The sequence below is a fragment of the Anomaloglossus baeobatrachus genome, chromosome 9 (genome assembly GCF_048569485.1).
Source record: "Anomaloglossus baeobatrachus isolate aAnoBae1 chromosome 9, aAnoBae1.hap1, whole genome shotgun sequence".
Classification (NCBI taxonomy): domain Eukaryota; kingdom Metazoa; phylum Chordata; class Amphibia; order Anura; family Aromobatidae; genus Anomaloglossus; species Anomaloglossus baeobatrachus.
The window spans coordinates 207188394-207260482 of NC_134361.1; the positions used below are offsets into that span (position 1 = coordinate 207188394).

The 72089-nt window shown below is 46.9% G+C and overlaps 2 protein-coding genes across 2 annotated transcripts; both read left to right on the forward strand.

Annotated features, from left to right (window-relative positions):
• Window positions 1–22539: 22539 nt before the first annotated feature.
• LOC142250705 (mitogen-activated protein kinase-binding protein 1-like) lies at window positions 22540–27420 on the forward strand. Its single transcript, XM_075322903.1, has 2 exons — window positions 22540–22617; window positions 25956–27420. The coding sequence occupies exons 1-2, from the start codon at window positions 22561–22563 to the stop codon at window positions 26244–26246; spliced, it is 348 nt and encodes a 115-aa protein (XP_075179018.1). The 5' UTR covers window positions 22540–22560; the 3' UTR covers window positions 26247–27420.
• On the forward strand, window positions 27043–51813 carry LOC142251882 (bifunctional peptidase and (3S)-lysyl hydroxylase Jmjd7-like). Its single transcript, XM_075324931.1, has 4 exons — window positions 27043–27085; window positions 41921–41997; window positions 43093–43252; window positions 51725–51813. The coding sequence occupies exons 1-4, from the start codon at window positions 27043–27045 to the stop codon at window positions 51811–51813; spliced, it is 369 nt and encodes a 122-aa protein (XP_075181046.1).
• Window positions 51814–72089: the final 20276 nt, after the last annotated feature.

Sequence of the window (72089 nt, forward strand, 5' to 3'; positions counted from 1 at the left end):
TGTAGATATTGGAACCAGTAGCCTGGTTCCCGTGGCCGGTCTCCAAGCAGGGATATCAGTGGTTTGCATCCCTGTTGGGTAATTACGTCTTTAACTCGTGGAATCCTTCCCATTGGCGTTGAAATCAGTCTGGGATGAGGTTCGTGAAACCAGCATTGAAACGCGGGGTTGCCCACCAGAGGCGTCATAGGACCCGGTTCTCCTGTCAATCTATATCGTCTATTGGCTGTCCTCCACGCTGTAGCCAGGGACAAGAGGATCGGGGAAACTCCCAGGGTCCCAAGGTTAGTTCTATATGACAACCAGAAGATTCCGTATGCCATATTCGGGCATAGGTCACATTCAATCTCCACCCACAATTTTCTGTCTTTACTGTGCAGGAGATCCAATATGCAACCACCCACCGCTGCTGCGTGATAAGCTTTAAGATCCGGGAGCCCCGCCCCTCCGTCCCAGCGAGATTTAATCAGCAATGAGTATTTCAGTCGGGGTTTGGTGCCATGCCATATAAAATTGCTGATCATCTTCTTTAACTTGAGGAAGACATTTTCTCCTAGGTTCAGTGGGATAGTTTGAAACAGGTATAGTATTTTAGGTAGGACATCCATTTTAATTGTATTGACCCTGCCGAACCAGGAAATGGGGAGGTTATGCCATGCTATGAGGTCTTTGTGGATATTTTTTAAAAGGTCTGGGAAATTGTAATTATATAGATCTTGGTGGTTGGGAGAAACCCTGATCCCCAGATATTTAATGTAATTGCTGGCCCACTTAAAGGGGAAGGCGGGTTTGAGAGTATTCTCTTCTACGGATGGTAGCGATACATTTAAGATCTCTGTTTTTTGTAGGTTTACTTTAAAATTGGAGAGTCTGCCAAAGATCTCAAACTCCTGCAGTATGTTGGGCAAACTAGTCTTCGGCTGTGTCACATATATTAAGAGATCGTCCGCGTTTCGATTTTTTTTTATACCTAAAATGCATTAATAATTAATGTATTCTATAATTCACCAGCGAATTTGAGGTGAAAGGCCTGCCTCGTGGAGGCTACCCCAATGACATTCAGGAGAAGCATAGCCCGGATAGTGCCTGCTCCGTTGATTACAGCAGCAGCCGCCTTTCCAGTCCAGAGCATGCCAATGAAGGTAAGAAGCAATACTGTACTGCTGGTCATAGCTCTACACTATGTGGTTTACCAACTATCTCAATGTAAATTACATGAGTTGCATAAAATAGGAGGGTGAAACCGCCTGCGCTGCCGTGTGAAGAAAGGATATGAAACGTGTCCCAGGAATGGGATTTATTCAATGCATTTCGAAGTTAAAAATCCTTCATCAGGACAAACCCAATTGTGATTGTCCCGATGGAATTTAATTCCAAAAGGCGTTGAATAAGTCAAATTCCTGGGACACGTTTTATCTCATTGTGAATATCCTGATGGAGTTTAATTCCAACGCGTTGAATAAATCACGTTTCATCTCATTTTGATTGTTCTGATGAAGGAGTTTAATTATGAAATGCTTTGAATAAATCACATTCCTAGGACACCTTTCATCTCCTTTCTTAAGGCTATGTGCACACAGTGCGTTTTTGCGCGTTTTTCGGGTGCGTTTTTGGCCTCAAAACTGCAGGACTTTGCTTCCCCAGCAAAGTCTATGAGTTTTCATTTTTGCTGTCCGCACACATCTGTTTTTTTTCAGCTGCGTTTTTGTGGTGCCACAAAAACGCAGCATGTCAATTATTCCCGCGTTTTTCACTGCGCTTTTCATCCATTGAGTTCAATGGGATGTTGAAAGACGCAATGAGAAACGCAAATAGCTGCGTTTTGGTGCGTTTCTAAGCCCAAAAACGCAGCTATAAACGTAGGAGGTGGGTAGTAAAGTGACGTGTACAGGAAGAGGATTCCTTCTGTCAGTATATACAGAAGCGTGAATCCTCCCGGTACCGTCACCACCGCGTCCACCTCCCGTCCTGTGCATGTATGCTGCCGTGCGGCGCCATGTACAGGCAGGAGGTGGAAGCGGCTGCGAAAACAAAAGTTAACAGTAGAAAAAAAAAAAGTTATACTCACCTGTCTGCAGACTCCCGGTGCCATGCCCGCTCCCATCTCCTCTCACGGTATCGCCACCCCCGCTCCGGCTGTGTGCAGACGGCCGGGAAACCTCCGATGGATGCAGGACCTGGCGATGGATCACCTGATGCAGTCACCTGACGCATCAGCTGATCGTAAGTATCGCGGTGACGCGGGCGCCCGGCCGGTATCAGCGGATGCGTCAGGAGACTTCATCCCTGATTACCGGCAGCTGCTGCAGCGATCGGACGGGATCAGACTCCCGCCCCATCGCTGCAGGAGCTGCCGGTAATCAGCACATAAGTGAGTATTATTTTATTTTTTTTTTTTGCACCGATGCATCAGCTGATTGTATAAACGGCTTTTATACAATCAGCTGATGTGTGATGGGATTCAGCCCCTAGTACCTGACACATCATCTGATCGCTTTGCCTTCCAGCAAACCGATCAGATGATATTGGATCCGGATTGGACGGCGCGGGACCCTGACCCAGGATTACTGCGGAGGGGGGGTTCTTTATTTCAATAAAGATGGAGTCACTAATTGTGTTGTGTTTTATTTCTAATAAAAATATTTTTCTGTGTTGTGTTTTTTTTTTATCTTTACTAGAAATTCATGGTGGCCATGTCTAATATTGGCGTGACACCATGATTTTCGGGCTTGGGGCCAGCTATACAGCTAGCCCTAACCCCATTATTACCCAGCGAGCCACCCGGCATCAGGGCAGCTGGAAGAGTTGGATACAGCGCCAGAAGATGGCGCTTCTATGAAAGCGCCATTTTCTGGGGTGGCTACGGGACTGCAATTCACAGCGGGGGTGCCCAGAAAGCATGGGCACCCTGCACTGTGGATTCCAATCCCCAGCTGCCTAGTTGTACCCGGCTGGACTCAAAAATTGGGCGAAGCTCACGTCATTTTTTTTTTAAATTATTTCATGAAATTCATGAAATAATTTAAAAAAAAAAAAAGGGCTTCCCTATATTTTTGGTTCCCAGCAGGGTACAAATAGGGGGTTGGGGGCAGCCCGTACCTGCCTGCTGTACCCGGCTAGCATACAAAAATATGACGAAGCCCACGTCATTTTTTTTGTTTGGGGGGGCAAAGAAATCCTGCATACAGTCCTGGAAGGAGGATGCTGAGCCTTGTAGTTCGACAGCTGCTGTCTGCTCTCCTGCATACACTATTGGATGGAGGATGCTGAGCCTTGTAGGTCTGCTCCCCCTGACTCTCCCTCAAGCATACAGTCCTGGATGGAACATGCTGAGCCTTGTAGTTCGACAGCTGCTGTCTGCTCTCCTGCATACACTAGTGGAGAATGAAGAACATATGGAAGAAGGAAATGACATCAGACCTTTTTTTTTTTTTTTTTCAACAATCTTTAATGGCAATGTTCACTGATAAAAAAAACACAGAAAGACGCAGTGAGCAAAAACGCAGCCAAAAATGCACCAAAACGCGGTAAAACGCACGCGTTTTTTCCATGCGTTGTTTAAAGACTCTGCGTTTCTGTGCGGTTTTAGCACTAAAAACGCACAAAAACGCAGCGTCAAAAAAACGCAGTGTGTGCACATAGCCTAACTCTGCAGCCTGGACAGTTTCACGCTCCTCTTCCATTATTCAGCTGTCTAAGCCTGGGTCAACAATAGCTCTGATTGGTGAGACAATCCCTGTATGTAACATCACAGATAAGACCCTATTGCGCTGTTCTCTCTCCCTATCTATAAAAGACTTCTTAAGGCTATGTGCACACGCTGCATTTTTTTGATGCTGCGTTTTTGTGCGTTTTTGGCCACTAAAAAACGCACAAACGCACCCACGGCAAAAAACGCATGCGTTTTTATCGCGTTTTGGTGCATTTTTGGTGGTGTTTTTCTGTGTTTTTGATCTCTGCATTTTTCTGCGGTTTTCCAATGCATTGCATGGGGGGGGGGGGGGGGAACGCAGAAAAACGCAGGAAAGAATTGACATGTCCATTTTTTTTTTTTAAGCTCAAAAACGCAGCTTAAAAAAAAAAAAGTTGTGTGCGGATAGCAAAAATGAAAACTCATAGACTTTGTTGGGGAAGCAAGGTCATGCAGTTTTGAGGCCAAAAACGCACCCGAAAAACGCGCAAAAAAACGCACTGTGCGCACATAGCCTATAAGAGCACCAAGTGATAGATCACAGATTAACGGCTTGTTCACATGTTGAATTTTTGATGTAGAAATCTAAACTTGGCATTTGAGTAGCCGCAAAGTGATTGAGACTTCTGAAATCTCGTGTGCACGCTGCTTATTTTTTTCTTAGCAGATTTTAATCATTTCAGGGTTTTTTTGTTTTGTTTTTGTTTGTTTTTTTTTTTTTTTTTGTAAATCTTCAGTTTGTCATTTTTTTTGCAGCATTTTTGCTGCATTTTTTCCCCTTTTCAAATGGAAGATCCACCAATCAGTAACGACCTTGTTATTCACGTGGCTCGTATTTTGTCACTACTTTTAACCCACTTCAGGCTTCGAAAGTCATGAAGCACTTACAAGTGACCTGACCATTCTCCTGGCATCCAGCTGGAAATGTTTGCCTATAACTGTTTATGATCTCTGCAGTGAGGTATAGAAAGACAATAGCCGGCATCCAAAGGCTAATGAGTTCAATGCATCTGCATTACATTGGCGTAATCAATTTCTGGGTATAAACAAAAGTGATTATTTTTTTTTTTTTAGCAGCAAAGATCTTGAAATGGTGAGATAATGAGTTCACTACAAAGTTTTAGGTGCTCTTGAGGCGCAGCAATTAAGCTTTATTTTCATAGGATTGGAAAAAACGTATTTACATTTTAGACAACAATGCTATTTTGTGGCCTATTCAGTCTGATTGAATTTCAGGATGACCCTACAATACCCTCTAACATTTTCAGCTGAACTTAATCTGACCTTTTCTAAACTTTGTTTTGCTCACGTCCAACTGTTTAGGCTATGTGCACACGGTGCGTTTTTCTCGGCGTTTTTGCGCGTTTTTCGGGTGCGTTTTTGGCCTCAAAACTGCATGACTTTGCTTCCCCAGCAAAGTCTATGAGTTTTCATTTTTGCTGTCCCCACACAGCGTTTTTTTTCAGCTGCGTTTTTGTGGTGACCACAAAAACGCAGCATGTCAATTATTCCCGCGTTTTTCACTGCGCTTTTCATCCATTGAGTTCAATGGGATGTTGAAAGACGCAATGAGAAACGCAAATAGCTGCGTTTTGGTGCGTTTCTAAGACCAAAAACGCAGCTATAAGCGCAGGAGGTGGGTAGTAAAGTGACGTGTACAGGAAGAGGATTCCTTCTGTCAGTATACACAGAAGCGTGAATCCTCCCGGTACCGTCACCGCCGCGTCCACCTCCCGTCCTGTGCATGTCAGCTGCCGTGCGGCGCCATGTACAGGCAGGAGGTGGAAGCGGCTGCGAAAACAAAAGTTAACAGTAGAATAAAAAAAAAAAAAGTTATACTCACCTGTCTGCAGCCTCCCGGTGCCATGCCCGCTCCCAGCTCCTGTCACGGTATCGCCGCTCCCGCTCCGGCTGTGCGCAGTCTCCCCGGGGCAGGACCTTGCTTGCAGGACCTGGCGATGGATCACCTGATGCAGTCACCTGACGCATCAGCTGATCGAGTCTTGGGCTGACGCGGGCGCCCGGCCGGTATCAGCGGATGCGTCAGGAGACTTCATCCCTGATTACCGGCAGCTGCTGCAGCGATCGGACGGGATCAGACTCCCGCCCCATCGCTCCGGGAGCTGCCGGTCATCAGCACAGCACATAAGTGAGTATTATTTTTTTTTTTTTTCTACTGATGCATCAGCTGATTGTATAATCGGCTTTTATACAATCAGCTGATGTGTGATGGGATTCACATCCTTTAACCTGACACATCATCTGATCGCTTTGCCTTCCAGCAAACCGATCAGATGATATTGGATCCTGATTGGACGGCGCGGGACCCTGACCCAGGATTACTGCGGAGGGGGGTTTATTTCAATAAAGATGGAGTCACTAATTGTGTTGTGTTTTATTTCTAATAAAAATATTTTTCTGTGTTGTGTTTTTTTTTTATCTTTACTAGAAATTCATGGTGGCCATGTCTAATATTGGCGTGACACCATGAATTTCGGGCTTAGGGCTAGCTGATAATATACAGCTAGCCCTAACTCCATTATTACCTGGCTAGCCACCCGGCATCAGGGCAGCCGGAAGAGTTGGATACAGCGCCAGAAGATGGCGCTTCTATGAAAGCGCCATTTTCTGGGGTGGCTGCGGGACTGCAATTCACAGCGGGGGTGCCCAGAAAGCATGGGCACCCTGCACTGTGGATTCCAATCCCCAGCTGCCTAGTTGTACCCGGCTGGACTCAAAAATGGGGCGAAGCTCACGTCATTTTTTTTTTTAAATTATTTCATGAAATTCATGAAATAATTTAAAAAAAAAGGGCTTCCCTATATTTTTGGTTCCCAGCCGGGTACAAATAGGCAGCTGGGGGTTGGGGGCAGCCCGTACCTGCCTGCTGTACCCGGCTAGCATACAAAAATATGGCGAAGCCCACGTCATTTTTTTTTTTTTGGGGGGCAAAGAAATCCTGCATACAGTCCTGGAAGGAGGATGCTGAGCCTTGTAGTTCGACAGCTGCTGTCTGCTCTCCTGCATACACTATTGGATGGAGGATGCTGAGCCTTGTAGTTCGACAGCTGCTGTCTGCTGTCCTGCATACACTATTGGATCGAGGATGCTGAGCCTTGTAGTTCTGCAGCTGCTGTCTGCTCTCCTGCATCCATTAGTGGAGAATGAAGAACACATTGAAGAAGGAAATGACATCAGACCTTTTTTTTTTTTGTTCACTGATAAAAAACGCATAAGGACGCAGTGAGCAAAAACGCAGCAAAACGCAGCAAAAAAACGCACCAAATCGCGGCAAAACGCGTGCGTTTTTTGCCGCGTTTTTTCGACGCAGGTGCGTTTTTGTGCGTTTTTAGCGGCCAAAAACGCACAAAAACGCAGCGTCAAAAAAACGCAGCGTGTGCACATAGCCTTAGTGTGTCAGGACTTTCTGCACAACTCGCTGCTCTCTAACAAGGAGTTAATGGCAAAATTCACAACAGGTGTTTGATCCATGAATCGCCCAATAAATTTTGGGGTTGGATTAGAATTGATATTAAACAGTCCTCCTCATCATCCTGTTCACATTTTGACATCATAAGACCAAGATGGCATCTAACAATTGATCAGCAGTGCTGCACCATTGTGAGGCTTCAAGCAGAATGGTCTGAGACAGAAGTGGCCACTGAGCTTAGAGTGTCCCCAGGAGGTTGTACAGAGATACAGAGAGACTAGAAGAGTCACAGACAGGCAGAGAGGTAGACGTCCTTTGGCCACAACCCACACTGATGACCGCTTCATTGTGAACAATGCCCTTCGGAACCGGATGATGAATGCCACACGACTCCAGACACATTTACGGGAGGTGAGAAACCCCCCAAGTGTTACGTCAGACCAGTCAATACTATTTATATCAGCGTGGTCTGCGTGCTAAGACATCCTGCAAGGGTACCGGACCATACCACGAGGCACAGTCATCATCTACGCTGAATGAGGGACCAGTGGGCCTCAGTGCTGTTCACAAATGAAAGTTGATTCACACTGAGCAGACATGTTGGCTGCCAACGATGTTGGAGACGTAAAGGAGAGCACTATGCATCAGCCACTGTTGTCACCAGATGAGCCTTTGGTGGTGGTGTTACTACAGAGTGGGCTGGAGTGTCTAGTCACAGAATGGCCCTACACTGTGTGAATAGTACACTGACAGCCCCTACTACTGGAATAACATCATTAATCCAGTCATTGTGCCTTTGCATGAAAAATACCAGCCTAATTTCATCTTCATGGTTAGCATGGTGGCTCAGTGGTTAGCACTGCAGTCTTGCAGCGCTGGGGTCCTGGGTTCGAATCCCACCAAGGACAACATCTGCAAAGAGTTTGTATGTTCTCCCTGTCTTTGCGTGGGTTTCCTCCGGGTTCTCCGGTTTCCTCCCACACTCCAAAGACATACAGATAGGGAATTTAGATTGTGAGCCCCAATGGGGACAGTGTTCCTTGATGTATGTAAAGCGCTGCGGAATATATTAGCGCTATATAAGAATAAAGATTTATTTATTTATTTTTTATTCATGGATGAGAATACTGCAGCTCACTGAGGTGCATCATTAAGGGACTTCAAATGGAGCAGCCAGCACTTTCTCCAGATCTGAAACCCATTGAAAACCTATGGGATCAGCTGAGTCGCCACATAGATACCGTAACTCTGTACCCCAGAACCTCAATGACCTGACGGCCGCCCTTCAAGAAGAGTGGGATTCCGGCCTCCGCAGACAATACCTCCACTTGTCACCAGCAAAAGGTGTCGTCGTCAGCTGTAATTGGTGCTCAAGACCACATGACAAGTTATTGAGATAACAACGTTTTTAGGGTGGTATACCCACCACTGGTTTGCGCTTTTTTTTTTTAATACATTGTTGGAGATTAGGAACGTTTTACATTTTACATAAATTTCACCAGAAAGGCAAATATCTCTAACATGTTGTGAGTAGTGTATATGCCCACCTGGCTACCCAGGTGGGCATATACACTATATGTATATGTAGACTGATGAAAAGCTGATTTCATGCGCTCTGGATGCAGCCCCTCCCATAGACAGAGCGGGCGCTGCATGCAAAGCACACGAAAGAAGTGACATGTCACTTCTTAGAACGCAGCGCTCCGGCAGCAGCCGAATCGCTGCGTTCGAATACGCCACTTGGGAATGGATAATGCACAATCTTTATAGATTGTGCAGGGGACGCAGGACGCATGCAGTTACGCTGCAGTGCAGATCGCAGTGTAACTGCATAAAAATACGCTACGTGGGCACAGAGCCTTAGATGGGAACTGCAAGTAGCAGTTGCTTGGGTGGTAACCTGAGGGATGGCTATTTTTCATTCTGCAATACTGTTATTAGTTTGCACAACCCAGGTACTGCTTTAGGCCCTGTGCGCACACTGCAGATTTACCCGCGGAATTCGCTGAAGGAATGCTGCAGAACATGTTTATAACATTTCTTCAGTCATTCTCCAGCAAAATCTATGGGGATTAAAAAAATGCTGCGATATTTTGTACCTGCGGATTTTGCCCCAGAATTTCTGCTGTGGAATTAATGTGCATGTCACTTAATTTCCGCAGGTACCTGCGGTTTTTGCCATAGATAATGGTAAAAACCCGCAGGCACCAACCTGCGGAAAATCCGCACCAATACCGCGGCAAATCCGCATGCGGATTTTGGTGCATTTTTTTGACCGCAGGTGCGGGAATCTTTCAGAGGGTCTTTCTTTGTCGCTCTATTGGGAGACCCAGACAATTGGGTGTATAGGCTATGCCTCCGGAGGCCGCACAAAGTATTACACTCAAAAGTGTTAAGCCCCTCCCCTTCTGCCTATACACCCCCCGTGCTCCCACGGGCTCCTCAGTTTTTTGCTTTGTGCGAAGGAGGTCAAGGGGTGCCAAAAACACAGGCTTATTATGCTGCCTGCGGCGCTTGTACGACCCAGCTGCCGGCAGGTTCCATTAACCCTCATTGTGTGCATGTTCGGCCCCGGTGACACTTCTTTAGCCAGGGCCTCTGCTAAGAGGGGCCCAGGGGGAGCCACCTGTTGACACTGTCCTAGTGACGGGGACGGAGTTTGCAAAACTCTCTGAGACTATGGCTAAGATACTAGAAGCCTTGCAGTCCAGGCCGGTATCTCAGCAAAGGGACTCTGTTGAATCATTGTTCCCTGTCCCCCCTCAGTTGGACCAACAATGTCCTCCCGGGGTATCTCATACATCCCAGGCTGAGGGTTCTGACTTAAACCCCAGCCCCAGACCGACTAAGCGGGCTCGCTTAGAATTTCCCTCGACATCATATTGTTCAGGGTCTCAGCGGGGGGAATCTCTGGTGATAATGCGGAGACAGCTGATCAGGATTCTGATCCTGAGGGCGCTCTCAATCTTAAACTCCAGACGGGGACGCCATACTGAACGTTCTTATTGCGTCCATCGATCAAATGCTGGATATTTCTCCCTCAGCTCCTCCGGCGGAGGAGTCAGCTTCTCTTACACCGAGTATGTTTCTAGACCACTCTGATTTCAGAGAGGCAGTCCAGAATCATCATGCTTGTCCAGATAAGCGTTTTTTCTAAGCGCCTTAAGGATACACGTTATCCTTTTCCCCCTGACGTGGTTAAAGGTTGGACTCAGTGTCCCAAAGTGGATCCTCCAATCTCCAGACTGGCGGCTAGATCCATTCTTGCAGTGGACGAGGGGGCCTCGCTCAAGGATGCCACTGACAGGCAGATGGAGCTCTGGTTGAAATCCATCTATGAAGCTATCGGAGCTTCTTTTGCCCCAGCATTCGCAGCTGTATGGGCGCTACAAGCTATCTCAGCAGGTCAAGCACAAATTGAAGCAGCCACATGCACGGCCGCGCCACAAGTGGCATCCATTACCACCCAGACCTCGGCAATTGCGTCTTACGCTATTATTGCTGTCCTGGACTCTGCGAGCCGTACGGCGGTCGCGGCCGCCAATTCGGTGGTACTCCGCAGGGCCTTGTGGCTACGGGAATGGAAGGCAGATTCTGCTTCCAAAAAGCGCTTAACCAGTTTGCCAATTTCTGGCGACAGGCTGTTTGGCAAGCGTCTGGATGAAATCATCAAACAATCCAAGGGAAAGGATACATCCTTACCCCAGTCCAAACAGGACATACTCCAACGGAGGAGAGGGCAGTCGAGGTTTCGGTCCTTTCAGGGCGCGGGCAGGTCCCAATTCTCCTCGTCCAAAAGGTCTCAGAAAGTACAAAGGAACTCTGATGCATGGCGGTCTAAGTCACGTCCTTAAAAGGCCACCGGAGGCGCCGCTAACAAAGCGGCTTCCTCATGACTTTCGACCTCCTCTAGTAGCATCCGCGGTCGGTGGCAGGCTTTCCCGCTTTTGCGACACCTGGCTGCCACAAATAAAAGACCGCTGGGTGAGAGACATTCTGTCTCACGGTTACAAGATAGAGTTCACCTCTCGTCCCCCGACTCGATTCTTCAGGTCATCCCCGCCTCACTAGCGAGCCGAGGCTCTTCTGCAGGCGCTGCGCACTCTGAAGGCAGAAGGAGTGGTGATCCCGGTTCCTCTTCAGCAACTGAGCCACGTTTTTTTCTCCAACTTGTTTGTGGTCCCAAAGGAGGACGGGTCTTTCCGCCCGGTCCTGGACCTGAAACTGCTCAACAAACATGTAAAAACCAGACGGTTCAGGATGGAATCCCCCCGCTCCGTCATCGCCTCAATGTCCCAAGGAGATTTCCTTGCGTCGATCGATATCAAAGATGCTTATCTCCACGTACCGATTGCTCCAGAGCACCAGCGCTTCTTGCGCTTCGCCATAGGAAATGAACATCTGCAGTTCGTGGCACTGCCGTTCGGCCTGGCAACAGCCCCACGGGTTTTTACCAAGGTTATGGCTACTGTAGTAGCGGTCCTCCACTCTCAGGGTCACTCGGTGATCCCGTACTTGGATACTGATCAAGGCACCCTCTCAAGAGGCATGCCAACGCAGCCTCGACGCTTCCCTGGAGACTCTCCAGGGTGTCGGGTGGATCATCAATTTTACAAAGTCAAATCTGACACCGGCCCAATCGCTGACATATCTTGGCATGGAGTTTCATACCCTCTCAGCGATAGTGAAGCTTCCGCTGATCAAGCAGTAGTCACTACAGAAAGGGGTACAATCTCTCCTTCAAGGCCAGTCACACTCCTTGAGGCGCCTCATGCACTTCCTGGGGAAGATGGTGGCAGCAATGGAGGCAGTCCCTTTCGCGCAGTTTCACCTGCGTCCCCTTCAATGGGACATCCTACGCAAATGGGACAGGAAGCCGACGTCCCTCGACAGGACCGTCTCCCTCTCTCAGGCGACCAAAGCTTCCCTTCGGTGGTGGCTCCTTCCCACTTCATTATCGAAGGGGATATCCTTCCTACCCCCATCCTGGGAGGTGGTCACGACGGACGCGAGTCTGTCAGGGTGGGGAGCGGTTTTTCTCCACCACAGGGCTCAGGGTACGTGGACCCAGCAAGAGTCCTCGCTTCAGATCAACGTGCTGGACATACGGGCAGTGTATCTTGCCCAGAAAGCGTTCCAGCAGTGGCTGGAGGGCAAGCAGATCCGAATTCAGTCGGACAATTCCACAGCGGTGGCATACTTCAACCACCAAGGCGACACACGCAGCCGGCAAGCCTTCCAGGCAGTCCGGCGGATTTTGATGTGGGTGAAAGCCACGGCATCCACCATATCCGCAGTTCACATCCCAGGCGTGGAAAACTGGGAAGCAGATTATTTCAGTTGCCAGGGCATGGACGCAGGGGAATGGTCCCTTCACCCGGACGTGTTTCAGGAGATCTGTTGCTGCTGGGGGGTGCCGGACGTCGACCTCATGGCGTCCCGGCACAACAACAAGGTACCAATGTTCATGGCACGGTCTCAAGATCCCAGAGCTCTGGCGGCAGACGCCTTAGTTCAGGATTGGTCGCAGTTTCAGCTCCCTTATGTGTTTCCTCCGCTGGCACTGTTGCCCAGAGTGTTACGCAAGATCAGGACCGACTGCCGCCGCGCCATCCTCGTCGCTCCAGACTGGCCAAGGTGGTCGTGGTACCCGGATCTGTGGCATCTCACGGTCGACCGACCGTGGACACTACCAGACCAAACAGACTTGCTATCTCGAGGGCCGTTTTTTCCATCTGAATTCTGCGGCCCTCAACCTGACTGTGTGGCCATTGAGTCCTGGACCCTAGCGTCTTCAGGGTTATCTCAAGACGTCTTTGCCACTATGAGACAGGCTAGGAAACCAACGTCCGCCAAGATCTACCACAGGACGTGGAAAATTTTCCTGTCGTGGTGCTCTGCTCAGGGTTTTTTCTCCCTGGCCTTTTGCCTTGCCCACTTTTCTGTCCTTCTTTCAATCTGGACTGGAAAAGGGTTTGTCGCTCGGCTCCCTTAAGGGACAAGTCTCAGCGCTCTCTGTGTTTTTCCAGAAGCGCCTAGCCAGGCTTCCACAGGTACGCACGTTCCTGCAGGGGGTTTGTCACATCGTTCCACCTTACAAGAGGCTGTTAGAACCCTGGGATCTAAACAGGGTTCTGATGGTTCTTCAGAAACCACCATTCGAGCCAATGAGAGATATTTCCCTCTCACAACTTTCGCAGAAAGTGGTTTTTTCTAGTAGCAGTCACTTCTCTTCGGAGAGTGTCTGAGCTAGCAGCATTGTCGTGCAAAGCCCCTTTCCTGGTGTTTCACCAGGACAAGGTGGTTCTACGTCCGGTTCCGGATTTTCTCCCTAAGGTGGTATCCTCCTTTCATCTCAATCAGGATATCTCCTTACCTTCTTTTTATCCTCATCCAGTTCACCAATGTGAAAAGGATTTGCACTTGTTAGATTTGGTGAGAGCACTCAGACTCTACATTTCTCATACGGCGCCCTTGCGCCGCTCGGATGCACTCTTTGTCCTTGTCGCTGGCCAGCGTAAAGGGTCACAGGTTTCCAAATCAACCCTGGCTCGGTGGATCAAGGAGCCAATTCTCGAAGCTTACCGTTCGGCTGGGCTTCCGGTTCCATCAGGGCTGAGGGCCCATTCTACCAGAGCCGTGGGCGCGTCCTGGGCTTTGAGGCACCAGGCTGCGGCTCAGCAGGTATGTCAGGCGGCTTCCTGGTCGAGCCTGCACACTTTCACGAAACACTATCAGGTGCATACCTATGCTTCGGCGGATGCCAGCCTAGGTAGACGAGTCCTTCAGGCGGCGGTTGCCCACCTGTAGGAAAGGGCCGTTTTACGGCTCTCTTACGAGGTATTATTTTACCCACCCAGGGACTGCTTTTGGACGTCCCAATTGTCTGGGTCTCCCAATAGAGCGACAAAGAAGAAGGGAATTTTGTTTACTTACCGTAAATTCCTTTTCTTCTAGCTCTAATTGGGAGACCCAGCACCCGCCCCTGTTTTTTTGTGTACACATGTTGTTCATGTTGAATGGTTTCAGTTCTCCGATATTCCTTCGGATTGAAGTTACTTTAAACCAGTTTATAATTCTTTTTCCTCCTTCTTGCTTTTGCACCAAAACTGAGGAGCCCGTGGGAGCACGGGGGGTGTATAGGCAGAAGGGGAGGGGCTTAACACTTTTGAGTGTAATACTTTGTGCGGCCTCCGGAGGCATAGCCTATACACCCAATTGTCTGGGTCTCCCAATTAGAGCTAGAAGAAAAGGAATTTACGGTAAGTAAACAAAATTCCCTTCTTAATTTTCTTAAGAAAATTCCATTTTCCAGTGTGCACATAGCCTTAGGACGTCCCATGGTTTCTGTTTCCTCCAATGACGTGCCTGAGAAAAGGGGATTTTTGCTACTATCCATAACCTCTTTATTATTTCCTTTATTGGGGGACACCACTCTCTCCCTTATTTGGGTGATCTTTATTTTGTTTCTCCCACTGCTTTTGCAATAACTGAATAGCTGGTTATCTGCAGACATTACTCATGGTTTCTGTGTCCCCCAATGAAGGCTTCGAGAAAGATTTTACAGGGAGTACCAAAAATCCTCATTTTATATACTTTTTATTTCTAATTCTTTGTTTTTAATATTTCCCTTTTGATTTAAAAATGTTTTGTTAGTTTGTTTAGAAATAGGCCTCTTGTATTAACCTCATAACGACGGCCGTACGACTTAAAGCGGCGGCAAAACAGGGTACTTATTCTGTTCCGCCGCTTTAAAGCGGCGGCCCGAAAAAACCCTGTAGCGCCCCCCAGCGACCGAAAATCTCAGGGGTTTCAGCTACCGGGGGTAGCTGAGACCCCCCAGATTATGAATCGGGGTGTTTTTTCTGGACCCCGTTAATGCGATCGCCGGTATACACCGTATACCGGCGACAACATTAAAAAAAAATAAATGGCCGGTAAAATTGATTTATTTCTCATCTGACGTGATCAAACATGTCAGATGAGAAATAAATATGAGCCCTTAGTGCCCCCAAAGCCCCCGGTACCGGAGAAATCTATCCAACACCCACCCCCCCCTCCGGAAAATCCAAGATGGCGCCGACGCGCGCTGAAAACTCCCGCCGCCACCGGCTCTGCATTCATTTCCCTCCGATCTGAAATGATCAAACATTTCAGATCAGAGGGAAATGTCCTCCCCCTGACCCCTCCTCCAGTACACCGGAGATCTCTGGTCCCCGGAGCCCCCTCCGGTTCTCCAGAGCCCCCTCCCCCCTCCCCCCTCCGGAGCGTGGAAGATGGCGGCCGCATTCATCCTGCTCTTTCTGCCGCATGTGACACGTCATGCGGCAGAAAGGTGTCCCCAGGTCCCGCCGTCACCCCCCCAGCCCCCGGTTTTACGTTACCTGGCTGCTGGTGCTCCGGCCCCGCGATCACGCCGCCTCCTTCTTGAAAGCTGGCGGCGCATGCGCAGACAGCGGCTGTCAGCTGGATCCCTGCAAGCAGGGACGCTGACGTCGCTACTGCACAGGCTGCTCCACTGTGGACCGGGGGAGGGTGAGGGCGGTAATCTGCAGCCACACTCCTCACATGGAGAGACTGCTGTTCTAGAAAATGGGGGGTACGTTCTGTGAACGTGCCCCTCATATTCTAGAATGAGGTTACTGCAGGTCACTCTGCCCTAGGTTGGACCGGGGCAGTGTGAGTGCAGTATTCTCAGATTACTGCACCCACACTGCTCATGGAGAGCTTGCTCTTCCAGAAAATGGGGGATACGTTCCCTGAACGTGCCCCCCATATTCTAGAAGATCCAGAGTCGGCGTGGGACCTCCAAAATGGATTACAGCGACCGAAATTTATTTATTTTCAATAAATTGGTAAAAGAGGAATGTTTCGGGGAGGTTTTTTTTCAAATTTTTTTTTGTCTTTTTTTTTTCTATTACTTGACTGGGTTAGTAATGTCGGGTATCTTTTTAGATGCCGTGACATCACTAACCCCAGGGCTTGATGCCAGGTGACATTACAGCTGGTATCAACTCCGTATATTACCCCGTTTGCCACCGCACCAGGGCGCGGGATGAGCTGGAGCGAAGCGCCAGGATTGGCGCATCTAATGGATGCGCCACTTCTGGGGTGGCTGCGGCCTGCTATTTTTAGACTGGGAAGAGTCCAATAACCATGGCTCTTCCCACCCTGAGAATACCAGACCCCAGCTGTCCGCTTCACCTTGGCTGGTGATCTAATTTGGGGGGGACCCCACGTTTTTGTTTTTTTTTTTAAAAAAAAACGCCTGGGGAGCCCCCCAAATTGATCACCAGCCAAGGTGAAGCTGTCAGCTGTGGTTTGCAGGCTACAGCTGTCTGCTTTACCCTAGCTGGCTATCAAAAATAGGGGGGACCCCACGTCGTTTATTTTAATTATTAATTTTTTGGGGGGCTAAATACAAGGCTAGGCACCCTTTAGTGCCACATGAAAGGCACTAAAGGGCGCCAGCTTAGAATATGCAGGGGGTGGGACATTATATTTGTTTGACATCTATCCATTCATCCATTGTAGCATTTTAGGCTGTGTGCCCACAATCGGGGTTTGCAGCGTTTTGGGCGCAGAGTGTGTCCATAGTGTTTTCCCTGCGTCCATAGCGCTGCGTTGTGCAGTAGAAGCACAGTAGAAGGATTTTTAGAAATCCCGTGCCCACTGTGCTTCTTTTCTCCGCAGCATACACTAACGTGTGGCGCAGCTTCCCGAGCCTCCGCATGTCAATTTATGCTGCGGAGATGAGTGTGCTCTGCAGGTAGCATAGAGCTCCACAGTGGCCTGAACCCAAATCGTGGGCATGGGCAGCTGCGTTCTCCCGTGGACAACCCTCACATCTCTGCAGGAAGGCTGACACTGTATACTAGACGCCGTGTCGCTGGATCATGGCCACATAGCCTAAAAGTGAGACATTTGTTGCTACAGCAACATTTTTGTGAAGTACCTGTGGATTCAAAATGCTTACTATACTCCTGAATAAAATCCAGTTTCCAAAATGGGGTCACTTGTGGGGGGTTTCTAATGTATAGGTACCCAAGGGGCCCTGCAAATGTGACATGGTGCCCGCAATTTATCTCAACTTTTCCAGAATTCAAATGGTGCTCCTTCCATTCCAAGCCCTCCCATTTATCCAAACAGAGGTTTTTGGCCACATGTGGGGTATCCCTGTGCTCATAAGACATTGGATAACAACCTGTTGGGTCCACGGTTTGTTGTTGCCTCTTGAAAAAGTGAGAAATTTGATGCTGAAGCAACATTTTTGTGAAAAAAATGAAAATTTTCAATATGGCAACCTAAGCTTATCAAATTCTGTGAAGTATTCGTGGATTCAAACTGCTCACTATACACCTAGATAAAAGCATTGAGGTGTCTTGTTTCCAGAATGGAGTCACTTGTGGGGGACCGCCACTGTTTAGGCACCTCAGGGGCTCTCCAAATGCAACCTGGCGTCCGCTATTGATTCCAGCCAATTTTGCAGTCAAATGGCACTCCTTCCCTTCCGAGCCCTGCCATGCGCCCAAACAGTTGATTTCCACCACATATAAGGTATCGCCAAACTCAGGAGAAATTGCACAATAAATGTTATGCTGAATTTTTTCCTTTTACTCTTGTAAAAAAAAAAGCTACCTGGTTGAAATAACAATTTTGTGGTAAAATTTTATTTTTTTTTTTCATGGCTCAACGTTATAAAATTCTGTGAAGCACCTGGGGGTTCAGGGTACTCACCAAACACCTAGATAAATTCCTTGAGGGGCCTAGTTTCCAAAATGGGGTCACTTGTGCGGGGTTTCTGCTGTTTAGGTACCTTAGGGGTCCTCCAAATGTGACATGGTGCCCGCAATCTTTTTCAGCCAAATTTCCTTTCCAAAATTCAAATATTGCTCCTTTCGTTCCAAGCCCTCCCATTTGTCCAAACAAAGGTTTCAGACCACATGTGAGGTATCACCGCGCTCATAAAAAAGTGGTTAACAAACCTTGAGGTCAAATTTTTGGAATTACCTCTTGAAAAAGTGATAAAATTGATGCTAAAGCAACATTTTTGAGAAAATTATTAAAATTTTCAATATGACAACGTAACGTTAACAAAATCTGTGAAGTACCTGTGGATCTAAAATGCTCACTATACCCCTAGATAGAAGCCTTGAGGGGTCTAGTTTCCAAAATGGTGTCACTTGTGAGGGATTTCTTCTGTTTAGGTACCTTAGCGGACCTGTAAATGCAACATGGTGCCCGCAATCTATTTCAGCCAAATTTGCTTTCCAAAATTCAAATATTGATCCTTCTGTTCCGAGCCCTCCCATTTGTCCAAACAGAGGTTTCTGACCACATGTGGGGTATCGGCGCACTCATAAGAAAGTGGGGAACAAGTTTTGGGGTCCATTTTGTTGTGTTATTTCTTCTAAAAGTGAATAAATTTGGGTTAGAGCAACATTTTTAGGTAAAATTTAATTTTTGCTTTTTTTCATTCCACATTGCTTTTGTTCATGTGAAGCACCTGAAGGGTTAATAAACTTCTTGAATGTGGTTTTGAGTACTTTGGGGGGTGCAGTTTTTATAATGGTGTCACTTTTGGGTATTTTCTGTCATCTAGGCCTATTGAAGTCACTTCAAATGTGATGTGGTCCCTAAAAAAATGGTTTTGTAAATTTTGATGTAAAAATGAGAAATCGCTGATAAACTTTGAACCCCTCTAACTTCCTAACAAAAAAAAATTTTGTTTCCAAAATTGTGCTGATGTAAAGTAGACAAGTGGGAAATGTTATTTATTAACTATTTTGTGTCACAGAAATCTCTGGTTTAACGGTATAAAAATTCAAAAGTTGAAAATTGCTAAATTTTCAAAATTTTTGCCAATATTCAATTGTTTTCATAAATAAACGCAAAAAATATTGTCCTAAATTTGGTACTAACATGAAGTCCAATATGTGACGAAAAAACAATCTCAGAATCACCGGTATCCGTTGAAGCGTTCCAGAGTTATAACCTCATGAAGTGACACTGGTCAGAATTGCAAAATTTGGTCTGGTCATTAAGGTGAAAATTAGCTCCGTCACTAAAGGGTTAAGTAAGACTCATAGTCTTAATATTTAATGACACAAGACTTTTCTGATTTACTTTCCTTGGAATCTTTTTGCAGTCAAAATGCGTCCACAGACCCAAACTGCAGCAGAAAAAGAACAGAAAGCCATATGTCGCGGGCGGGGAGGAGGGTGTCAGCACACTACGCTCACCCCTTCTGCTCGGGTCCGGCGGCTGCTGCTCAGTGGTGGCTCGAGCGGTGGGCCGGATCCTGGGGGCTTCTCGAGCGGCACTCCTCGCCCATGAGTGAAAAGGGGATTTTGGTTGGGGAGATTGTTTATTGTCCGTGACGCCACCCACGGTTGTGGTGATTGAGTGTACACCACCGCTGCTCTATATGGGGATCCCGGGGATGGTGAGGCAGCCAGTTGTTGTGTAGTCCCTCCGTGGGTAGGGGTTGGTGATCCCGGGGCCCAATGGGGTGCAGGGGCGCAGGGGCAGCGCTGTGCCTTGCGGCACTGAGGTACTCACTCAGCCAGTAAACACGACACAGTTCTCGGTAAACAAACGGCTGGTTGGACGGGTCCCTCGGACGGTTCACGGTGCTGCGGTTCCCTGCAGTTAGCAGTGACTGTCTCTTCCCTGCACCTTTGAAATGTCTGTTTGGTAGCTGTGGATTCCCACCGGTTACCCGCTCCCCGACTACAATCTGTGCCGGGGGAGCTCCACACTTTGCCCGCAGGCGCTGGCCCTGGGAAACTGGTGCCTTGGCGGTGGCGGTGTTTCCCCGTTGTGGTTGGACCTTTGCCGTCAATCAGGACTTGCTTGTTGGGGAATCTACGTCCCCTTCACTAATGGATTTGGCAATTTACAGCGACTCCAAGCCTTGCCGGGATCCGAAAAGCCCCTGCCTTGGTGCTGACTGCCCTTTATATACTGCTCCAGACCCCCGGGTACACACAGCCTCCGTGGTCCTTCCAGCAACCTCCAGACAGTCCCACTGCAGACCTTCACCACCATCTGCTGACCTTGCTGACTCCGTCTGGGCACACAGCCACAGACTAACTTCAGGCTTTCTGTCACTTTCACTGATGTTTCACTCCACTCTAGCTCCCTCCTGAGCTACACTCTCTGGTTTCACAAGCTCGTCTCTCTGCTCACTCCTCACACAAGCCCTGCCTGGGCTAAACTCCGTTGTTTACTCAAGCTCGTCCCTGAGCTGACTGCCTGGTTTTCCCCGCCTCCAGAGCTGTGACCTCCTCGGTGGGCAGAGCCAACCGCCTGGCCCACCCCCTGGTGTGAATCATCAGCCTCTGGAGGAAGGCAACAAGGATTTGTGGGTTAGCTGGTGTACCTGCAGGGAATGTGGGGTGTGTGTGTGTTGTTACCTGTGTCCCCTGGCTTGCCCAGGGCGACACACATACACCGGCGTACTTTGCCAGCAACACTTGTAAAAACAGAGTGCCAACCTTTACCATTCCAGTCCAAGGATGTAAAACAGCCTAAAGGTAGATCCTATATGAACCCAACTACCAGCTCCATGGCCAAGATCTCCAGAAGCGTATCTGTTGGAGACAATTTGAACATGGGTGAAATGCAGGAGACGTCTGTTGGTTCTGATGTGAAACAGATCTGCGAGGCAGCAGAAGTAATGGTCGCCTCTGTAGAAGCTGATAAGAACCAACTACCACTGAAAGACAGTGTAATTGATAAACCCCTTCTGCAAACCTGTACAATTTCTTCTTCTCCGAAGACCTTTCAGTCAAAAAATCGGGCACATTTGACTCTTGACATTGCGAAACCATTACCAGACAGACCTTTGCTCTCATTCGGTAGAAGTAGGAGCTCAATTGAGATGGAATTGCCACGGTCGCCCCGATCACCTGGCTGCAGCTGGAAACCTAGATTATCTTTTGCAGACTTAACTTGCAAGAATGACCATGAAGCTTCAGGGGGATGTGAGAAAGGACTGTCGAAGGAGAGTCCTGAAGAAAATGTTGCAATAAACCTGATCATAAATGAACCTATAGACACAGTGGACTTAAGCCCGGAAGGATTCAAGCCAATGCATAGAGTCAGAGCTTCTACGATCGGCCACACGCCAGACCATCATCCCGGACTTTGTCCTGTTGAAACTATAAGGCCTAGATCTCCCCTCACTTGATGCGGCCTCTACTCTAGACTCAGGTGGGCACAGAGGACAACCCTTGGTGGTATCTCCCTTTCTGTCCCCCGTTTGTGTGGGTGACCTCCCAACTCCATCTCATCTCTCTCCTGCCAGTCTCTGGCCTGTTTCGTCTTGTCCTCGCCTGTCTCATTTCATAAGCTACTCTCAAAATGGTGAGGCACTTTGCTGCTTTTCTTTGATTTCTACTACTTAAAAATCAATCCTTTACTGTTTTTACATCTTTTTGTTTATCCCAAATATGGGAAGTATACGGTTTAAGGAAGATTTGTGCGCGTCACCATCAAAGCTTTCACATGCAAAACACCTACTTTTTTGCCTACCAGACGTATTCCTCATTTAGTAATTTATAGTCTATTTTATGCCACGGTTTGGTCTAAAGACAACGTCTCCAAGTGGTCTGAGATATCCTGTGATGAGCTTAAAGGGAACCTGTCACCGGATGTTCATAATACTTACCTGGTAATGGTGAGGCACTTCGCTGCTTTTCTTTGATTTCTACTACTTAACGATCAATCCTTTGCTGGCATGTGACCGGAGCTTGCTGCGATGCCATTGTACAGTATTGCACTGTACTGTACTGGAATGTGCCGAATCCGGCGAAATGCCAGATGTGTGAAACGGGTCTTAGGGGATAACTTCCTGACCATGGGACCCCTACCACTCCCGAGATCTTGAGATTGGAGATCGGTCATGCATACTGCCACGCCATTCCTAAGGGCGTCTGCTGGTAATAGCTGAGCATTGCACTCGGTTGGGCTTCGACATTCCCGTGAGAATGGAATGGCAATGACAGGAGCAACCTGCACTCCCATTTTCACAGGACTTTGCAGAGCCAGTTTTCAGGATCGGTGAGGGTCTCAGAATGCCTAGGGCTTAACTTCCAAACTTTAGAATGCCCCTTTAATAAAGCCTAATGTCTTTTGGTGGTGCTGTAGAGCAGAGGTCCCCAACTCCAGTCTTCAAGGCCCACCAACAGTGCAGGTTTTTGGGTGGCATCACATGGTGGACTTTAAAATGAATGGCATCCCATGCATTTCCTTTCAGCGCTACCTCTTGTTTTGGTCTCTACCTTGTCTGTATTCCTAAATTGCTTATATACCATAACCTTTGTAAAGCATCTGTATACGGACCTGATATAGTAGTGATATCAAATATACTTTTGTGTTACTTACAATGTTTGTCTCTGTTTCAGTACAAGCGGTCAGCATTGAGCAGCGTGAAATGATTGCTTCTGAGCTGCAGGATAGTCTACGCCGGGCAATGAGCCTTTATCGATCCGTAAGTTAATTTATCAAGGATTTGATTTGGTTTTTTTAGCCAAGAAGCTGTAAAGAAATCTAGCAAGACATAGGCAGATGCGAGTATAAGAAGCCGATTCTGCGCCATATGTTCCTGTTGCTCAGAGCATAGGAAAAACCCATCCTTACGAAACACAACTAATCCGAGGGCTCCTTAATAACGGAAAGATGCAAACAACATTTCAACCATTGCTAAAAGTCCATCAGATTTTTTTCCCCTTTTTGCAATGATCACACTCACAACTTTTTGCACATTTGCAGTTTTTTGTTTTTTTTTAATTTTTTTATTTCTACAGCTCTTGGGCAACACAGAGGATCCCTGGATTAGCTCTATTCACATATTATTTCATCAATAACAGTAGAAAATGTTATGCATGTTTCATGATTTATTTTAGTTAGTTCGACATATATCATCATTTAAAACCAAAGTATGAGCAGGAATGAAATATTAAATGAAAAATATACAAGGAAGCATGAAGAGTCTTTAGTTACAAGCTTGTAGTGCGGGATCGTGCCTTATACATTGGGGGAGATGGACTGACGATCCTGCATCAAAATTCTATATAAACTTGAGTCACAATTCTGGAATTTGTGCCATGGGACACATTTGTTAAGGGGTTCACAAATGTTTTGCATCTCACTATTCACGTCTAGATAGCAGGAGAGGCTATAGGTTTTTAAGGCTGGGGCTACATGTTGGTTATCATTATGACCCCTACATCCTGGCTAAAGATTGCACAGGGAAGCAAAACATGTTAGTGCACGTACTGACATGGAAGTTACTGTGGATGTAGGAAGTTGTAACATGTTGGAATCTTTTTTTTATTTTCTCATTGATGAAGCTTTTGGGTCACAATGCAACTCCCCTGTCATTAACGTTATGCCAACAGTTGATGAAGCCAAACTTAGTGTGGCCACAGCCTAGAGTGCACCAAACTTACCAAAGGTTGTGCTCCATCTTTGTTGCTGTAAAAAGGAAACCACCTATGCCAAAACATGGTATCCATCCACAGACAGCTGTTTCGGGGTATTTGCCCCTCATCAGTGTGGAGTAGGAAACTGGCTAGTGGGAGCAATGCCTAGTAGAAGACTATATAGGTAAGGATGGTTGACCTTAGGGAGATCAACATCCAGCACCGCGGAGCACCATCACGTGTTTTCTCAACGCAGTGATTCCAGAGCAATGCCCCCTGGGAAATATGCAAAGCAAGGAAGCCGCGGAGACACCATCACATGTTTCTCAACGCTGGCAGGTAACTAGCCAGGTCTTTCACCGGGAAGGAAAATTCACGGGAAGAGCAGTCTCCAGTCAAGGAAGCCACCTATGTCAAACATGGTATCCATACACAGACAGCTGTTTCAGGGTATTTGCCCCTCATCAGTGTGGAGCAGGAAACTGCCAGCGTTGAGAAACATGTGATGGTGTCTCCGCGGCTTCCTTGCTTTGCATATTTCCTAGGGGGCATTGCTCTGGAATCACTGCGTTGAGAAAACACGTGATGGTGCTCTGCGGTGCTGGATGTTGATCTCCCTAAGGTCAACCATCCTTTTATATATATCTATATATATATATATAATATATACACAATATAATATAAATGTTGGCGGGAGCTACTCTATTAGCAGATTTCCACAATGTAATTTGAAGCCAGCATGCTGCAGGAGTTAAGGTACTGTCACACATAACAAGATCGCTAGCGAGATCGCTGCTGAGTCACGGTTTTGGTGACGCAGTAGCGATCCCGTTAGCGATCTCGTTATGTGTGACACCTACCAGCGATCAGGCCCCTGCTGTGAGATCTCTAGTCGTTGCAGAATGGTCCAGGCCATTTTCTTCAAAGGTGATGTCCTGCTGGGCAGGACACATCGCTGTGTTTGACACTGTGTGACAGGGTCACAGTGACTGCTGAGATCGTTATACAGGCTGTATTGTTCCTGCATCGCTGGTAAGATCTGACTGTGTGACATCTCACCTGCGACCTCCCAGCGACTTACCTGCGATCCCTATCAGGTCGCATCATTTTCGGGATCGCTTGTAAGTCGTTGTGTGTGACTGGGCCTTTAGAACAGAGACTTCAGCCCCGCCTGTTATCTGTCTTTTTTTTTTTGTTTACCTGCAATGTTAGCTTAAGCCTCTTATCTTGATAATTAGTGGGTCTCAGCAGAGTTGAATTGTAGTACGGCTCTACTCCATTCTGTCTTCTGTCTAAATTAGCACTTCTGTCTATGGAGATGTACACTGAAAGCCTGGTGAGGGCGGGAGAAGCACTGCCAGCTCTGTTACATGCAAAATCTCAAATTTTTCACTGTGTCAGAATGGCTGCAGCCACTAATCTAAGTGATACATAATTGAACTCAGGATCTCTTTGCCTACGTTATGCTGCTCTTAGATGAGGTAGCAAAAACCTGCTGACAGATTCCCTTTAATTGATTCAATTCGGTGGGTGTCTGGGATTTTTCAGTTGACCCCTCCCTCGACCACGTCACAGCTTAACACAAAGGAGTGTGTGAATTATGGATTCAATAGAAAGCATTGCTATGAGGCATATGTATTCTATTGCCTCCATGCCATACTCTATGTGCGTGCTCCCGTCTGCTGAGTTGTGCACTGTTCGGGGGTCTATTGAGCGATTAATGGGCTCCAACCAAAGTGAAGGCAATTAAATACCTGCTAAACATGAAAAGCCTAGCCAGTGTTTAGTTACTCCTTAACACTAGAAGTCCCAGGAATTTCGATCTCCATTGGGTTCCAATGGTAGAAATGTCAAATGACCCCTCTCTGGGACTTCTAGTGTTAATGGTACACCAACTTAGTCTAATAACTGCACAAGATTTATCATCCTGTGTGACATACTGTGATAAATTTGGTGTATTTTTAATCGAGTCTAGTCTAAAGCCCCCCATACATATTAGCAAGGTGTCGGCTGACTGATCTTTTTGGCTGACCCCAATCTCTCTGCACTTCGACTGAGTGCTCCTGTAATCCCCTGAGTGCTCATGTGGTTTCTGTAAGAGCTGCTGCCAGACATCTTTGGCAGCGGCTTATCTTCAAGGAGGACAAAAGGGTTGGCACTCAAAAATCCAATGTGTTTGATTCTTCTGCTCCGCTGACTGCATTTGTCAGAGGAGAGGGGAGGTTCTCACGTATTAAATTGTTAGATGGTCCCATTCGGCCGAATTTAGTCTGTTGTCTTTGGAGGCCTTAAGCTGTGTAACTATTGCACAGGATTAGTACATCCGCACCATCATCTATGACCAAAAAGCCAGATATAAAGCTTTTTTTAAATTGCAATCTTATGTCCTGTTCACCTTTTTCAGGTGACCACAGCCGGCCCAGCGGCAAACTTGGATCATGGCAAGATAGCAGGTCTCCTGTCCGAAACATTCGGCATGGTAAAGAGGGAGCTGGATTCCTTAAAAGATGCCGATCCTGAGCCTGAAATGCACGAAGACTCGTCTCCGCAGAAGGAGGATCACAAGGAAAAGCTTGAACCTTCAGCGTCGCGTGGGCCCCGGCAATTGGGTGACGATAAGACGCTCGCCCTCCGGCAGCAGTACTTGGAACTGTTACTCCAAGCAGTGGAAAAAAGGATGGACAAAAAACTTTAATTTACACAGAATGAACCTGTAGATTACATCATTGCTTACACAGGAGAGGGTTTTTTTGTTGTTTTTGTTTTTTTTTTAAGCCAAAAAATTATAGATACGAAAAAAAAAAAAGTAACTGTTAATCCTGTAAACCAGCAGCCGCGGCGGCCGTGGATCGGGGTTCTTGCAGCTCCTACAGAGCCGCAGCACTTCTCCTCTCTAGTTTTGTTTTGGCCCCGGGCCGAGAGTTCTGTTTCTGCTTTCGGTTACTCGCAGAGGCGCAGAACTTCTTCACCATTCACCATTAAACCTATGGCAGTATACAGGTTACCCACCTAGCCATATTGTGAGCTGGATATACATTCTTAGGGCTGGGAGTAGCTGACCCCCGTACACTACGACAAAGCCTTGAATAAGTATTATATTTGTGCATTATATATATATTTTAAATGATTGATTTTTAGCTTTAAATATTTGTGTTTTTTGTATGTTTGGTTTTCTTTGTTCCCTTTTTAGAGAAAAAAATTTTTTTTAACCGGGTTCTGTAGAAAGTCAAAGTTTCCAAGGGCTGGTATATGTGGACGCAGCGCAATTTAATCATAACACACCCCATGATGATTTGCACTTAATAGGACGGTAGTTGAGGAGGGGTAGAGGTGTAGCGTAGGGTAAGAGCACATCCCGGACCTCTTCTGCCGCACCGATCACCGCTTATGAACTGTCAAATTGGGTGTAGAAAAAGCCGTAATCAATCCCAAAATCCAGTCTATTTCCTTATAGCGTGAAGAACCTGTGCGGGTTTTATGCCTTGGCCGTCATGGGTTACATCTCACCTGTTGGAGCGCTGTCCGAAACCGCCGGTAAGCCCAGGATTATTGGTACCACATTGCAATAAACGTCCTATCTCGATAGCCGCCAATTCACGGAGCACACCGATGACCATACGATTGCTCCCGCTACTTGAAGCCTTATCTATATAATTACAGGACCCTGAGTAAAGAGTCCTCGTCCCCTGACTATGGCTGCTAGCGTAATTTGCCAATAATGGGTCTACTTTTATGATGATGCATCTTGCAAATAGGGAGCGTTTGTAAGTATGGTGTACTTGTATAGTCGCACTGTTCCTTCACGTTCCATTTCTATGGTTGCATCTTGTTTTTTTATGTAAAATACTGTACAGGTTAGGAGCCAATTTAAAGGGGTAGTATATGATCGGCTGTGGTCTTGCCCTGTGACCCCCTCTCCACCAGTCACTAGCTCAGCCATGCTAAGAAGGCACTGTACCCAATTCTACCCTTGTTGGCTCTTCTTGGCTCTTTTTGTGGGGCACACATAATCTAGCATTGACTCTTACAGGTCAATTTTGCAGCCTCTGGAGAAAGCCTAAGTAGAGCCTACAAAAAATCTAGTGATTGAAGGAGCTTCTCGGGATAGACATTCGTGGCTTATCACTAGGATACAACGTCATATTTGGAGACAATTTTTGCAAATTTTTTTTAAGCGTTTTGAGATTTGGAGAAGGATTTGAAGAGTTTCCACTCCTAAAAAAACCCCTCTGTGTGCAAATTCCTGTTGTCAGGCTCAGGGGATTTGTCAAGCTTTGCCAATCTCTAGTTCTGTCCCGGCATTTTGTACTTAATCCCCTATATGCAGTGTTTACACGTGGTCATTTCCAGTCTTGGCATCTGTGAGGACTCAAGACTGTGACCTGAAAAGTGCTTGAATCCGTGTCAACGGAGACCAATCCAATCTGATTCGCTGTAAAGCGAGCCCTCCTGTTAGTTACATTTTCACGGCACAGGGCGGAGGTATTGTGCGCATCTAACCCTTCAAGATGTTAGCTTTTTTTTCTTTCTAGTAGAGTAAAGTAAGTTGTTGATGGTATTTTTAAGTGTTTTTTAATTTGATAGTAGAGAAGCGTGTGCGGTTATTACTGCAGGGAAACACTTTTTGAGTTTTAGCAGCTGCAGGGTTGTTTTTTTTTCCTTTTTTTTTTTGCCTTTCCTTTTTTTCTTCATTTTTTTTTTTCCTTTTTTTTCCTTTTTCCTTTTTCTTTACTTTTTCCCTTTTTTTTTTTCCTTTTTTTTTCCTTTTTTTTCTTTTCTTTTTTTATCCTCTTTGTTGTTTTTTTTTTTTTCCTTGTTTTGTCTTTGTTTTTTACCCTTGTTTTTTTTTTCGTTTTAATGATTCTGCTATACCTGCAAATAGTATCTGCGCATCCTCTGGTGGGTGGTAGACTGAGGCTGGTCCTCTGACAGCAGAAACAAGAAAGTTAAAATGTTTTATGAAAGTTAGTTGTTTTTTTTTCCATTAAGACACAAGTTGGTTTAAGCTGATAGAAAAAAAAATACATATTGTATGAGAAGTCGTCTGCGGAGCTGTTGTGACGCGGTGATGGGCATGTGGTTATAGACACATATAGTTAGGAAAGGGCTTGCGTTTTATTCTGTACCTCCGTATTTCAGGTGACTACTGATGTCCTCATGGGTGTTTTTAGGCTTTTCAGCTATGCATTTACCTCCCTTCACAAGCTGTGCCGCCGGATGGTCCCGACATTGGTGCCTACATTATAGCGGCTAGGAGTCCACACCATAGACAGTGAGAAACGGAGCCCAATTTACGGTTTGTTTTGTTTTTGTTTTTTTTTCTTTTTTACCTGAAACTTAGTTTACAATTGCCCTGATTTTGTCAGGAAACTGAGCCATTTTTTTGTAAATACTAATCCTCTCACCCTCTATCTCCAGCCGCACAGGCTGGGCACGTCAGTGGCATTTCGGTCTTTTCTTGACTTTTTTCCAGATCTTGTGACCTTTCACAAAAGGAAGGTGCCATCAGAGGAGACCCTGTATTGTAACTACCCCCCACTGGTTCCAATCTCTGACACATTTCTACATCTTCTGTTGGAGAATTTGGATGATCTGAAGGCTCTTGACAAGCTTCCAAAAACATAGAGGTGCTTCAGACTGGGTTCACACATTGCCATTTTCTGCAACTAAAATCCGCAGCTTTTTACAGGACCCCGATAAAGTGAATGTGTTTTTTTTTTTCTTTTTTGTTTGTTTTGGGTTTTTTTTTCTGTGCAGAATCTTTGATGGAAAAAATATACAGTATATAATATAACTTTATTATCCAAAGTAGGTTGGTTTGTGTTGCAGAAATGCAATCTTTTGAGGCAGATAATACCCATTCATTTCAATTCGAACCCTAAATCTGCAGCTTAACCTTCCGGCCTGGTATTCTTTTGTAGCAATATTTTATGTGCGTTTTTGCAATAATAATCCATGAATGTGTGGGGAAAATATGCACGGATTTTAGATACAGAAATGCTGCAGATTTCCATTTTAGTAATCTGCACATAAATTTGCACCAAACCTGCAATGTGTGAACGTAGCCTAGCAGTCCAATTTAGATAGGCATCTGCATGTCTCCAAACTAATGCGCCCAGGATTATTGGCACCTTCTAATGGGTCTTTGTGAGGGTTTTTCTAAGCTGCATTAAAGGGGACCTGCCATGTATAAAAAAAAAAAATGCTATTAACCTGCAGATATGGGGTTAATCTGCAGGTTAATAGTGTTCTGAATGTGCCTGGCGCCGGCACATTACACCCTGCTGCCTGGAGGAAATTAATTTTAATCCTCCTGGCAGCATTTGGGTTACAGTCACGGGCGGCTCTGTGTATGTGACAGCCCTGTGCGCTGTGACCACCTCCCTGACGGGCTGACAACTGCTTATCATTAGCTGTCAGTCAGTGCAGTTACAGCCGCTACTCTCCATACACAGAGTCGCCCCCATGACTGAAACCCGAACGCTGCCAGGAGGATTAAAGTTAATTTCCTCCCAGCAGTGGAGTTTAATGTGCTGGCGCCGGGCAGGTTCAGAACACTATTAACCTGCAGCTTAATAGTATTTTTTCACGTGACCGGTTCCCTTTAAGGTGAATTTTCTTACATTTAGGGAATTGGTCCTTGAGATCAGATATCTATGGGGCAACCCATTGTCTTACATGCAGCATTAAAGTAGAAGAACATGATCGGTTGCTTAAAGGGGTAATCCGGAACGTTTGTTTTTAGTATGGGGCTAATAACTTATTGGCATCTATCACTAACTACCTGTTCTCCCTACTCAGGAGGCAATTCTCCGGCTTCATTTGACCTCATGTCGACAGGGCAAACGTTTTCATTCCGTTCTGCTCTGACGACTGGAAGACACTGCCGAAATCACGCTGATCGAGAACTTGCTCAACCGAACGCAGCGGGTAGCCGGCTGTCAGTCACCATGAGATTGGCAGCGACGCCTCTTCGATAGAGTAAGAGAAGAAGCTGCTCTTTCGACATGAGGCCAAATGAAGCTGGAGAGCCCCCGCCGGGGCTAGGAGAGAGCAGTGCCGGGTGGCAACTTTCTGCCGGTAAATTATTAGTCCCATAACGTAAAAATCCCAAAGTCTCGTATATCCCCTTTATCATCCCTTCATCGGTCATCCGTCTCACTGGTTCGTCTAAACTAGACCGCTGACGTTACCCATAACTAACAGTAGATGGAAAACCGTGTCTTAATCCCTATGGGTTCCATCCGGTTTTATACTTTAATATACGGGGCATGGGTGGGGGATAGTTTTTTTTTAAATGCTTTTTTAAAATCAGTCGGAGCAATTGTTACATTTGTGTTTTTTTGCACTGTGACTTGCCTCTTTCTCACATTTACGAGGAAGATCGGGCTGTTTTTTTAAATGTTCCTTTGTATTTCATGTCTTAAACTCAATAAAAGTGTGAATCTTTTAGAACTTTGTTATCATAAAAATGTCAAAAATGTCTCTTCATGCACACATGCCTCTTAATGGTAATGTAAAAGTAAAAAAATCGAAAAAAACAAAACAACCGTACTTCTGACTTTGGCATCAGTCAGCGATTTAGGCACCATTTTTTCACTCCATGCAGCTTGGATTAAAGGTAATTGAAGTTTTAAAAAAATAAAAATTTTGAGATGTCAGACGTTTTTGATTGGTTGGGGTCTTGGCGTTGAGACCCCATTGATCATTGAAATGAGAGGGGTGGGGAGAATTGTGCAGATAATCTGTCACGGCGGTCTCTCTGCATTATAAGGCCCTGGGCCCACACTGCGTATTTTGACACAGATTTTCAGAAATCTGCAGCAAAATCTGCATGTCCAATGTGAAGCCAGCAAAGTCTATGAGAATTCAGAAGTGCTGTGCCCACGTTAAGTATTTTTCCTTTGCATATTTGGTGCAGATTTCTTTTTTTCTGCAGCAAAGACGCAAGGGAAAAATAAGCAACGTGGGCACAGCACTTCTGAATTCTCATAGACTTTGCTGGCTTCACATTGGACATGCAGATATTGCTGTAGATTTTTGAAAATGCGCATCAAAACTACACAGCATGGGCACTGGGCCTAAGACTAGTGACAGATTCAGGACAAGAGTCATTTCCATGCTTGACGCGTCGTTCATTTTCAAAATGTCGGTCCTCCTTCTGTGCTCCGGTTGTTCATCGTTCCTGAGGCAGTACACATCGCTACGTGTGACACCCCGGGAACGACGAACACAGCTTACCTGCGTCCTCCGGCAATGCGGAAGGAAGGAGGTGGGCGGGATGTTACGTCCCGCTCATCTCCAACCCTCTGCTTTTATTGGCTGGCCGCTGTGTGATGTCGCTGTGACGCCGAACGTCCCTCCCCCTTAAGAAAGAGGATGTTCGCCGCCCACAGCGACGTCGTCCGGGAGGTAAGTGCGTGCGACGGAGGATTAAAGACTTTGTGCGCCATGGCCAACTAATTGCCCGTGACGCACAAACGACGGGGGCGGGTACGATAGCTCGTGCGATCGCACGATAGATCGTCCTGTGTGACGCCGGCCTTAGACCTCGGTTCCACTTGTACATAGCTTCCAATGTGAGAGAACCGGAAACGATATGCTAATGACCCTCTGCTGCAAGCGTCACCCGAGGGTCATGCGACTGATCTGATCTTGCGATCGTATCACAGCTGCGGAGAAGAGGGAGCATTTTCTCCCATCTCCTCCCTGACCTGTCTCTGCGTACATCGCACTGCAGTCGGATGACATGCGAGTACAGTGCGATGTTTCACGCGCTCCCATAGACTTGTATGGGGGTGTGTGTGAGCTGAGAATCGCTGCCAAACGCAGCATGCTGGGATTCATTTCCCATTCCAATATGGCATGAGAAAGTAATCGTAGATGGACACTGCCCCATAGTTTTGCATTGCTGCGAGCGCAAGCTGGTGTTTTATCAGATTGCAATCATCCGTGCAAAATGCAAGTGGAACCAAGGCCATACAGGGGTGTTCCCATCTTCAAGATCCTATCCCAATATGTAGTAGGTGTAATAATAAGAATATGAGCTAATACCACCAATTAGAAATGTAGTATATTTCTTCTGATTAGCCATATCTCTTACCTAATGTGCAGGGCATTGCAGCTCGGGATCCATGGTTACAATCACTCATATAGTGACAGTTAGTTGCTTGTGGCTGTAACCATGGATACTTAAGCTGCAATGCCCTGCACATGCGGTAAGGCCGGTTTCACACATCCGGCTTTTCGCCGGTTTGCCGGATCCGGCGCTCTCCCGTACAGACAATACAGTACAGTGACAGCGCTGTAACTTCCGGGTCACATGCGCCGGTCACATGACAGCATGTGACCGGCGCTTGTTGCGCTGTCACTGTACTGTAGTCACTGTATGGGAGAGCGCCGGATCCGGCAAACCGGCTTTTCAGCTCTGGCAAAAATGAAGAGATCACTGCAAAATTGTCATTTTTTTCTGATTTTTTTTCTTTATATTTTTGAGTAAAATGTAAATTGTTCTCTTAGGCTGCTTTCACACCTCCGGTTTTAGCAGAGCCGGCCAATCCGGATCTAAAACCTATGCAACGGATGCAGCGACAATACCGCATCCTTTGTATAAGTTGTTTACATGCGGCCCGTCCGGTTTTTGCCGCTTGCGGTACTGAGCATGCGCAGTGGAAAAAAACGCATGCGGCGGTCGGATGCGGTTTTTGCCGCAGGACAACGCATGCGGCGTCCATAGGCATGCATTGCAAATCGCGCTGCATCGGTCGGATGCGGCTAAATCTGCCGCATGCGTCAAAAACCGGACGGAACGCAAGCCCATGCGGCACAATACGGCACTAATGTAAGTCTATGCAAAAAAAACGCAACCGGCGGCAAAAAAAAAACTGTTGCGCTTTTTCTGCAAAGCGCCGGATTGTGCCGCACTGGAAAAAACAGATGTGTGAAAGAAGCCTTATTCTATAAACTACTGACAACGTCTCCGAATTTCCAAGCAATACATTTTGTATTTATTTTCTGAAAGTGAGAAATGGTGAAAATAACAAATCAATGCACATTGCTTTCACACCTCAAATAATGCAAAGAAAACAAGTTCATAATCATTTAGACACAACTATACTAATAATGTTTTACCTCAGGAAGACTCAGAAATCAATATTTTGTGGAATAACCATGATGTTTAATCCCAGCTTTCATGCGTCTTGTCTACTTTCCACCAGTCTGTCACACTGCTTTTGGGTGACCTTATGCCACTCCTTGTGCACAAATGTCAGCAGTTCTTCTTTGTTTGATGGCTTGTGACTATCCACCTTCCTCTTGATTACATTCCAGAGGTTTTCAGTGGGGTTCAGGTCTGGAGATTGGGATGGCCATGACAGAGTTTTAATGGGGTGGTCCTTCATCCACACATTGATTGACCTAGCTGTGTGGCACGGCGCATTGTCCTGCTGGAACATTAAAGGGAACCAATCATCAGGATTTTCGTGTATAAGCTGCAGCCAGTGCAGTACTGGCACTATCATGCACAGTGTGTACATACCATCAGGGGGCAGCTCGGGTGTTTAGGCAGTGAAATTCATCTTTATAAAGTTTGAAATTTCGTGCACTTTTTGATTGACGTGTGCACCTCTGCAGATAATGTCCGGGCGGGTTATGCAGGAGTTCCCCACCCCCCCACCAGCCTGTTCCTCCCTCTCTCCTGATGTCCGGGCGGATTATGCACGTGTTCCCCGCCCCCCGCGCCGCCTGTTCCTCCCTCCCTCCCTCTGGCTGTATGTAAATATCTAATCTTCAGAAACATGGCGCCGGAGTGGGCCTCTGCGCTTCGCGCTTATCTCCGGCGCCATGTTTCTGAACCCCTATCACACAGCTTGGTGTTAGAGGGCGGCGCATGCGCCCTCGCTCCTTCAGATCCCGTTGTGACCGCAGGAGCGAGCGCGATCACAACAGGACTGCAGAACAGGTGATCGGAGGACGCGATTACCTGCTGCTCCTGTATCGTGCCGCCCCAGGACACCGGGCCAACACACCAGCCGGTGGGACATCGCTGTGGCGCCGCCCTCTCAGACACCAAGTTGTGTAATGCGGGGGCTTCAGAAACATGGCGCCGGAGATAAGCGCTATGCGCAGAGGCCCACTCCGGCGCCATGTTTCTGAAGATTAGATATTTACATACAGCCAGAGGGAGGGAGGGAGGAACAGGCGGCGCGGGGGGGCGGGGAACACGTGCATAACCCGCCCGGACATCAGGAGAGAGGGAGGAACAGGCTGGTGGGGGGCGGGGAACTCCTGCATAACCCGCCCGGACATTATCTGCAGAGGTGCACATGTCAATCAAAAAGTGCACGAAATTTCAAACTTTATAAAGATGAATTTCACTGCCTAAACACCCGAGCTGCCCCCTGATGGTATGTACACACTGTGCATGATAGTGCCAGTACTGCACTGGCTGCAGCTTATACACGAAAATCCTGATGATTGGTTCCCTTTAAGCTTTACATGACTTGAGCCCTGCCTCTAGGAGCCTGTTACCAACTGTTCTTTTTGTGCACTTCACCCCAGCTGCCATGTGCCATTTTTTTTTGTAGGTCACTGTCATGGCCAGCCTGATCTCCAGACCTGAACCCCACTGAAAACATCTGGAATGTAAGCAAGAGGAAGATGGATAGTCACAAGCCATCAAACAAAGAAGAACTGCTGACATTTGTGCACAAGGAGTGGCATAAGGTCACTCAAAAGCAGTGTGAAAGACTGGTGGAAAGCAGCCAAGACGCATGAAAGCTGGGATTAAAAATCATGGTTATTCCACAAAATATTGATTTCTGAATCTTCCTGAGGTAAAACATTATTAGTATTGTTGTTTGTAAATGATTATGAACTTGTTTTCTTTGCATTATTTGAGGTGTGAAAGCAATGTGCATTGTTTTTGTTATTTTGACCATTTCTCATTTTCAGAAAATAAATATAAAATGTATTGCTTGGAAATTTGGAGACGTCAGAAGTTTAACAATTTACATTTCACTCAAAAATAGAAAAAGAGAAAAACTGACAATTTTGCAGTGGTCTCTTAATTTTTGGCAGAGCTGTAGAAGCAACAGATCTCTTGTTTTGCTTTGCGTTTTGTCAGCGATAATTACACTTGCGTTTCCTATTTTAGCTAATGTACTGCAATACTAGGAGAGACCAGCAGGTGGCGCTGCCCGACACTATAGCACACAGCGCGGTGGCGTCTAGTCTAGGTAAGTGACTGGCGCCGTATTTCCAGTCTGTGACCGTACGAGCATTTCACAGACCCTTTTTCGAATTGGGACAATCCCTTTAACAACATGGTCTTTTTTTTTTAAATATTTTTATTTTCTGTCACATTTCAAAAGTCCTAACTTTTATTATTTTTGTTGTGGACGCAGTCATATGTGGGAGTGTAGTTTTGTATTTTTGCAGCAGCGTAATTTTTAGTGGTGGCGTTTTGAGTGTGTGTGTAGAATTTGTGTATTAAAGAAGTTGTGTGATGACCAGTCTTTGGGATGGGGTGCGGCACATCATTGTCTATTCTAATCAATATTGGGTGGATGTGCAGCGCCCGACTGCGGACACTACTGCACTGAAATAGTATTTTCGTCCACCTGCTGATCGGAAGTGGTGTGGGGTGTCAGACCCCCACTGATCAGACTCTGATGACCAATCCTAAGGATAGGCCGACTATGTAAAAGTAATGGATAACCTTGTTAAAAGGCTTTTCTAGAACTCTTAAAGGGACCCTGTCAGGTCCCATATATGTTCTGACCTAAAAGCAGGGCGATGTGTGGCCTAGAAACCCCTTCCCACCCATCCCTGTGTTGTAATTTTATGTAACATGAATGTATAAAAATGTTTTATAACTTATGTGTACCCTATGTAAATGATCAGAGGATCTAGCCCCATGGGCGTCGCATTGCACCATGGACGTTTGCATGCGTTCCGTGGTATCACACCCCTGAGGGCATTATCCCATGGATTTATATGAGCGACGTCCGTGTCGCTCCTTGAGATTCCGCGCATGCGAGCTTACCATTCCCGCAGCCTTGTTATCCGGATGCTAGCTTCTCTGCTTCAGATGCGCTCTGCATATAGTCGGAGCCACAGGAGTCTTCTGAGCATGTGCAGAGCGCATCTGAAGACGAGAAGCAAGCACCCGGATAACAAGGCTGTGGGAATGGTAAGCGCGCATGCGCGGGATCTCAAGGAGGGACGGGGACATCGCTCATGTAAATTTATGGTATTATGCCCACAGGGCCGTGATACCACAGAACGCATGCAAACGCCCACAGGGCCGTGATACCACAGAACGCATGCGAACGCCCACAGGGCCGTGATACCACAGAACGCATGCAAACGCCCACAGGGCCGTGATACCACAGAACGCATGCAAACGCCCACAGGGCCGTGATACCACAGAACGCATGCAAACGCCCACAGGGCCGTGATACCACAGAACGCATGCAAACGCCCACAGGGCCGTGATACCACAGAACGCATGCAAACGCCCACAGGGCCGTGATACCACAAAACGCATGCAAACGCCCACAGGGCCGTGATACCACAGAACGCATGCAAACGCCCACAGGGCGATGCAACGCCCAGGGAACTAGACCCTCTGATCATTTACATAGGGAACATGTAAGTAATAAAATATATTTTTTTATACATTCATATTACACAATATTACAACATGGGGATGGGTAGGAAAGGGTTACTAGGCCACACATCACCCTGCTTGTAGGTTAGAACGCATATGGGACCTGACAGGTTCCCTTTAACATTGAGGGCTAATACTTAGGATAGGTGACCTATATTAAAGTCCCAGATAACCCTTTTAATGTTAACCCTTTATAGGGGCAAAGGAGAAAAAAAATGAAAATGCTGCATAGTGGTCTTGGTTAGCTGAAGATTTCCTGCAGATGTTTAGCTCGGGGACACTCGCCGTGCGACATTTCAGGTCTTTTTAGCCTGTGGTATAAATAATGTGCGGTATTTACGTTTTTCATCTCCGCAGATCTACATGGAACGGCCGGTGTCCCGTGCCTGGAAGAGCCGCCGCCTCCGCTGCAGTTTCACAGGGAATGGTTGTGTCCAAACAGACCGTGCATTATCCGCAATGCCCTCACCCACTGGCCCGCGCTGCATAAGTGGACCTTAGATTACTTCCGGTACGGGAGCTGTAGTTCTTATAGATCTCAGGTAGCGGTGATATTTCTACCTTTTTTGTGTAGTGATAACTTTGGCTAACTCCGATAAAGTGAAAAATAACATATAACCGTCTGATCTTCCGCTGCTTCCACTATCCAGACCCGGCCGACACCTTCCTTCCTCTAGTAGCCCCTCCTAGATGACATGTTGGTGTCACTGTAGAATGGTGAGTGACAGCAGTGGAAGTATCGCCTGAGTCATGGCCATTACGAATGAACAGAAACCTTTAGACAGACAATGAGACCCTTTGTTATAGTTATTTTATTGTTTACATTTATTTTTAAACATGTCTTAGCTCAGAATTCACTCTTAAATAAGGGTTCTCATAGAAATACATTTATATTACTGACTGCAATGTGGGGGGTTTTGGGGGGGTTATTTTACCCTTCAGAAAATGTAATAAGTGCCCATAGTGCTGATATTTTCTAGTATGTTTGGTGCTCCTTCCTTAAATACCTTTGGTTACACTATATACTGTATTTTGCAGACTATAAGACTCTTCTTTTTTTCCTCCAAATTTTAGAGGGGTGCGTCTTATTGTCTGGATGTACATGGCTGTAGAGGGGGCGTAGGAGGAGACAGAAGTAGGGTCACAAGAGGCAGGAACCATGGCTGATGTTTAACAATGTGCCCGCTATTGAAGAGAATGAATATTCACTGCTCCCCACACCCATAATCCCACCCTCATGTTGGCATTGAAGCCGCTGATGAGAGGTGGGTGGGATTATGGGCGCTGGGAGCAGTGAATATTCATTCTCTTTAATGGAAGCACACATGTTCACCCAGCCGACGGCTTCCTGCAGTGGATGGATTATCACGTGTAACCGTTATTAAAAAGAATGAATATTCACTGCTCCCAATGGCTACAGTCCCAGGCGTGAGTAGAAGTGAATATTCCAGCAGTTGTTGTTTTGCGTGAAACTGTGGGCGCATGGCTTAATGTGATGTGCTGCCCGGCGCTTACATTCTGGAGTCATGCTGCACACCAGGAAGAGTGGAGGGAAGGTGAGTAGAATTGTTTTATTTTTTTTATGTGTGCAGTGTGATAGGAGGCATATATACCAAGATGGGCCCATGATGGAGATCATACATATCAGGATGGGCATTATATACACCAGGATGGGGACACTAGTACAGAATTGGGGGACATTCCCCTCATAACAGTCTTAGCAGCAGATCCCCTTCATAACAGTGCATCATGATCACATTTTTTGCTTCAATTTTTTTTTTCTTCTATTTTCCTCCTCGAAAACCTAAGGGTCATCTTATGGTCTGCAAAATACAGTACATCAAATCTAGACTCCATGTCATTATCTTCTTGTTGTTGTTCTTTTTTTTTTCTTTGTTTTTGTTTTGTGCTGCAATGTTTTGTTAACTCTACAGATTGGGTTTTGAAGACTATGTAAGGAGTGAGGCACTAGGTAAGGTGATGGGTTGGGGTTCGCCAGTGGAGGTGTTTTTGTTTTTTTTGACCCATCAGTTTTGGTGTGATAAGAAATGTAGACACATAGACCCCGATTCATCAAGACTAAAGTGCTAAAGTCTTGATGAAGAGCGCCCCTAATTCATTCATCATTTGCAGGTTTTGTTTTTTTGCGACGTTCCTTTTTTTGTCTGGTAGTCTCCTCCATCGCTACTTTTTGTGGCAAATTTCTTCAAAATGGTTCACGCGCAAAATCAAAAATGCTCCTATTTTTATCTTTTTTTTTTTCTTTGCACCTTTTTAGCGCAAATATTCTGCACAATACTTTAAAATGTCACGCATTCGTGTTCAACAATGCAAAAATAAAATTAGGTTTTTTTGTGTTTTTTTTTTTTTTAAATCTCCTTTAGGGTATTAGAATACAATCGCTAAAATTTTGTAATGTTTTGAATAGTAGCAAATGATGGATTGGGCCAAAACATCTGGGCAAGGAAAACCGCATCCACGTTGTCAGAATAAAAAAGAAACGGATAAAACCAAGTGAAAGTAATTGATTTTTTTTTTTTAAAGTGCAAATGAAATAATAAGGCACGAACATCTATAATTCCAGGTAAAGAAAAATAGCAGGCACTCACCGGTTTGTTGGAGTTTTTCCGAATTTATTCTTCAGACATACAGGGGAGGATTAAAAGTGCTATGCACACGGACGATGGAGGCCGTTTCGCACCTGTTTCCGGCACTTCAACGGGTCTTGTTGAAGCGCCGGAAACAGGTGCGAAACGGCCGTTGTCGTCCGTGTGCATAGCACTCTTATCCCTCCCCTGTATGTCTGAAGAATAAATTCTGAAAAACTCCAACAAACCGGTGAGTGCATGCTATTTTTCTATACCTGAAGTCACATTTTTTTTCTTGAACTTGTCGGAGCACCGAGGTTTAAGGAGATACTGCAGTGATATCGTGGCCACTACTACAGGTGACTAATGAGAACCGGCCTCTACAATAGCAAAAGTGCTTGTGAGGATTTACTGTGTAGAACATAGAATAGTGCCCATTGGTTCCTTCTTATAATGGACATTTAACATCTATAATTTGTATTGGTAAATGATGGAAAATGTTTGTTCTCTTATTGGTAAAGGGAAGCGTCCGGATGCTGTGAATTTCTGGCTGGGAGAATCCGCAGCAATAACCTCCTGTAAGTACACACGGGATTGGCATAGGCATCTACTCTGTACAATGTACATCACATTTGTCCTTTATTTTTGGATGATCCCCTCACAACCTGTGTATATGTAGACTGATTTTAGTAGTACGCTATGAGAGTGAAGGAGAGGGGGGGGGTCCACTACTATTTGACCCTCTTTCATGAGTCCTAACTTCTCAAAATATAACATTACTTGTAGTTTATCCCACATTGGGTGATGACTTGTTGACATGTAGTTCTTCCTTCTTGCCCTATTTCATTCTTTCCATCCCTCTTCCGAGCACTTGATGAAATGAGTATCAGATCCTTGGGACTAGATTTTTGACAGGCGGCCTCAGAAAGTTGAGGAAGGCCATTTTGACAGGCACAGATTACAATTATAGCAAAATCAGAAAATGGATTAGGGTAGTGGAGAACGTCTTTAAAAAGTTATTCCCAAAATATTAATTTATACTTTTATTCATGGAATTGCACATAACTTGCTGATCAACTGGGGTCCGATCACTGGTACTCCCAACAAAGCTGAACACAGAGGTCTATATCCCAGGAATCCTGGGGTCCAATCACTGGTACTCCCAAAGAAGATGAAAATGGAGGTCTGTATCCCGGGAATCCTGGGGTCCAATCACTGGTACTCCCAAAGAAGATGAAAATGGAGGTCTGTATCCCGGGAATCCTGGGGTCCGATCACTGGTACCACCAACGAAGCTGAAAATGGAGGTCTGTATGCCAGGAATCCTGGGGTCCGATCACTGGTACTCTCAAAGACGATGAAAATTGAGGTCTGTATCCTGGGGTCCAATCACTGAATCACCCAACTAAGCTGAAAATGGAGGTCTGTATACCGGGAATCCTGGGGTCCGATCACTGGATCGCCCAACAAAGCTAAAAACTGAGGGCTGAATCCTGGGGTCCGATCACTGGATTGCCCAACGAGGCTAAAAATGGAGGTCTGTATCCCAGGAATCCTGGGGTCCGATCACTGGAACTCCCAACGAAGTTGAAAACAGAGATGGGTTTTCCTGGGAACTGGACTCTATAGAGCTCCGTCTTGAAGAGTGGAGGGGCACATGCTCAAGGTTCGCGCCACCCACTGTCTTTTGGGACTACTGGAAATAGTGTAGCACTGTGCTCTACTTTCTCTGGCAGCTGCATAAGACACAGGTGGAGGCGAGGTTGAACATGCACTCCTCCGCTCCACCCATGGCGGGCAGCATACTGGATAGACTATAGCTTAATATTTCCGGAATAACCCTTTAATGTATGAACGCTGTCCAATGACATTTCCAGTTCTGACCTTCTGTACATTTGCATTCATCTACTCATCGATTTCTATTGCAAAGAGAAAAAATAAATGCTTGTTCAGGTTCTGTAACTTTGTTTAGTTGTAAAGTTTTTTTTTCATGCACAGGATGATCTGTATCCTATCATTTTATGTGGACATATTGTTATTGGCTCCTCTGATTTTTCTGATAATGAACATGTGGCAATGAGACTTACACATTTGCTCATCTTGCTTTAGGAACGTACCAGCCGGCCACATATAAAGTCAATGCAGACGGGACATTTGAGGTTATAGACCAGGAGTCTGCAGACAAGGTAAGTCATAGAGAGCGGTATACCATGTGCATCTCCAGAACATGGCACACGTTGTTCATTCCCGTAATAACGATTGAAGAAAGGTAAAGAAGTATCATCTTTGCTTTTTGGAGATTACTTTTCGAAAGAAAAATGGCTTTCTTCTTAATATTTTGCACATTCTGTCATTGCTTCTTGGTGCTTACCCACAGGACTGATACCGTCATGGTCACGGTTTGCACTAATTTGCACATACATTACTGATGTGGGTTTTTTTGGGATACAAATGAAAGTGGATGTCCACTACTTGGACAACCCCTTCTCATCCCCCTTGTTCGCCCCCTTTAAAAATAAATAATCCTATACCCCCTCTAGTGCGTCTGCGGTTACAGCGATCTCTTAAGCCGCGTTCCCGGGGCCCACGTGACATTAGGACACACAGGTCCCGCGACCAATCAGTGGCCGACGTCTGTCTCCCCGCCTTCGGACATTTGAACAGGATGTGAGCGCGGCCCTGACTTCCTGCTCAAATGTCCAAAGGTGTGGAGGAGAAAGCCGGCCACTGATTGGTCACGGGACCTGTGTGTCCTAACAATGTCACATGGGCCCAGACAACGTGGCTTCAGACATCGCTGGAACCGCGGCCGCATCGGAGGCAAGTATAGGCTTATTTATTTTTACAGGAGCAAATGATGGGAATGAGAAGAGGTTGTCCAAGTAGTGGACATCCCCCTGAATGATACAACGCAGAGGGAAATGTGTAAACCCTACCCAGAGACACACCACTTCAAGATATACAATCCCTTCATCAGGACTGGACAAACTGTGGCAGGGAAGACAAGTAGGAATCGGCCACTCGGGACTGATTTGGTCCGGTGACCTCAGCCGATACATCCTGAGACCGTGAGTGTCGGCCTTAGGATATTTCATACAGCTATGAAATATTTTTAGTGCATTGACAAAAAGGACATTTTAGATGCTTCCTTGTTATAAGTAGTGTCTAAAGTCTGCATGGATTCCGCCAGCCCCGCTCTTCAGTCTCCACTACAGAGAGGTTTGTAAACTTCAGATAAGATAGTTAATGATTGATGGCCGTCGCCCTGTGCTCTTCCTTAGGTTCCTTGGATTCCTGTTGATCCTCTTGATCCAGATCTAGGTTTATATCCAGCGTATGGTGAAACACGGCCTCTGCACGTGACAGTGAAGGCCGGAGAAATGCTGTATCTGCCTTCTCTTTGGTTTCATCATGTCCGCCAGTCCCACGGTTGTATAGCAGGTGAGGTAATTAAACGTTTATAGGTTTTTTCTTTGTCGCTCCATTGGGAGACCCAGACAATTGGGTGTATAGCTTCTGCCTCCGGAGGCCACACAAAGTATTACACTTTAAAAAGTGTAACCCCTCCCCTCTGCCTATACACCCTCCCGTGGATCACGGGCTCCCCAGTTTTATGCTTTGTGTGGAAGGAGGCACACATCCACTCATGAATTCTCATACTTAATTATGTCGGTTGGAAGAAAAGAGGGCCCCCACGGGGCTCCCGGCATGTTCCCTTCTCACCCCACTACGTCGGCGGTGTTGTTAAGGTTGAAGTACCCATTGCGGGTACAGAGGCTGGAGCCACATGCCGTCTCCTTCACCATCCCTTAGCGGCTCTGGGAGAAGTGGGATCCTAAGCGGTCATCCATTTACCGGGACCGTGCTCCCTCCGCAGCCCCTGTGGGAACGTGCCGGACCGGAGCCTCTTCAACCTCAGGGACCGGGCCCTGCAACTCAAAGGTACTCTGTGTCCCCATTGGGGACTGTGCAGGGAGCGCACCTTCTTCCCGGAAGCCACGGCAGCTGCTGAATTGAGAAGGCCGGTGGACTTCCGCGCCGACCGTGCCTGCTTGTCGGGCGCGGTCTCAAATTTAGTCCCCGGCTTCATCGCGGCCTAGTCGCAAAAATCCCGCCCCCGGGCCTGCCTGTCAGGGGTAAGGGCGGGATTACCGACCTGACGTCGGATGTGAGGGCTGGAGCATCCTGCATGTTTTCCTGCCCCCTCACTGATCACTGTGGGGACCCCAGATTCCCGCACTTTCCTGGCGCCGCCCACGGCTCCACTCCTCCCCTGAGAGCTCCGGCAGCCATTTTTTGGCATTTTGCCGGTGGAGGATTCTCAGTGAACGGCTCTGCAGCTCCGGGGGATCTAAGGCAGGGAATCTGGAGGACACACTCCGCTTGTTAGCGGTCGGTAAGCCACACCGGTCACCTGGTGCTGGTCCCCCTAGGGTGCCGGAATAGATACGTATATATATATATCTGTTCGGTCGGGCTGTATACCCCCTTTTGTCCCATATACCCTCAGTGATCACTCTCCTAGGAGACAACAGCATGTCGTCCACAAGGAGCAAAGCTGCTAAGGCACAGGGTTTTTTTGCGGCCTGTACCTCTTGTGGGGCTATGTTACCTGCGGGTTCCACCTACCCTCACTGTGAGCAATGCTCGATCCCTGTTTCGCTTGCTCAGCCGGAGCCTCGGACACTAGTGGGCCCCTCGGCTCATGTAGACCCCCCTGCTCCCCCTGTCCAGGCGGCAGGGACAGAGTTCGCTTCTTTTGCTGAGAAACTCTCTGAGTCACTTTCACAATCCATGGCTCAGTCTATGGACAAATGGTCTTCCAAGCTGCTAGAAGCTTTGCAGTCCAGACCGGTACTTTCACAGGCCCCGGCCCCTGTTGGCTCGTCGCCTCCAGGCCCCTCTCGGTCCGCGCCGCAGCGCGCTCCCAGGTTGGCCCCTAGATCTCAGGCGGAGGACTCCTGCCCGGACCACAGTCCTAGACCGGCTAAGCGGGCTCGCTGGGAATCTTCCCCGACTTCCTCACGCTGCTCGGGTTCCCAGCTTGAGGACTCTCTGGAGGACGAGGCGGACGTCGCAGCTCAGGGCTCTGACCCTGACGTCGCCCTTAACCTTGATACACCTGAAGGGGACGCCTTAGTAAATGATCTTATCTCGTCCATCAACCAGGTGTTGGATCTCTCTCCCCCGCCTCCTCCTGTAGAGGAGTCGGCGTCTCAGCCGGAGAAACACCAGTTTCGGTTCCCCAAACGTACACGCAATGCGTTTTTCGATCACTCTAACTTCAGAGACGCTGTCCAGAAGCCCAGAGCGGTCCCGGACAAGCGCTTTACTAAGCGCCTCACTGACACGCGTTACCCCTTCCCATCTGAAGTAGTTAAGGGTTAGGCTCACTGTCCCAAGGTGGATCCTCCAGTCTGAAGATTGGTGGCTAGATCCGTGGTATCGGTTGCAGATGGCTCATCGCTAAAGGATGCCACTGACAGACAGATAGAGCTCCTGGTGAAGTCCATCTATGAGGCCACGGGCGCGTCTTTTGCCCCGGCCTTTGCGGCCGTGTGGGCACTCCAAGCTATCTTGGCTTGTCTGACTGAGATTAATGCTGTCACACGTAATTCTGCTCCGCAAGTTGCGTCTTTGACCTCTCAGGCGTCAGCTTTTTCTTCCTACGCCATGAACGCCGTCCTGGACTCTGCTAGCCGTACAGCTGTAGCATCCGCTAACTCTGTGGCAGTCCGCAGGGCCATGTGGCTGCGCGAATGGAAGGCAGACTCGGCCTCCAAGAGGTTCTTAACCGGTTTGCCGTTTTCTGGCGACCGTTTGTTTGGCGAACGATTGGATGAGATTATTAAGGAATCCAAGGGAAAGGATTCCTCCTTACCCAAGGCCAAACCTAAGAGACCTCAACAGAGAAAGGTTCAATCGAGATTTCGGGCCTTTCGTCCCTCCGCCAAGTCCCAATCCTCTTCGTCCAATAGGCCAGAGAAAGGCCAGAGGAACTCCTATGCGTGGCGATCCAAGTCTCGCCCACAAAAGGCCGCAGGAGGCACTGCCTCCAAGACGGCTTCCTCATGACTCTCGGCCTCCCCTGACCGCATCCTCGGTCGGTGGCAGGCTCTGCCGCTTTGGCGACGCCTGGTGGCCACATGTTCAAGACCGATGGGTGAGAGACATTCTGACTCACGGTTACAGGATAGAGTTTAGCTCTCGTCCTGCGGCTCGCTTCTTCAGAACCTCTCCGCCCCACACTCAGGCCGACGCACTTTTTCAGGCAGTAGCCGCTCTAAAGAGGGAAGGAGTTGTGCTCCCCGTTCCCCTTCAGGAACGTGGTCGCGGATTTTACTCCAACTTGTTCGTGGTGCCAAAAAAGGACGGGTCATTCCGTCCCGTTCTGGACCTCAAACTACTCAACAGACATGTGAGAACCAGACTGTTCCGGATGGAATCTCTCCGTTCGGTCATCGCCTCAATGTCACAAGGAGACTTCCTAGCATCGATCGACATCAAGGATGCTTATCTCCATATACCGATCGCATCCGAGCATCAACGTTTCCTGCGTTTCGCCATCGGGGACGAACACCTCCAGTTCGTGGCATTGCCTTTCGGCTTGGCGACAGCACCACGGGTTTTCACCAAAGTCATGGCATCCGTTGTGGCGGTCCTGCATTCTCAGGGCCACTCGGTGATTCCCTACTTGGACGATCTCCTAGTCAGGGCCCCGTCTCGGGTGGCGTGTCAACAAAGTCTGTCGCTCTGGCGACTCTCCAGCGGTTCGGGTGGATCATCAACTTCCCGAAATCCAAGTTGACACCGACCCAATCACTGACGTACCTTGGAATGGAGTTTCATACCCAGCAAGCGTTAGTCAAGCTTCCGAGCGACAAACAGCTTTCTCTGCAGGCAGGGGTGCAATCCCGTCTTCGGAGTCAGTCACACCCCTTGAGGCGCCTCATGCACTTCCTGGGGAAGATGGTGACAGCTATAGAGGCAGTCCCGTTCACGCAATTCCATCTTCGGCCACTCCAATGGGACATTCTCCGCAAATGGGACAGGAGGTCGGCTTCCCTCGACAGGAACGTCTCTCTTTCCCTTGCAACCAAGACGTCACTTCAGTGGTGGCTCCTTCCCAATACTCTATCGCAGGGAAAATCCTTCCTACCCCCAACCTGGGCTGTGGTCACCACGGACGCGAGCCTGTCAGGATGGGGAGCGGTTTTTCTCCACCACAGTGCTCAGGGAACCTGGACTCCGTTAGAGTCATCCCTTCAGATCAATATTCTGGAGATAAGGGCAGTGTATCTAGCCCTATTGGCTTTTCATCGGTGGCTGGAGGGCAGGCAGATCCGTATCCAGTCGGACAACGCCACTGCCGTCGCATACATCAATCACCAAGGCGGCACTCGCAGTCGTCAAGCCTTCCAGGAAGTCCGACGGATTCTGCAGTGGGTGGAAGCCACAGCCTCCACCATCTCCGCAGTTCACATCCCGGGCGTAGAAAACTGGGAAGCAGATTTTCTCAGTCGTCAGGGCATGGATGCGGGGGAATGGTCTCTGCACCCAGACGTGTTTCGAGAGATCTGTCGCCGCTGGGGAACGCCGGACGTCGATCTCATGGCGTCACGGCACAACAACAAAGTCCCGGCATACATGGCACGGTCTCAGGATCACAGAGCTCTGGCGGCGGATGCGTTAGTTCAGGATTGGTCGCAGTTTCGACTGCCTTATGGGTTTCCTCCTCTGGGGATGCTGCCCAGAGTGTTACGCAAGATCAGGTCCGACTGCCGTCGCGCCATTCTCGTCGCTCCAGACTGGCCGAGGCGGTCGTGGTACCCGGATCTGTGGCATCTCACGGTGGGTCAACCGTGGGCGCTTCCAGACCACCCAGACTTGCTGTCACAAGGCCCGTTTTTCCATCTGAATTCTGTGGCCCTCAACCTGACTGTGTGGCCATTGAGTCCTGGCTCCTAGCGTCTTCAGTGTTATCTCAGGATGTCATTGCCACCATGAGACAGGCCAGGAAACCAACGTCCGCCAAGATCTATTATAGGTCTTGGCAAATCTTCCTATCCTGGTGCGCTAATAACGGTTTTACTCCATGGCCGTTTGCCTTACCCACTTTTCTTTCATTCCTTCAATCCGGAATGGACAAGGGTTTGTCACTTGGCTCTCTCAAGGGCCAAGTATCTGCGCTCTCCGTAGTTTTTCAAAAGCGCCTAGCCAGGCTTCCGCAGGTCCGCACGTTCCTGCAGGGAGTTTGCCACATAGTCCCACCTTACAAGCGTCCGCTGGAACCCTGGGATCTTAACAGGGTGCTAACGGCTCTTCAGAAACCACCTTTCGAGCCGCTGCGGGATGTCTCTCTATCACGTCTTTCGCAGAAGGTGGCCTTTCTAGTGGTAGTCACATCACTTCTGAGAGTGTCTGAGCTTGCAGCGTTGTCATGCAAAGCCCCCTTCCTGGTGTTTCACCAGGATAAGGTGGTTCTGCGTCCGGTCCCGGAATTTCTCCCTAAGGTGGTATCCCCTTTTCATCTCAATCAGGATATCTCCTTGCCTTCTTTTTGCCCTAATCCAATTCACCAGTGTGAAAAGGATTTGCACTCTTTGGATCTTGTGAGAGCACTCCGGTTCTACGTGTCTCGCACGGCGCCCCTGCGTCGTTCAGATGCGCTCTTTGTCCTTGTCGCTGGCCAGCGTAAGGGTTCGCAGGCTTCCAAGTCAACCTTGGCTCGGTGGATCAAGGAACCGATTTTCGAAGCCTACCGTTCTTCTGGGCTTCCGCTTCCTTCTGGGCTGAAAGCCCATTCTACCAGAGCCGTGGGTGCGTCCTGGGCATTGCGGCACCGGGCTACGGGTCAGCAGGTGTGTCAGCCAGCTGCGTGGTCTAGTCTGCACAGTTTCACGAAACACTATCAAGTGATTACCTATGCTTCGGCAGACGCCAGTCTAGGTAGGTGAGTCCTTCAGGCGGCTGTTGCCCACCTGTAAGAGGGGGTCGTTTTTTTCGTCTCTTTTTTATTGAGGTATTCCTTTACCCACCCAGGGACTGCTCTTGGACGTCCCAATTGTCTGGGTCTCCCAATGGAGCGACAAAGAAGAAGGGAATTTTGTTTACTTACCGTAAATTCCTTTTCTTCTAGCTCCTATTGGGAGACCCAGCACCCGCCCCTGTTCCCTTCGGGCTGTTGTTCTTTTGTGTACACATGTTGTTCATGTTGAATTGTTCTTTTGGTTCATGGTTCAGTTCTCCGAACATCCTTCGGATTGAATTTACCCTATACCAATTCATAAGTCTTCTCCTTCCTGCTTTTGCACCAAAACTGAGGAGCCCGTGGTCCACGGGAGGGTGTATAGGCAGAGAGGAGGGGTTACACTTTTTAAAGTGTAATACTTTGTGTGGCCTCCGGAGGCAGAAGCTATACACCCAATTGTCTGGGTCTCCCAATAGGAGCTAGAAGAAAAGGAATTTACGGTAAGTAAACAAAATTCCCTTCTTTTCCTTTTTCAGCTGCACTTTATTTGCTCTTCCTGGGTTCAGCGCTGAGTCTCCGCCGTTGCTTCCAGTGTCGTTTATTGTATACAGCACAGACATCTTTGGCTGCAGCGTTGTCCAAATCAGTGAGCTCAGTGGCTCGAACCGGCAACTCAGACAGAGTTAACTGATTGGCTGCAGTGCTGTCAACATGATGTCAGGTCTGCAGACAATGATAGGCACCAGGAGCAGAATTGGACCTGGGGAGGGCAAGTAAAGCAAAGTTGATGTTTTTTTGCAGTCTGGTGACAGTTTCTCAACAAGTGAAAGGAATACGTCAGCACCGTAACTTCGACTTTGGATGTGAAGGGGTTGTGCGGCACATCTCGTTTCTGCATCGAGCATAGAGAGACGATGCTGCGCATCTTGTAGGACAGTTGTGGAGATGAATGTGTCACCTGGCACTTAGCAGGGTCTCTCCACAACAAATGCAGAAGTAAATGTCACTACACAACCTCTCCTAGTGTTCTCTCCTCCTGTCCATATTAACAGACAATCATGGAAAGATATGTTCACAGGATTCCAATCACTTGCTGAATTTTCTGAACCGGTCTTATTCATGTGGAACAGGCTTGCAGAAATCCATGCACCTGCTGCACAACCTCGCTCACATGTACACAATAGATGTTATAGATACTGGAGAAGAGCATGGATCTATTGCCGCGCTACCACCAATGCGAAAAAGTGTAGATTGATATTAGTATTTTATTTTACAGGTCGACGCGTTTCTAGGATCAAGTTCCCTTCCTCAGGACCATGGAAATCTGTTGACTTGATCCCAGAAACGCGAAGACCTGTAAAATAAAATACTAATATCAATCAACACTTTTTCGCATTGGTGGTAGCGCGGCAATACATCCATTCTCTTCTCCAGTATCTATAAGATCATCCACATGGAGCTGCAGCAACCGCCTTTATATCATATACCTTTATAGGAGTTGTGCCTGCCACAACCCTGCCAGGTGAGTGCTTTTCATTTTACTCAACTCGCCTTTTATCTGGTAAAGCCCTATTTTGCGATCTCTATTGTTTTAGCTTATACAAAATAGATTTTGAGATGCAGAAATATCTGTAGCACGTCAGCCATGTCTGGACTTCTTAAGAAGTTACTTGTGAGAGCTGAGTGCTTGTAGGTATTTAGTGGCTGCTCTCTCCCTCTCTCACGGCCACGAACGCAAACTGTATACTGTATTTTTCGGACTATAAGACGCACTGAACCAACCATAAGACGCACTCTGGTTTTAGAGGAGGAAAATAAAAATTTTAAGCAAAAAATGTGGTCATGACACACTGTTATGGGGCGAGGATCTGCTGCTGACACTATTATGGGGGTCCCAACATTCTCTAACCAAGGTACCTCAGCCAGGTAATGATCCTCTTGCCTTGTATACCCCCATCCTGCTCATATAATATACCCCCATCCTGCTCAGCGCCGCTGGAGCAGTCCCCGTTCCCCTGCAACATCGCAATCTCCTCCTGTCTATGCCGGCGGCTGCGTGTGGACACGTGCGCACAGCGATGACATCATCACTGTGCGCACCGCTAGTCTCCACACAGCTGCTGCCGGCAGACAGGAGGAGAACGCGATGCTGTAGGGGAACGGTGACAGGTGAGTGTACTGATTCACTGCACCCCGCGCTGATGATGATGATGCGCGGGGAGCAGTGAATACAGCCGCACATGATCACTCCAGGCTGTAGTTGCCAGGGGTGATCATTTGGGCCGGCTGTTTATCCCTCGCCCATCATGCCGTCGACTTCAGCGCTGAGAGATGATGGGCGCGCATATGAAATGAGCGGGTCCATGTGGTCACGGCAGGCCCTGCTATAGCCTGCTTGTACCGCAGATGACCCGCTCCACCGCAGCCCTACATTCAGACTATAAGACGCACCCCCCTACTTTCCCCCAACATTTGGGGGGGAAAAAGTGCGTCTTATAGTCCGAAAAATACGGTATTTAAGGCTCTGTTCACAGTAGAAAAAGGATTTGTCTCAAGAAATGTCTTGAGTCTGAAAGATTAGCGCACTTGTGGTCAAAAAACACATTGAAAACCGCATGTGTTTTTACTGCGGTTTTGGTGCGTTGTTTCCGCAGGTTGGTCGCTGTGATTTTTAACCATTATCTATGGCAAAAAACAGAGGTACCTGCAGAAAAAAGTGACATGCACATTCTTTTTCTCAAGAAATTCTGCAGAAAGAATGTCCTTGAGAAAAAAAAATGCAGTGTGCGCACAGCTATTTGTTTTTCCATAGGTTTTGCTGGGAAATGTCTGCAGAAAGGTTACAACCATTTTCTCAAGAAATTTCTGCACCGAAACTGCAAAAAAAGCAGGTAAAAACGCAGTGTGTGAACAAGGCCTAATGGTTGTCTTTTCCTTTTTAGTGAATTACTGGTATGATATGGAGTACGACCTGAAATACCACTATTTTCAGCTTTTGGATTCACTCACTAAAAGCACCGGAAATTTGTGAATGGACCATGGAAAAACAAAATTCTACTTATCAACTCACCTTTAGTCCTGGGTAATATTCCACGGATCCATAACTGGTGCGGGATGCACGGTCAAAAAATTGCAGCTGGGTTTTGGGTAATAAAGCTACCAAATAGAAAAAAATCCAGCAATGCTAAAAAAACGATGTAAAATCACAATTTATTCAAGAATCCATTAAAGATGCAAAAAGGTGTCAAACAAAAATGAGGAGCATCAGGTGACGCGTTTCGAACTAAATTAGTTCTTAATCATTTAGAAAAATAAAGCCGAAGCATCCGTGTGCCATGAGACGGACGTGACCCGCTATGTGCAAATGTGAGGAACAAGGCAAAGAGGAATCAGGATTTGTAGTTGGAGCATCCGTGCAGGGAAATGCTGGATGTCCTGGGAATTAATTCTTCAAAAATCAGAATATGGTAACTGTGCAAAACATTACACTTCAGGTCTAAGAAGATGCACAGTGATCTTCATAAAAGGATTAATTATTGGCGTCCTCTCCAGTACTGCAGAGGTTGACAGGTCTCCCCCTATTTGTGTATACGTAAAGCCGAGGCAGGAGAAGCCAAAATTAGTCGCCCAGTAAATGCCTCTCTTTCTGCCAGGCTCATCTTTTTGTTTTTTTAGCCATGTTTTCCTGGAAATGCCAGAATGATTCATAGCCATTAATAATTTGGGACCCTGTAGACTTGATGCTGCCAGCATCCCTATAACACACCCTACAGGGGCATAAGGGAAAGGAAATGCCTAGGGGTCTGTTCACACAGTGCAGTGAAATCACTTTTTTTTTTTTATTATTATTATTATTAATCATAATAATATTAAGACCGTGTCCGTTTTACTGCGTAGTGTAAAGTAGTCCTTAAAATGGTTAGCTCTCTTTCAAAAGCAAATCTACCTCTTAGACCACGTGCACACGTTGAGTATTTGTGGAGGTTTTTTTATCTCAGTATTTGTTGCCAAAACTAGGACTGTGTAATAAATCCAGAAGTGGTGCTGTGTTTCTATTATACTTCTCCACTGATTGTTCCATTCCTAGTTTTGTCTACAAATATGGAGGTAAAAAAAACTCACCAAATACTCAACGTGTGAACAAGGCCTTAAAAGGGTTGTCCACTACTTTTACATTCATGACCTGTCCTTGGTTTAGGTCATCAATGTCTGATCGGCCAGGGTCCTACACCCTGCACCCTCGCTGATCAGCTGTTCCCGGTCCCAACAGCAGTAGGAGACAGTCAGGAGTGCTCAATTCCGGAGCTGCTTTGTCTTCTGACCACAGCCGATCAGACATTGATGACCTATCCAATGGGTAGGCCATCAGTGTAAAACTAGTGGACAACCTCTTTAAGGTTATATTCACACTCTGCAGAAGTGTTGTTGAAATTTCATATAAATGAGCCTTTCAGCAATCTGTGTACAACTCCATTCAGAGATATAGAGTGTAATCTCTGCAACAAATCTGCCACGTGTGAACATACCTTAAAGTTGTCGGCCACCTTCCCGTCTTCATTTTGGACTGATGATAGGGGCTGCAGCTCATTTTGCTTATGATTTATATTTATTGCTCCTAAACACTGTACACTTGGGGGGTGTAATGTTGTATGTGTCGCTCTCATACTCAATAAACTATAAAGTTTTGATGATATTATGAAGATTTGCATGTGATGTGAATACTCATGGCTGGGGACCTGGCTTACATTAGTAATCTGAGATGCATAGTTCCAGGCCAGCTTCCGAAAGTATGATTTCCGCATTATTACAGGGTACAACAGGGCACAACATACCGGTCTGCAATTATGCCGCCTGTGATCCACTGTCAGGTTCACTTTACAGCCCCCAGTTATGAAGGTATTTACGCCATTTTTCCTCCATAAAACACCTTGAAATGTCACAACATTGCCCAAAAATTGTGCGACTTTTGGTGTTCAACTCCAGTCCCTATCACACTTCACCAAAATGGGCGAGATAGGGCATGGAAAAGTCCACCCGGCAAATTAAAAGGTATGAAAGTGGCATGATTGGTCCCTGACTGGAGTAACATTTCTAAGAAGTGAATGTATCACGGTCTGATGGAGCGCTAAGGAGGCCACAATGGTCTAAACATTTTTCCAGGTTTATTTCTTGCTTTTAACGTGCCACAACGCGTTTTGATATATACAATATCTTCATCAGGAGATCCACCTGATTAAGATATTGTGTATAGCGAAACGCGTTGTGGTACGTTAAAAGCGAGAAATAAATCTGGAAAATGTTTTATACCATTGTGGCCTCCTTAGCGCTCCCTTAGACCGTGATACATTCACTTCTTGGATCCTCATTCCCCTCTGTGGGACTCACGACAGGAGCTGCTTCCCAGCGGAGGTTTACTAAATCCGCATCAGCGGCGTGCATCATCCCCGGTGGCTAGTCACATGACTGGTTCCTAAGGATTTCATTCCTCCGGATGGACACCTCGGGTTAACGTCCTGGCAGCGCAACCATCACTACACTTACGCCCTATACCGTGGTTGTGCAAGGTCTGCACAACCACATCAGGTGAGCGACTTCTAACCTCTTCACGTTACTGGCATCCCGTAAATCCTTCACATGCGCTCCTTTGTTCATTCTTTTACCTTGGAGTAACCTTTCTAGCAGAGGTGCCTAATTCATTCATTATTCATGTGCCTCATAAAGAGAATCTGTCAGCAGGGTTTTGCTATTTCATCTGAGAGCAGTATAATATAATAATGATATATGACTTATTAGGCTGTGTGCTCTGCAGTCAGCGTTTTATCAGCACGAGATTATCATTGTCTGACTCGGTCGCAGTTGTAGGTCAGTCCAGCTAATCTGTATATCCCCACTGATTGGCAGCTTACTGTGTACACTGTACATTGTCAGTTGCCAATCAGGGGTGTGGGTGGGGTTATACACAGCTCAGCATTCTGAGCTCTGCTACATGTACGGCACAGAAAACAAGTATTCCATCAAAACTGCACTAAGCAGCCTGGGGAAGTGATACATCACTGGAATCAGGCTCCCAGCCCCTACATCATGCTGCCTTCAGATTACATAGCAAAAACCTATTGAGATATTCAATTTACTGAATTAGACCCACCTTACTTCAGCGGGGCCTCGTAAATTAAAAGTGGCATCTACAATGGCTGTCTTAATAAACCAGTGCCTATCTTTTTATCCAAGGATCAAATGTTTCGGTTTCAGTTGTTCATTTTTTTCAACTTTAATGTGTATGTTGGATGTCCTTAGTGGAAATGCCTCTATAAGGCTGTGTTCACATTGCATTGCAGACTGCTTTTGGAGCCTTTGCCACAGATTTATAGCCTTTGACATGAAAACCAGCACTGCATGCTTTAATGTATATGTAGGGCAGCACCATGTAATGTGGGGTATACAGGCAGCTGTATGAAGCCACAGTGTCTGGGAGAGTAATTTAGCGCCCCTGAACCCCTCATGGCATTACTAGGTACTGCATCCTAAGATGCAGGGCCTACCCCCAGCGACCTGGAAACCCAGTGCCAGTACCAACAACACGCATAACATCCCCAGTTCCCACTCCCCATTAGGGATGAGTGACTAGTCTGGGACCCAATGGATGGATGCCCAGAGATGGAGCCAGTCCAGTCCACTAGACGACCAGGTGGGAAGGGTATAAGACAGACAGACTGTCCCACAGTGACAGTGGAAGGGGACGGATGTGTCTCCAGACGGGGTCATGTAACGGTGACCCAGGTAGCAAGGAGATTGATTGCCAGGGAGGGTACAGCCAGGTTCCTTGGGAACCAGAGCACAGACAGGGCACAGGGTCCTAGGTCAGGCAACAGCTTCAGGCAACCTGACATACCTGCACAGTGAGGGGACCTTCACGGACCTCATTGACCAAAGAATCCGGGAGCATCAGCAGTAAAGATTGAGCCAGGGACCGAAACAGAACACCGACCCTACAGGGTTCGCACTGCCCGCGGTACGGACAAGAGACTGCCAAAAGACAGTAAGGGAACCACAAATGCTCCAGGCTATGGGGTCCCAACCACAAGTGAGAGGTGTCGGGGAAAGAGACTACCAGGTCACCACACAGGCAGTGGGAGAAAAGGAACCAGGGGTCTGAATTAGCCGTCCTCGAGGCCACCATTACATCTGACAGTGAGTAAACAGAAGTTGCACTGCATCCACACTGTGTGGTCTCCCTTCTTTCTGCGACGGACCCCTCCACTCACTCCCTGGGGCCCGACCCTGCTTGCGGAGGGCCTACCATCCAGGCTGCCACCACTATCAGCCCCAGAGGCCATAGACTGTGCAGCGGCGGTTCCATCACCATAACAGCAACCCGCAAGTGGCGTCACAATACAAACTCTTTCACTCCCCTGTATATACCCCCTTTTAAAAAAAAGCGTCCCCAGGGTCACTGAACCGGGCATCGGCCGTTATACAACCGTGACACAGCAACCCTGTACATATACGGCCCGGGACTGAGTACCCCATAGCGCTGGGTGACATATAATCATGGGGTCTGCAGCACTTAACATTGGTAATCCTGCTGTTATCAAACCCTGACAGCAGAAAAAGTGCACAGCGCGAGGCCAAGTGATGACATACTTCTCTGCAATTGTGTGGTCATTTCCTGAGCATAAAGACACGTGGCATTTTTTTGATGCATTGTTTGGCCACAAGCTGAGTTTCTTTGGCCACAGGGTGCATTTTTGTGGTTACCAAAAAAAGGCAGTGTCCGGACATAGCCTTAAGCGGGCTTTACACGCTACGACATCGCTAATGCGGAGTCGTTGGGGTCACGGAATTCGTGACGCACATCCGGCCGCATTAGCGATGCCGTTGCGTGTGACATCGATTAGCGATTTTGCATCGTTGCAAAACAGTGAAAAATCGCTAATCGGCGACACGGGGGTCCATTCCCAATTATCGTTACTTCAGCAGTAACGAGGTTGTTCCTCGTTCCTGCGGCAGCACACATCGCTGCGTGTGACGCCGCAGGAGCGAGGAAGCTCTCCCTACCTGCCTCCCGGCCGCTATGCGGAAGGAAGGAGGTGGGCGGGATGTTACGTCCCGCTCATCTCCGCCCCTCCGCTGCGATTGGGCGGCGGTTCAGTGACGTTTCAGTGACGTCGCTGTGACGCCGCATGGACCGCCCCCTTAGAAAGGGGGCGGTTCGCCCGTCACAGCGACGTCGCCGGACAGGTAAGTATGTGTGACGGCTCTGGGCGATGTTGTGCGGCACGGGCAGCGATATGCCCGTGTCGCGCAACAGATGGGGGCGGGTACCCACACTAGCGATATCGGGACCGATATCGCAGTGTGTAAAGTAGCCTTTAGGCCGTGTCCTCTATTATCGGATGTTTTCCACACCAGATTGTACCAATCAGTGATGGGAAGGAGAGTGCTCACAAGCCCCATATGCACTTGTGCAGGTAAGGCCGGTTTCACACATCCGGCTTTTCGCCAGTTTGCCGGATCCGGCGCTCTCCCATACAGTGACTACAGTACAGTGACAGCGCAACAAGCGCCGGTCACATGCTGTCATGTGACCGGCGCATGTGACCCGGAAGTTACAGCGCTGTCACTGTACTGTATTGTCTGTACGGGAGAGCGCCGGATCCGGCAAACCGGCGAAAAGCCGGATGTGTGAAACCGGCCTAAGGGATGTACTATTATGTAGGGAACTTCTGACTATGGCCGACATGAAGACTCTGAGACTGATGCATTATAGGTGAGGTGCAAAGGATTTATTTCATGCTTCTTGTCTGTGGGTCTGGCTGCGTTCCCCCGGTGAGTTTTTGTTACTGTGGGTTTTCAGTGCGTCCAATATAATATATAGAAATCTCCTGCCCATTGAGCTTTTTCACCACGTTCTCCGCACAGCAGTATAGCAAAGGATTGTCACAGCCAAATATCAGGAGGAATCAAACACAAAGCAGCTTTATTTACAACATGACACCAACAAGAGACAAAAAAACGCAGCGTCAAACGCCACAACCACAAGTGACCTAATTTACATAACGGGTGCAGAAATTTTGCGACATCATAAGCTCATTACGTGAACGTGGCCTTAGTGTTTTTCCCATCTGCATTCATCAATTTTCATATTAATGGGAAAAATGCAGATATAATTTTATGCAGAAAGCCTCAAGGGAATTTTTTTCTCACATGACTTTTGTCCTGTATAAAGGTCCAGTCGCACTAAGCAACTTACCAGCGATCCCAACAACGATAGGGATCGCTGGTAAGTTGCTAGGAGGTTGCTGGTGAGATGTCACACTGCGACGCTCCAGCGATCCCACCAGCAACCTGACCTGGCAGGGATCGCTGGAGCGTCGCTACACGAGTTGCTGATGAGCTCACCAGCAACCAGTGACCAGCCCCCAGCGCCGCGTGGAAGATGCTGCGCTTGGTAACTAAGGTAAATATCGGGTAACCAACCCGATATTTACCTTGGTTACCAGCGCACGCAGCTACACGTGCAGAGAGCAGGGAGCAGCGCACACCGCTTAGCGCTGGCTCCCTGCTCTCCTAGTTACAGCACACATCGGGTTAATTAACCCGATGTGTCCTGCAGCTACACGTGCACAGAGCAGGAGCCGGCACTGACAGTGAGAGCGGCGGAGGCTGGTAACAAAGGTAAATATCGGGTAACCAAGGACAGGGCTTCTTGGTTACCCGATGTTTACATTGGTTACCAGCCTCCGCAGAAGCCGGCTCCTGCTGCCTGCACATTTAGTTGTTGCTGTCACACACAGCGATCTGTGCTTCACAGCGGGACAGCAACAACTAAAAAATGGCCCAGGACATTCAGCAACAACCAACGACCTCACAGCAGGGGCCAGGTTGTTGCTGGATGTCACACACAGCAACATCGCTAGCAACGTCACAAAAGTTGTTCGTTAGCAGCGATGTTGCTAGCGATGTTGCTTAGTGTGACGGGGCCTTAAAAATAGCCACTGGAAAATTAGTTATATATATCAATTACAATCAGCAATGTTTCAAGACAGCATATCAACACTGCAAAAAATAGTCATAAAATTTAACTTTTACTTCAATCACTAAAATGTGGTCAGAATCACAATTACAAGACAAACAAACAACCAACATGAATTAAAATAATTTTGGCCCTTCCTATAATGGCCCAATTAACACACCGCAAGTCGAAATTGGATTTGTCTCACCAACTTTTTCTTTTCAATGAAGTTTATAGGGTCCATTCATTAGTAGAACCCCAAAACAATGGATCTGAAGTATCTCCCGACGCGTTTCAATCAACTCTTCAGGGGAGTATTAAATGCATCTTAGGTCCCATAAAGACATGGACCTTGCATTCATATAATATGCATTTTATAACTTTGTTCAAATAAAATTGCGGTGATTCCAACACAGGTACTAATTATAGAGAGCCTGTCACCTCTACAAGCATGCTGAAACAAATGCACAATAGATTCCTATCAGCAAACTCAGAGGTTATTTATCTTAATCCATTTATCCAAATCTCTGGGAACTCACCACATGGTACAGAGGCCTGTGCTTCTCGCCCTATCAGTCAGCTGTTGCTAACAATGGAGTTTAAATACTCCCTCCCTGTCCCAGCATGTGACGCCATTTCCCTATTCTCAAACACATGACAGTCAGGTGACCGGATGTGACGCGCGATGTTATGCTGTCGCTATGGTAACGTATGCCTTCTCTCCTCATCACCCATTTAATCACATGACCCAGGGTGCCGCACCAGAATACCATGCGGTCACCATAACAATCAGATGACCGGAAATGGCGCGCGATGTTGTTTATGTAGTTGTCATGGTGATATACACCGTCTTTCCTCACACACCGCCCATCCGGTCATATGGCCCAAGGTGCCCTATCATCATACGCTTCAGTTCCCATAGCGATTTTCTCCTCCTATTCGGTCATGTGATATTCAAAGGACGAGTGAATCATTACCACCATAGCAAACTCATACGACAATGCGTCACGTCACAAGAGAGCATAAACGTCAGGAAGACGTCATTATTTATGTGATTTATGCAGTACTTCATAATCGTTTCAGAACTGATACCACACTATATTAAAGGTTAAGGTAACAACACGTGTACCTACCATATTGATTATGATCTGGAAGTTATATCCGCAAAGAAAAACGGTTGATCCAATATCTTTCATAATCAGAAAAGAAAGGGGGAAGGTGAAGCCAAACTGTATCACCAGAATCTCACCAAATCACCCATTCAACAAAAACATGCAGATGGAGACTTATAAACTCCATTTTTTTATATACCACAGCATGTCATCCAGATAAAAACATGGAGGTTTCACTACCCATATCTCTACTCATAAAGGCCACATTACGAAAGGTATCTCAGAAAAAAAGACTTCTGCTTAGAAATTATTTGATATTCCAAACCTGGATTAGAAAGTGTAATACCATAGCTCACCAATACGCACCAGAAAAAAACTGTAACTGTGGAAAAACATTGATCACGGGAGACCACCCCCCATTAGTAATCAAACATTTGGGGCAATATTCTTCAGGTCAGGTTAGAGAGCCAGAGGGATAGAGGTGAAACCCACAAAGAACTAATACTAAACCTCCACTTACTTACACTAAGTACTGGCCCTACTTATCATGTGGGGGTCGGCGCTCCCACTCGGCCGTCGTCTTGCCCTCCTGACTACGATAAAAACTACCCACCACTAGACAAAGGGTGCAAAAGAGAGTTCCTCATTCAACCCGTTGGGATAGAGTGTCTTTAGCCAAAATATCCATCTGGATTCTTGTAATAATCTCTTATCCCAGTCACCCCCTCTGGGAGGTGGTCTGACATGATCAATGCCTTGAAATCCAACAGCAGAAGGATCACCACCGTGCATATTATTAATATGTCTAGCTAACGGTGTGTCATTATTCAATCTGATGTCCCTGAGGTGTTCCCCAATCCTCCGTCTGAGTTCCCTGCGGGTCTTACCCACATATTCAAGTTTACAAATGCATGTCACCTTATAAATCACTCCTTGTGTTTTACAATTGATGAATGATCGGATGTCATATTCCTTCCCAGTAACCTGGCTCTGGAATTTTTTACCAACAATGATCGAACTACAGGCGGCGCAACCACTACATTTGTAACATCCCTTTAGTGTAGAATTAGGAAAAAAGGAATTTTGTGGTGCCAAAAAACTATGGACCAAACGGTCCTTTAACGATCTTGCTTTCTTGTATGTAATGGATGGTCTATCCGGAAGTAGACCTCCTATGTCATTATCCATTTTCAATATAGGCCAATACTTTTCAAGGATCCTCTTTACTCTTACTGCTCCATTATCAAATGTCGTGATGAATCTTATCTCATTTTTATACTCCTTCGTCTTTGTTTTTGGGGGGTATAAAAGATCTATCCTCTGCACCTTCTCAATATCTGCAGCCGCCTTTCTTACCACTCCCCTTGGATATCCTCTCTCAAGAAATCTATTTTCCAGGTCTTTTTATTGTTCAAGAAATTGTACCTCATCCGAACAATTTCTGCGGATCCTAGCAAACTGTCCCTTTGGGATACCCCTCTTCAAACTGAATGGGTGATTGCTTTCCCACCTCAACAACGAATTCGTCGACGTGGGCTTACGATAGGTACTAGTCATCAAGTTACCCTGTGAATCCTTCTTTGTCATCAAATCCAAAAAAGAAAGTTTATATTTGCCAGTTTCATACGTGAAAAAGAGACCCAGATCATTGTTGTTCAGATCGTTAATAAACCTTTTCAATTCTTCCTCATTGCCTTTCCACACCATAAATACATCATCAATAAATCTATACCAGATGCCAATCTTTTCATTGATAGATTCACGATCTTCTCTGAAGACCACCGTTTCCTCCCACCAGCCCAGGAGCAAATTTGCGTACGACGGGGCACATAGACTCCCCATCGCTGTGCCCCTGAGCTGGTGGAAGGTGTGGCCATCAAAGGAAAAAATGTTGTGTGTTAGGCAGAATTTGAGAATATCCAAAACGAAGTTAGAATGCTCCTCACACTGAACCCCCCTTCCCTTCACAAAATATTTGGCAGCTGTTAATCCAAGATCATGACGAATAGACGAATAAAGAGATTCAACATAGATCCCAACAAGGAGCGTTCCTTCCTCAAAAGTAAGTCCTTCCAATTTTTTAAGCAAGTCGGTTGTAACCGACAAATAGGAACCCAGACCAAGGACAAAAGGTTTCAGAATGACATCCAGATAAACCCCCAAATTCTGCGTTAAATTATCAACCCCAGATATTATGGGTCTCCCCTTTAGGGGGTCAACTCCTTTATGCAGTTTGGGCAGGCTGTAGAAGGTGGCCATTACCGGATGCCCAGGGTAAAGAAATTCAAATTCAGATTTGCTTATCAAACCCCTATCCAGGGCATCTAGGAGTAGGGATTTTAATTCCTTCGAATACCATTGTAAAGGTGTGATACCAATGTGATATGACTGAAGAATGTGTGATTAGATAGGGATGATAATCAAAAGATAGGAGTGATCCCAGATATTATTTGACCTATCAATAATTCAGTATCAAAGAGATGTCCTCTGGATAACCAATTTCACTATGATGACCAAAGAATACATGTCAAACAGGTCTTGAAGCAGTTTCAAGATAATGGGGAAGTCACATTTACAGTTCCACTTACCGGAAACTTGTGGTTGGCTTAAAGACAGGTTTAAGGAAGCTTGCATATGAAATTTACGGCTCATTGCAATATTTCACTAACACTATGGTCAACTGTGGTCGGTCAGTTGTCAACTGGCAGGATGTACAAGTAAATGTGCAGGAAGCTGCTGGTGCCCACAGCAGTTTGTGGTCAAGTTACATGAACATGACTCAGCTGACACATGCTGGTGACCATTTAAACACAACCTACAAAGTTTTCCTATAAAATTACACCGGACTCGCTTAATGTTAGGGGAAACCTTCCAGGACATTGAAGTGTACGCACTGTTCCTGTGATGCAAGATGCCATGTTGTTTCCTTATCATTAAATCGAGTTCCCTCCGATGTGAAAGGATTGCTACAACAAATGGTAATGTTGATGCATATTTCTGTTATTGTATAAGATTCTATGACTATAGTTCTAAATGCCTATGTACCATTAACTATTCATGTGCTATTAAAATAAATAGTATCTTGCTATAAAGAATATTAGTATTCGTGCCTGATTAGGATATCAGTGAGCGCTTCGTAAGTACGGGCTTTCAGCCCCCTTTTTAGTAGAATTTAGCAAGACAACGGCTCACTACTGAAGCAGCTAGAACGGAGTGGCTAAAATGAGGTCCTCAAAAAATCCACTACGACACAATGTGTGAAATTATAAGCACTTTATCGGCTGCGCTCTGTTACGTTTTTCGCCGTGAGGCTCCTCCCACTCTTCAAAATACTGAATTTCAGTCACCTCAGTACCAAACTGTACAGAATGAAGGCTACAGAGAGATCCTCAAAAAATCCACTCTGATCCAATATGGTAAGTTATGAAGACTGTCAGCTGCGCGGTTCCGTTGTTCCTTGTGAGGCTCCGCCCACTCTTTCAATGTCAGTCCTGCGGCCACGACTTGTGGAAATACGGTAAAATTAAAAATCCAGCAAAACTGAACAATCAGCGCTGTGTGGAATTATTTATATTGTAAAAAGCAATAATAAAATGTAAGTTATAATAATAATGAAAATAAAAATTTGCCCTTTGGAAAAAAATAATAAATATAACAGTTTATCTAATAAATAAAAACATGAAATTATTCCAATTATAAATCTCATTCCAGCCTCTGCTGTAAAAACTGAACTGTGTTGTATGGAGAAAAGATCACAGAGATCATCAAAAAATCAACTCTGATCTAGCCACCTCACTGGTGAAGCAGCTAGAACGGAGTGGATAAAATGAGGTGACCAAAAACATGTGACTGCAGCGAGGCCTCAAGAAATCCATTCTGATCTAGTCACCTCAGTACTGAACCGGCTAGATCAGAGTTGAAAAAATGAGGACCACAAAAAACCCACTCTGATCTAGACACTTCAGTAGTGAGCCGGCTAGATCAGAGTGGAAAAAATGAGGCCTCCAAAAATCAACTCCGATATAGCCGGCTCACTACTGAAGCAGCTAGATCAGAGTTGATTTTTTGAGGCCACAAAAAATCAACTCTGAACTAGACGCAACCGTCATGTAAGGGCAGAGCGGCCGTCACCTGCAGCTGTGCGCCGCCATCTTACCAGAGGCACAGAGGCCGCGCCTGCTCGGGGAGGACCCGCCACACAGCTCCGGAGCCATCACCCGGGCTCGGCCTTATACAGTCACAGCCAATCACAGCTTGGCTTTCACTTTACCACAAACTTCACAGACAGAAGCTGAGCTGGTGAAGTGAGAGCTGAGCGCTAATTGGTTGCTATGTGTGACGTCAGCAGCTTTCCAATCTCCCATAGCGACCGCCCATCTCTCTGTCCAATCAGAGCTCTGCTTTCACTTTCCCTCAGCGGCTCACCTGGAAAGCTCGGGATCTCCCGGCTCTTCCTCCATCACCCGGTGTGTGACCGAAGCATTTCTGCTCTCTTCTCCTATCACCCGGTGTGTGACAGGAGCAGCTCTGCTCTCTTCTTCCCCCTCACTCGGTGTGTGACCGAAGTATTTTTGCTCTCTTCTTCCTTCATCACCCGGTGTGTGACCGGAGCAGCTCTGCTCTCTTCTTCCTCCATCACCCGGTGTGTGACCGGAGCAGCGCTGTTCTCTTCTCCCATCACCCGGTGTGTGACCGGAGCAGCTCTGCTCTCTTCTTCCTCCATCACCCGGTGTGTGACCAGAGCAGCTCTGCTCTCTTTCTCCATCACCCGGTGTGTGATCGGAGCAGCTCTGCTCTCTTCCTCCATCACTCTGTGTGTGACCGGAGCAGCTCTGCTCTCTTCTCCCATCACCCGGTGTGTGACCGGAGCAGCTCTGCTCTCTTCTTCCTCCATCACCCGTTGTGTGACCGAAGCATTTCTGCTCTCTTCTTCCATCACCCGGCGTGTGATCGGAGCAGCTCTGCTCTCTTCTCCCATCACCCGGTGTGTGACCGAAGCATTTCTGCTCTCTTCTTCCCCCTCACCCGGTGTGTGACCGAAGCATTTCTGCTCTCTTCTTCCTCCATCACCCGGTGTGTGACCGGAGCAGCTCTGCTCTCTTCTTCCTCCATCACCCTGTGTGTAACCAGAGCAGCTCTGCTCTCTTCTCCTATCACCCAGTGTGTGACCAGAGCAGCTCTGCTCTCTTCTTCCTCCATCACCCGGTGTGTGACCGAAGCAGCGCTGCTCTCTTCTTCCTCCATCACCCGGTGTGTGACCAGAGCAGCTCTGCTGTCTTCTTCCATCACCCGGTGTGTGACCAGTGCAGCGCTGTTCTCTTCTCCCATCACCCGGTGTGCGACCGGAGCAGCTCTGCTCTCTTCTCCCATCCCATCACCCGGTGTGTGACCGGAGCAGCGCTGCTCTCTTCCTCCATCACCCGGTGTGTGACCGGAGCAGCTCTGCTCTCTTCTCCCATCCCATCACCCGGTGTGTGACCGGAGCAGCGCTGCTCTCTTCTCCCATCCCATCACCCGGTGTGTGACCGGAGCAGCGCTGCTCTCTTCCGCCATCACCCGGTGTGTGACAGGAACAGCTCTGCTCTCTTCTTCCATCACCCTGTGTGTGTGACCGGAGAAGCTCTGCTCTCTTCTCCCATCACTCAGTGTGTGATCGGAGCAGCTCTGCTCTCTTCTCCCATCACTCAGTGTGTGATCAGAGCAGCTCTGCTCTCTTCCTCCATCCCCCGGTGTGTGACCAGAGCACGCTGCTTTCTTCTTCCATCACCAAACAAAAAAATATACTAATCAGATTGCTGGTGGTAAATGGTTCTCTAAACTTCACTTTAGGGTTGCCTATAATGTGATCCGGGTCAGACAGGAGATCAGAAGAAGAAAACATTCAATACGTCGGCGGAACACCTCGAAAATTTGGTGATGACATTTGGTCTGACTAACGCTCCTGTGGTCTTTCAGCACTTTGTTAATGATGTGTATCCAGGGGAGATAATTTGCTGGATTTGGTCCTGTCAAATAGATTAGATATAATTTCAGATCTACAGGTCCGAGAGCTCCCGGTCAGCAGTGACCATATTATGGTAAGCTTCAAAGTAATATTCAATAGAACATTTGAAAGGGAAAATGCTAAAACCTGGAATTCTAGGAAAGCCGATGTTAACAAATTAAGGGAAGAGCGTAAGTGTGTAGATTGGGACAATGTCATGGTAACTGGGGATACCGAACATAAATGGGGTAAGTTTAAGGATATACTCCTAGAGTCCTATAAAAAAACATACACTCTGGTAATAAAATGTCCAGGAAGAAAAAGAAGCCACTATGGATAAGTAAGACTGTACACAGTATAATAAAACAAAGGGCCGAGAAACCTTGAAGGCTGAGAATACAGAAATAGCATTTCAGGAGTATAAAGATATCAATAGAAAATGTAAAAAAGAAATCAAACTAGCAAATTAGCGACTGAAACAAAAATTGCCAAAGACATTAAAAAAAACCCCAACATTTTTTATAAATACATTAATGCTAAAAGGAAAAAAAAGGATGGTATCAGTCTCATAAAAGATTTTAGCAAGATAATTATAGAGGATATAGAAAGGGCTGAGGTATTAAACAGGCACTTCTCATCCGTGTTCACCAAGGAACTGACTGTTCCAGGGATCATTCAACAAGGCAAAAAGCAAAGTCCGCTACCCCGATGTAACTAATTTAACAGAAGAAGTACGTCTGAGTAAATTAAACATTGACAAATCCACCGGGCCAGATGGTGTTCATCTATGGACATTGAGGGAATTGAGTCAGTAATTGATAGACTGCTGTATCTCATTTTCTTAGACTCTCTTGTAACGGGGTTGGTGCCTCAGGATTGGATGATTGCTGACGTGGTACCAATATGATGGAAAGGTAAGAGGGTGGATGCAGGTAACTGCCGTCTGGCAAGTCAGACATCAGGGGTGTGCAAGGTTTTTGAGGGCATTTTAAGAGATGCCTTGCAACGATATATTAGCGAAAATAATATAACCAGCATGGATTCATGAAAGATAAATCGTGTCTAACCAACCTGTTGGGTTTCTATGAGGAGGTAAATGCAGATCTGGATATTGATAATACAGCTGATGGGATTTATTTGGACTTTGCAAAGACATTTGATACTGTACCACATAATAGCCTTATACTAAAGCTCCAGAAGCCACGACCAGAGGAAACTATAAGCAGATGAGTAAGGAATTTGCTAAAAGGAAACAAAGTCGTCATAAATGGTACTTTCTCCAATTGAGCTATAGTCAGCAGTGGGGACCGCAGGGATCAGTGCTAGGACCAATTCTATTTAACCTCTTTATTAATGACCTTTTAGGATTGATAGTACAGTGTCAGTCTTTAGTGATGACACCAAACTATGTAGAATATTAAAAATGGATCTTGATACAATATTACAGAACGATCTGGATAAGATGTCAGAATGGGCAGACACTTGGCAAATGATATTTAATGGTGATAAATGTAAAGTAATGCACCTAGGACGGAGTAATCCTATAGCTGCATATACATTAAATTGAAGTAACCTCCGGACTACAGAACAGGAAAAGGAGCGGGGGATTATGGTTACAAATAAGGTGAGCAGCAGCACTCAATGTCAGGCAGCAGCTGCAAAAGGAAAAATGATTTTAGGGTGTATAAAAAGACACATTAGATCCTATGATCCCAACGTATTGTTACCCCTCTATAAGGCCACATCTGGAATATGGGAATTAGTTTTGGGCTGCGCATTTTAAAAAGGATAGTAAGACGATAGAATCAGTTCAAAGACGAGCAACTATATTATTGCAAGGAATGGAGGCTACCCGTATGATGAGTAATGGAGGCCGCCCGTATGATGAGAGGTTGAAAAAGTTGGCTTTTTTTAGTTTAGAAAAAGACATCTCAGAGGAGATTTCATTTATATGCATAAATAAATGTGTCGTCAATATAAAGGACTGGCTCATGACTTATTGCTTCCAAAGACAATACTAAGGACCAGGGGGCATTCACTGCGAGTGGAAGAAAGACAAATCCGGCATCTACATAGGAAAGGGTTCTTTACAGTAAAGGCTGCTTTACACCAGACAATCTATCGTGCGATAGATCGTTGGGGTCACGGTTTTTGTGACGCACATCCGGCATCGCTGGCGATGCCGGCCTGTGTGACACCTCCTAGCAACGCAGTATCGCTCACAAATCGTGAGTTGTGTACTGCTCGCTAGGTTCCATAATATCGTTTAATTTAGTTGTTCATCGTTTCCGGGGTAGCACACGTCGCTCCGTGTGACACCCCAGGAACGATGAACAGCAGCTCACCTGCATCACGCGGCCGCCGCCGGCTATGTGAAGGAAGGAGGTGGGCGGGATGTTACGTCCCGCTCATCTCCGCCCCTCCGCTTCCATTGGCCGGCGGCTGTGTGACGTCGCTGTGACGCCGAACGTCCCTCCCACTCCAAGAAGTGGACGTTCGCCGCCCACAGCGAGGTCGCACGAGAGGTAAGTACGTGTGACGGTGGTTACTGACTTTGTGCGACACGGGCAGAGATTTGCCCGTGACTCAAAAAGGACGGGGGCGGGTACGATCGATTGTGAAATCGCACAATCGGTCGTACCATGTAAAGCAGCCTTTAGAGCAGTCAGACTGTGGAATGCCCTACAACAAGAAGTAGTAATGGCTGACACTGTATCAACTTATAAAAACGGGCTGGATGATTTCCTCAGTACACATAACATTGTTGGTTATAAATGATTTAATGATAAAATATATAATTGGTGGAGCAAGGTTGAACTAGATGGAAATAGGTCTTTTTTTTCAACCTATGTAACTATGTAATATATGTGTTTGCTTCACTGTTAGGGAAATGTGTTATCATTTCCCTCGATGACATTCTCATATATTCACAGGATTTTGGGTCTCATGAAATGTCAACCGCACATAGAGGTAACATTTGGTTAGGTAATATTTGGTTAGGGACCCCATAAATAAGAGATTACCATGAAGTGGTTATGGGGCAGCAATGAATTGATCAATACATTAGCTAAAGAGCTCTTTTTTTTTTTTCTTTTCAAATAGTCCTCAGCAGTTATGCTATGTCACATTTCAATTTTTTCAATTTTTCATATGGCTAATTGTATTTTTCATTCCTTATGTATTATAAAGCAGTTATGCTTGTTCATATTTCTCTGAATTTGGTGTGCAGCTTTCTCTTCATATAATATGAAATGTCAGACAGGTATTGCAAATTTTGAGAGAATAAGTTGTACTCAAAATTGGAAAAGTGTGTATTTGCCGTTCAGGAACCTCCGTTTTTGGGTTGCGTAATTTCGGCTTCTGGTTTTAGAAAAGATCCCACTGAATTGTAGGCTATATTGAAGTGGGACTGTCCTGAGAACCTTAAAGCTCTGCAATGTTTTTTGGGTTTTTCAAATTATTACAGGAAGTTTATTAAAAATTTCTCTGCCATAGCAAGATCCCTGACTGACATGACTAAAAAAAAAGTATGGACTTTTCTAATTGGTCTGAGGGTGCTTTGTACGTATTTGATTGTCTAAAAAAAAAATGTTTCTCGTCATCACCCAAATTAATACAGCCTCGTGTTCCTCAACCATTTACAGGGGAGGTTGATGCGTCAGAAGTGGTGGTGGGAGCTGTATTGTCTCAGGGTCCGTCTGCTTGTAAACTGCATCCATGAGCCTTTATTTCTAAGAAGTTATCTCTGGCGGAACGTAATTCTAATATTGGTAATGGGGAATTACTTGTGATCAAATTAGCGTTTCAGAAGGTGCAACACTTTTTGGAAGGTGCGATCCATCCTGTTACAGTAATTACTGACCATAAAAATCATTACCTTGAGTCTGCTAAGCATCTTACACCGAGATAAGCTCGGTGGTAACTATTTTTCAATGTTACATTTTTCAATAACTTATTTTCCAGGGGTCTAAGAACATTAAAACCGATGCATTGTCCAGAAGTTTTCCGGGGGAGAACCTTGTGAGGAACCGGTCCTCATCCTTCAAAAGGGAGTGGTAGTTACTGCGCTCAATACTGAGGTTGAACCTGAGATTGCTCATGCTCAACGTGAGGTGCCATCTGGGGTTCCGGTTAACAAGTCATTTGTTCCCCCTGAATCTTCGCCTTTGAGTTCTGGGGAAGCATCATGATTCTGTTCTGGCTGGTTACTCTGGGGTGAAAGATATTCTGGATCTCATATTGCGTTGCTTTTGGTGGCTCCGAATCCAGAGAATGTTGTGACCTATGTGTCGGTGTGTGGCACCTGTGCGAGCTCTAAGGCACCTCACTCTCCTCCGTCAGGTTGTGTGCAGACCTTGAGTGTTCTTAGTCAACCTTGGACAGACATTTCCATGGACGTCATTGTTGATCTACCTTCCTCTGCTGGTAAATACTGTCATTTTAGTTGTGGTGGATAGGTCTTTTAAAATTACTCATTTTGCTACCTTACCGTCGTTCCCTAATGCTAAGACTTCAGCCCAGGTGTTTATACGTGAGATCCTCAGACTCCATGGAATCCCTTCTAATATTGTTTCTGATAGAGGAACTTAGTTTATTGCCAACTTTTTGAGGGTCTTCTGCTCTCGGCTAGGGATTAAACTCTCTCATTCGTCGGCCTTCCATCCTCAGTCTAATGGACAAATGGAACGCATGAATCAAAATTTGGAGCAGTATTTGCACTGTTTTATTTTAGATAATCGGGAGGGGTGGTCCTCGTTACCTTTCTCTTGCCGAATTTGCTGTCAATAATCGCCGCCATGATTCCTTTGGTGTATCTCCTTTTTTTGTGTTTATGATCATTATCCCCCCCAGTTCTGTACATTTTACAAGGGGCTTTCATCGGGGGTACCTGGGGAAAACCAATTAGTCTCAGCTGTTTGGTCTACATGGGAGAAGGTTCAATAGCATTTGTGTGATATGGGCTCTAATATACAGTATGCGTTCTGCTGACTGTAGATGTGTCCCTGGTCTAGACCTGTGTGTGGGTGATCTGGAGTGGTTGTCCATGAGAAACATTAAGCTGAATGTGCCTTTAAGTAAGTTAGGACCTTGGTTTATTGGTCCATTCAGAATCACTGCTGTCATCAATCCACTGTCTTTATGCCTGGCGTTACCGGCATCCTATAAAATTAATGTTTTTTCAGAAATCCCTGTTAAAGAAATTTGTGGTTTCGGAAGCCCCTTCCCTTACTTCTGCCTTTGGTATTAGTAGATGGGTCATTGGAGTTTTGGGTATCTAAGATCAATGATAATGTCACGCTCCCCGGGTCCCCTGCCTTGCTTCCCGGCTCCCCTGCCACGCTCCCCGGCTCACCTGCCACGCTCCCTGGCTTCCCTGCCTCGCTCCCCGGCTCCTCTGTCAGGCGTCCCCCGCTCCACAGCCTCCAGGCCCCATCACCGGCGGTCCCCAGGCGGCCCGGTCCCCGCTCCCGGCGCCCGTCGGCAGCTCTGCTCCAGGCCGGCTCTCCTGCCTCCTGTTCACCGCTCCCTGCCCTGGCTTCTGGCACCCGGGCCTCGCGCATGCGCATTAGGGCGCGCGCGCGGTCATTGACCCTTTCTTAAAGGGCCAGTGTCCTCAAACAGGATATTGAAGGATCAGGTACTGGGTATATAGGGGGATCCTTTCCAAGTGGGCGGGGCCTGTTCTTCGTGTTTTCTAAGCTAGGAGTCAGGTCTCCTTGTGTCTGTGATATACTCACCTATCTCTCTCGTAGAGCCGTTCCTGCCTCGCCAACCGGTCCTGACGATACCTGAACCCCGAACGGTGGCGGCCTGCCATCCCGTCAGTTCCGGCCATCTCCGATCCCTGTGGTGACCCGCCATCTCGCTCCATTGGTTCCGGACTCTGCCTGACGACATCTCGGCCTCCGAACCTGAGCTCCGTCACCCGGACTACCATCAGAGACCCGTGGTCCCAGGAACTTCTTTACTCCACTCCTCAAAACGGACTGTCCTGCTAGTGCTCCGGCTACTGGGCACCTTGCCCTCGGTGAGGTGTTCAGCCCAGTGGATCCACCTCCTGGGTCTGCCGTCCACCTGGCCCTAACAGATAATTGTTTTGGTCGCTGATCTTTATAGTACCAGCCTCAGATATCCATGTGGAACATAGATGTTCCACATGGATATCTGAGGCTGGTACTATAAAGATCAGCGACCAAAAC

Excerpts from the sequence above, each read along its gene's own strand:
- LOC142250705 (XM_075322903.1), top strand. The coding sequence starts at position 22,561 with ATGATTGCTTCTGAGCTGCAGGATAGTCTACGCCGGGCAATGAGCCTT. Across the intron at positions 22,618-25,955 it reads CAATGAGCCTTTATCGATCC|GTGACCACAGCCGGCCCAGC; the intron begins GTAAGTTAATTT and ends CACCTTTTTCAG.
- LOC142251882 (XM_075324931.1), top strand. The coding sequence starts at position 27,043 with ATGGGTTACATCTCACCTGTTGGAGCGCTGTCCGAAACCGCCG. Across the intron at positions 41,998-43,092 it reads ACCAGGAGTCTGCAGACAAG|GTTCCTTGGATTCCTGTTGA; the intron begins GTAAGTCATAGA and ends GCTCTTCCTTAG. Across the intron at positions 43,253-51,724 it reads GTCCCACGGTTGTATAGCAG|TGAATTACTGGTATGATATG; the intron begins GTGAGGTAATTA and ends TTTCCTTTTTAG.